Source organism: Podarcis tiliguerta (genome assembly GCF_965153285.1).
Source record: "Podarcis tiliguerta genome assembly, chromosome: 7".
NCBI classification, from domain to species: Eukaryota; Metazoa; Chordata; class Lepidosauria; order Squamata; family Lacertidae; genus Podarcis; species Podarcis tiliguerta.
Genome location: NC_139540.1, coordinates 77,133,343 through 77,190,959, shown reverse-complemented (window position 1 = coordinate 77,190,959; position 57,617 = coordinate 77,133,343). Strand labels below are relative to the sequence as shown.

Genomic DNA, 57,617 nt, shown 5'->3' with positions numbered 1-57,617 from the left:
CAGTTGACCCTGGATATGTGGTTAGCATGTCTTTCATAGGGATAGGGGATAATATTTATTAGTTCACACTTAACAGTGAGCTGACCTAATTCACGCATTCTGTTTTTTTAAAAAAATAATTTTTATTAACCGGCCAATCAAATCAAATCAAATCACATCACATAAATTCCGAATCACAAAGCCGAATTTTAAATTTTGTTGGGCGGACCCATATTTCAAGATCCGAAGGGGGATTCTGATCATCTTCTTGCTACTGCGTTAATATCCAAATCAGTCCAAATCAGTCCAAACAGAGTTCATAATTCTATCCAGTCTTATCTTGCTGTTTCCACATCACATCTTGTTCATATATTTTCTCTTTTTTCTTTATGATCTCTTCTGATAGTCTCCTTAAGCCGATAAACACCAATAATAATCCTGTGTGAATTTTTCCGTTCTTCCAATCCTCAAATTGAGATGGTTTCCATATATCATCGCCTTCATAGATAACATCGCTCTTTCCATCATTAATCTCGCAAAACTGTCACTCTTAAGTCCCTCTGAGGACTTTCACCCACAATATAAAAACAGCTCTATTTCTCTATTTCTGTTCCCAGACTCAAGACCTCCGACAGAACTTCCCAATATGGCGACGGCATTTTTAACTGTGTCATTCCAAAGCTCTTATACATTCCACGCTCTTAATTCACGCATTCTGAAGCAATAGGCAAACTGAAAAACAACCACTCTTTGACATTTGCACCTCTCTGAATATTGCAGAGAATGTACACAGCCAAATAATGTCTGCAAAAAATGCACATACTAGGATAAAGTGTGCACACAACTAAAATAGCACACAGAAGTGCGTCGAAGGAGCGAAAATTGCTTGTTGACAGACTGTGTACTAGGCTAAAATCACATGCAATCATGCGTATGTTCAGATAAATATGTACTGAAGTGCTGCTGAATTTTCGTGAGGATGTGTTAATTGATCAAGCAATCATTCTTCAGAGTGGCCTCCAAACTAGCCAAGTTTATAATCTGGAAAAATATATTAATGTTGCAAATCTATGTACGTCTACTCAGAAGTGAGTCCCACTGAGTTAAGTGATGCTTAGTCCTAGGTGAGTGGATAAAGGATTGCAACCTGAAGGAACCCTGCAACCAACAAACCTCCAAGGTCAATTCTGTACAGAGATGTACCTTTAATACCAATTTAGTTGTATTTATTTCAGTGTGCTTCTGTTCACCATGGGCCTAATCTTACAGTCAAGATGCTTCTGTGTCTGTTATTGGACTGTACTTCTTCTTACTACAGGGGATTACTAGTATTGTGCATACTGATACATTTAAAAATTTCATTCCCTCCCTCCCAGGGAAGCCAGAAATTGTGCCGTGCCACAATAGATGATACATCCAGTCACTCTGGTAATCTTGCAGTAAACCTCTTTCAAATATAGCATAATACGTTCAATTTTAATCTCCTTTCCTACAGAATGGAAAATCTACTAGGTCTGTACCTTGACTCCTTTTAAGAAAAGTTAACTTTTAAATAAAAAGGTCAATGTGAAACTGATAAGTTTATTTCTGTTTGGTTTGATTTTGCCACCTATGTCAACATTAAAGAATACAGTTGATTTTCGCCAGGGCTTTATTTTTTTTTAGCCAGAACTCACTGGAACTAAGTTCTGGCACTTCTCAGGTAGGCGCCATTGCCATTAAAAGAGAACAAGGGAGGCGTTCATGGTGAGTTCTGGCACCTTTTTCTAGAAAAATAGCATTTTTTGCCCAAAACAGATATGACAGGTTCCTATCCAAAGGGATTTAAGAATCTAAAACAGATCTAAAATAGACACGAGTAAACAACAGAGGAAGGGATTATTCAGCCGCATAAGCCAGGGGTCAGCAAAGTTTTTGAGCAGGCGGTGGAGGTCCATGGACCGGTTAAATGACCCCCATTGGCCACTTCCGGCCCATGGGCCTTAGGTTGCCTATGTCTGGTATAAGCTCTGTAAAAGTAGCTCTCCAATTCTGGTCTTAGCATGGTGCAACTGAAGTGTTTCTGTGTGTCACTTATGGTGTAATACTCCTACTGAACCATTGAAAAGACAATAGGATTTGCTGGAAGCCCTGCTATGCTACCCAAGGCCGTGATGGTCATCACAAACCTTCAGGGTGGCTTAAGTGGTATGATTAAGTGCCACATCACAGGTATGCCTAAATGATGAAAAATGACCTCTGGTGATTTAGCCAGTGGTGCTAAATAAATGTGAAACAGTAGACGTGTTAATGTGGAAGGCCTTTTCCTGGTTTATGGATCTGGCAATACTGAACAGTGATAACTCTTTACTTGCTTCCCAATGTCTAGTTTACCTGCTCCCAGTGTCTACATTTAGAATGTAAGAATCTCCAGTTGCCTGCCTTTTGCAAAAGAATTCTGCGGGTTTTTTTCCAGTTGTTGTTGTTGTTTAGTCGTTTAGTCGTGTCCGACTCTTCGTGACCCCATGGACCAGAGCACGCCAGGCACCTCTGTCCTCCACTGCCTCCCGCAGTTTGGTCAAACTCATGCTGGTAACCTCGAAAACACTATCCAACCATCTCATCCTCTGTCGTCCCCTTCTCCTTGTGCCCTCCATCTTTCCCAACATCAGGGTCTTTTCCAGGGGGTCTTCTCTTCTCATGAGGTGGCCAAAGTACTGGAGCCTCAGCTTCACGATCTGTCCTTCCAGTGAGCACTCAGGGCTGATTTCCTTAAGAATGGATACGTTTGATCTTCTTGCAGTCCATGGGACTCTCAAGAGTCTCCTCCAGCACCATAATTCAAAAGCATCAATTCTTCAGCGATCAGCCTTCTTTATGGTCCAGCTCTCACTTCCATACATCACTACTGGGAAAACCATAGCTTTAACTATACGGACCTTTTTTCCAGTATTAAAAGGAAAAAAAGGAAATACTATTATTTTGTTACAATTTCCTTCTATTTAGGTGAGATAAGGTTGACATGCTTCTTTCTAATGTACTAGGTTAACTCTAATAAAATATGTGTTTAGTCATCTCTTCTTTAGAGGAAGGAAGGCCATTTGGGAATATCAGAAAATGGGTGTAGCCAACCATTATAAATTTTAATTAGGTGCCACTGTGATTACTACTTAGCTATGAGGCAATGGTGTAATTATACCTGCTTGTTACTCTGTGCTCTTTTTCTGGGATGTTTTGAAGTATTAAAATCATTATTGTGTTGCAGTGAAGACAATACTTCCAGCAGTGAAGCATTTGACATCAGCTGATCTGCCCTGCGATGCCTGCTATTACGCATCAGCCAAGCACTTCAAAGATAAAGTTGCTTGTCTCTGTGGAGATGTGATGCCATAGTTGAAATGGGTCCATTTTATCTAGTCTCCTGCCACCTCCACCTACCCTGCCACATTCACCGCTGGCATAGTGGTGTATCTGCAGTGAGTGTGACATTTAGCTTAGAATCAGGCCTGCAAAAAAGTCTACCAAAGTTACTAATCCACCTGCCAGCAGGTGTTTACGCTAGCCATTTGCAGCCTAAGAAAAAAGAAAGTTCCAGCTCCGCTCTGCTGAGCGAAGTCAATTTGTACCATAACTTGGGGGGGGGGGGGGTTGAAGTGCCTGCAATCTCCTCTCCCAAAGCCTGCACACTCATGTGAACGTGGCCACTATGTTACTTGTGCATGACAAATGTGATAAAATGGGTAAAATGTAAAATAATCAATGGACAACTGATACCATAGCTTTATTTCAATTATGAAATATGGGAGTTGGAAAAATAATTCCATTAAAAAGTTAATTGTTAGCTGCCTTTGTTCTTTGCTGCCTGCAGAATTCAATTCCCAACACCAGACTGCCCCATTTCTGCTGTGGTTGTAGAGACTGATACAGGAGAGACATGTTTTGCTGCAGCTGGGGCTGAGGAAGGCGTCAGGCTCGGATGACACAGGCGTGCCGTGGCATTTCTTCTTTCTGCGCCCACACTACCCTAAATCTGGCACTGCCTGCAGCAGAAACAATGCAGCCAAAAATCTTCAGTAAATAATAATAATAATAATAATAATAAAAATTCAAGCTTCAGTTGAGATTCCTGCATTGCTGGGGGTTGGACTAGATGACCTCTTGGGGTACCCTTCCAACTATACAATTTTATCAGTCTTGGCTAGGGCATATGACTATCTACACGGTTCAAACAGGAGAAGACAACATTCCCCCCACCTTCCCCGGAAGCTGAGGGGGGCGTGGCCTAGCCGTGCCTTCTCTAGCAACCCACCGCTCTGTGATCCTTAACCCCTTCCTTCACTACCTAGCCAAGACAGGCTTGGCTGCGGTTATTGTACGCCGCGCTCCCCAACGACGCACGCGCGGCCTTTACGCCGCGCTTGTGACGCGCCGCGCCGCGCTCGGGGAGAACTCTTCTCCTGTGACGCTCCCCTGGCGAGGAGGCCGCTGAGGGGACGGGCTGTGACGCGAAGAAACCTCCAGGGGGAGCCCGCGGCAAGGCCTCAGCGGGCCCTGGCTACCGGGAGCCCGCTGGGCCCGTTCCTTCTCTCTTCCTCTCTATCGCTCTCTCCCTCCGCCCCCACGTTCTCCGGCTTGCGTCACGCTCCGCCTGCGTCACCCGGACAAGATGGAGACCGCCGAGGAAGGTAACGGCCTGGAGCCTCGGGCGGCTTGTGTGAGGGGGGCGGGGGGGGGGGCGAGCGGAGGGGCGGGGAGGAGCCCGGGCCGTCGGCCTGAGGGTCGCGGGTGGGGGTGGGAAATAGCCTGGCCTGCGCCGGGGAGGCGTCCCGTGGGGGTTCTGCGCGCCTCACCTGAGCTTCCCTCCCTTGGCCCGCCGGAGCGCCTCAGGTGCCGCTTCGGGGACGGTTGGCGTCGCGGGGGGGGGGGGGGCTCTCTGTGTCTATATATATATATTTGGTGTGGAGGTGTGTTGTTGTCGGTCGCTGTGTGATTTGTGTGTTTCGGTGGTGTGCATGGCAATTGTGTGTAGTCGTGGTTGGCAAAACCTTACAACTGAACATCGGGGTGCCGCTGGTTGTGGGTTGTTGGTTTTTTTTGGGGGGGGGGAGGGAGGCATGTTGTTGCTCTGGGGGGGCGTGGGAGCTTAGCACGCGAGGGGCGAGCAGATGCGGCACGGGGGTGTTTTGTGTGTGCTTATTGACAGATGTGTGTTGTTGTTGGAGGAGGGGGGGATGCTGGTTCGGGATTCTCAAAAAAGACCCAACCCATCAGAAACGGAACGCCCTGTGTGTATGTGAGAGTGTGAAAGGTGGTTGTGATTGTTGACATTTGTATGCCTACCTCCCGTCTGCAGATCTCGGGGCCCTTCACAGCGCAAAAACATAATATTAGAAACAACCAACCAACCAACCACAAAATACATAAAAACAAGAACAAAAAAGACCCAATAAACACCCCATCAGAAACGGAACGCTCTGTGTGTGTGTGTGTTGTGTTGTGTTGTGTTGTGTTGTGTTGAAGTGTGTGTGTGTGTGTATGTGTATGGAAGGTGGTTGTGATTGTTGACATTTGTATCCCCCCCCCCCCCCCCGTCTGCAGATCTCGGGTCACTTCACAGCGCAAAAATATAATATTAAAAAAACCAACCAACCACAAAATACATAAAAACAAGAACAAATCAATACCTCCTTGTCCTGCAGCCCCTCCTTGGTAGGGAGGGAAAGGCAATGTCCAATAGGGTTGGATTGAACTAGGTGTCAGTCCTCTGGGATAGCTCAGTCGATAGATTTTGAGACTCTTAATCTCAGGGGCAAGTAGATCGCTGCATTGCAGGGGTTGGACTAGATGACCCTCATGATCCCTTCTGACTCTACAGTTCCCTGATTCTATGACTGGGGTGATGTGTGTGAGCTGGCTACACTCCCCTCCCCTTCCCCCATGGTAGTGTGGATCTTAGGTAACCTTTCAGAGAGGTGAGGCTACAGTTGTAGGCAGCTGCAGTGAGCTTTGACAGCTGCTTGGTTTTTGTTTTCTTTTTCCACTGCAAAGTAGGGCATGTTTTTTTACAGCTCACCCTCCAAAAGCTGCTGGGTGGGACATGTTCCAAAATAGTAGGGGCATAGCTGTCAACTTTTCCCTTTTCTTGCGAGGTATTGTATTCGGAATAAGGGAATTTCCCTTAAGAAAGGGGAAAAGTTGACAGCTATGAGTAGGTGTGCTAAGCATTTTCTTGTAGGAAATGGTAACATGGTCCTGGGGTACCTTAGAAGACTAAATGGCATTAGGTTTTATAAGTACTGTAGGAGCCTACTGCATCAGAAAGTTTGTGCCACAGTAATTCCTTTACTGCTACAGCTATAGGCTTTTCGTAAACTTTTTTTCTTTCACTTCGTAATGGGAAATAAGAGGCATAACTGTGTTGAAAACATGGCGTTATTTCCCATCTTCTGTTTCAAAATATGATTCGGAAAATGTAGTGGATTCACCTGGTGAGATGTTTGTTGCTTACTTTTAATAATGTTTGCACTCCTGGGTAAATTGTGCATCTTTGCATTGTTCAGCTTGTCGTGATAGAAAAATGATAGTCTCACCATAAAACTTTTCTTTTTTCCTATTGATTTCTCTTCTCCCTTTCCTCCTGCTAAACTAGTTCTGAATTAAAAATGTCATATGCTATACCTGCTTATGTAAAAAGCTTAACAGTCACAAGGGTAATTGGAAGAGAAATGCTTATTTAGGTAAAAGTTAGACAAGTGGCACACATCCTCTAAAAAAACAACTTTCTAATCCATATCCATGTCACCACCCAAAAGTGATCAAGAAATTAAGAACATTTTATGGTGTCACAGAAACATGTTTTGCTCAGATGAGATTTCCTTTAATTAAAAAAAAAGAGTACTGAAGTTGTATATGTTTTTAAATACAATTCATTCTGTGTAAAATACATCAACATTTGCTCATAAGCCAATTGAGTAGTTCCTGATTTAGAAGATATTAAATTGGATTGCTGGCAAGTGAGCTTTTTGGGGACATGTATCCCCAGAACTTCTTAACTTGCTGTATCATTGCTTTGATAATTTATTCTTAATGTCTGATTTATTTTTGGGCTTAGGAGGGGTTATGCTTACCTTGAGGTTGATATTAAGAAGAGACTGGAATGAAGCGTAAATGAATTGGTAGTGTTGGCACCTATGATGTTTAGGTTCCTAACCCCATTTGAAAATGTAAGCTGCTACAACAGCCCTCCAGGAGCCGCAGTGCTAAAATTGGACACCCAAAAATCTTGACAGATAAAGTTGTTGTCTGTTTAAAAATATTTTATTGTTTTTAAATTTATGTAACAACAACAATAATAAAAACAGCATAATCAAAGTCCTCTTAAAAAGCTTGAACACTGCAGTCTTCTGATGATTCTGCAAGTATGTGCCAGGAGTTCATCCTAACATTGTAAAGATTATAACCCAAATGAATCTGAGAGATTGTGTCCCAGTTATTGGTCATTATGACCTAACTTCATTTAATTGCTGAGGTGCTGAGAAGGGTAGAAGAAACTGCAAAGTCAGTGTTTAACATTGCAGCATAGTGAAGACAAGAATGGACAAAAAGGAGTGTGACGACTTGAAAACTTAGCTGAAGGCCTAATCTGCACTTTCACAGTTTCGCTGGACAAGTAGGAAGTCACGTATGCCGAACCCTTTCTTCAACAAGGTTTGGCCAGATTGTTTTCCTTGCTGTTTCACTAACTGAATGGGGGCCCACAGGATGAGACTCTAATATCACTCTACTATAATATTAAAAACAGAGGCCTAATAAGCTGACTCGTATATAAAACCCAAATATGTAGATTTTGGATCTCTGCAACTTGGTCTGACAAATCACCACCTTGAAACGGGTTCAGCTGTTAAAAGAACTCAGTGTACACTTTACTGATTGATAGACTGGACCTAGAGAGCTTGTCACTGGCCTTGGAGAATGAAGGAGATAAAATGGAACCTGATTTACTCCATGTGCAGTGGAATTGTCCCTGTAATTATTGTGCGTCCTTGTGCTTGTAAGAATTCAAATCTTAATAATTTTCCATCTTAAATCTTATTTCTTAACTCTGCAGGAACATTGTAGCCTATAATAATTTTTAAGTTTAAGAGTTGCTGTATAGGCTAGCAGTTATTTTGGACACATTTCATCCAGCTGTTACCAGGTTTGGAATAAGCCAGGATATTAAACCATTTTTTGTTTTTACATCCTGGCTTGTTTCAGACCTGGTTACCGTACTTCCTCAGTTCAGATGGAATGGGACTATATGGTTAATTGAGACATTTATTCGTTTAACTGCAACTCAAGCAAAGCAGCTATGTGTGTGGGGGAAAGGCCCGTGCATATCTTGGCTTAGTAAACTCAGTCATGATAGTCCATTCTTAGCATATGTTAGCTACAATTGCTTCACTTCATGCCCCTTTCAAAAACGTTTAAATGTATATTCAGTTGTATTTTCTGACTAGGATTACTAGGTTAGAATTGTTCTTGTGTATTTGAGCAATATTAGTTAAATAACTATTTTAACCTGTACGTTAACCCAGAGCCATAAAATTAACATTTCCCCCATTAAATGTATTAAATTTTAATTTTAAAAACATTCAATTAACCCCTCCCACCACAGTGTTAAAGGATGTATTAGAGCAGGGGTAGTTAATTGTTTTTGCCCACCTTCACATTTGTTTATCTGCCTGGAGGGGTTACAGTGGTGCCCCGCAAGACGAATGCCTCGCAAGATGGAAAACCCGCTAGACGAAAGTGTTTTCCGTTTTTCAATGCGCTTCGCAGGACGAATTTGCTATGGGCTTGCTTCGCAAGACGAAAATGTCTTGCGATTCTTGTGATTTTTTTCCGCTCCCCACCCCCTTTTTCTAAGGCGCCAAGCTACTAATAGCCTTTTAGCAGCTAATCCGCTAATCCCTTAAGCCTTTAATAGCCGCTAATAGCCGCTAAACCGCTAATAGCGCTAATCCTCTAATAGGGTTGCTTCGCAAGACGAAAAAACCGCTAGACGAAGAGACTCACGGAACGGATTCTTTTCGTCTTGCGAGGCACCACTGTATATGCCACCCACTTTTTCACAAATCCTGTCTCATACATTCACATACTTGGGACACACAACTCTCTTCTTCAGTACAGATCAGCCAAAAAGTGGCTTATCATCCCATGTCTGGTGACCATGAGGTTGAGATTCTCAACCTCATTAGGGTGCTGTGTTTAAACCTTTCTGCCTACTTCATTTTTTTCATGTTCCCTACTGCTGCCAAAATTGGTGAGCTGTTAGGGTTCAGAAAAATTTGCCTGGGGAACTGTATTAGGTCTTCTGGTTTCCCACTCCTGTACTGAGGAGTAACATGGACCTTTATCAGAGAGCATTGTGAGATTTTCATGCTCCAAGAAACCTGTAAGATACCACAAACACAAACCTTGTTTCAAAGAACAATTTGTTACTTCTGGAAAAGAGAGTGGTGACTGTTATATTCGCTGCTTCTCTTAGATTCACAGTCCAGTATATTCTAACAGATGACAGAGACTGATTTCTCTTGTTTTGGATTCCATGTAGGACATTTGTAAATGTTTTATAGCTACTGTTGATGTTTTCACTACCAAATGGACATATTCTCTCCCCTCTCCCAAACATTGGAAGCCTTTAGGGGAATGTATTTTAATTCTTATGCAATATTTTAATATAGTTTTAGATAATTCAGAAGGTACGTCTTAGAAGGAACATGTTGTGTGTTCATGTGCTCCCTCACATGCCAAGCTTAATTAAACTGCTGTTGCTTTGATGTCCAAACCTGGTTACTGTGGTTTGAATGCCTCCTACAAAGCCAGGATTGTGTACCAGGATCTGGCTTGCAAATCAGTCTCAGAATGTATCTGGGGTACTATGTCATTTTGTTTCTTTGGCTGAATTGCAGCTGGGGGATGTAGGCAAGGTGCTTGGAGTGTGGCCGACTACCTGTTTATGCAACCCTTGCTCTTTCTGGCTTACAACACAGGAGTTAAGGGAGGAATGGCCTCTTGGATTTGGGAGATGATTAAGGCCTTGTTTCACAAGGGAATTGTCCACGCTTCCTTGAAGGAGGTATTTGCAAGATCACACTCCATTAACCTGAAGATAGTGCCAAATTTGACCAGTTGCAAATCTTACGTTTTTTGCAAGATGCTTAAGTGGTTGGTGACTGTACCAGGCATTTTTGTACAATACTAATTATCGAGATCTATTTCAGTCTGGGAATTTTCTGTGATTTTGGAATCCCTCTACATTAAAAAGCATGGTGGAAGAGACAGGTTTTCTACAGTTGCCTGAAGATAAACAACACTGCTTTATTGTTACTGTTTTATCTTTTTTTGTAAAATGCTTTGAGGGTTTTTTTACACTCAAGCAGTGTATGCATTTAATGACATAAATAAATAATAAACTGGTGCCAGCAGAACCTCCAGGAGGAGTGTACCCAAGAACCAGGGTGCTATTACTGAGGTGGTCCTTCAGTAGGTCATGGAGCACCAAACTTCCTTTGAAGTTGGAGCTACCAGCAAGGCTTCCCCATTAGATTTCAGATTACAGGCAGACTGATATGGGGAACAGCTTCCCTCAGACTGGCCATCACCTACTTGGGAGGCGAATCAAACACTACAAGAATATCTTATCTAGATTCATTTTCATTTTATTAGCTCTCATTAGCAACAGATAGAGAGGAGAAACAAAGTTGGGTGTCATCAGCATACTGTTAACACTGCGCTCCAAATCTCCCTATGACCTTACACAGTAGTTTCATGAAAGGAAGGAGGTCCAACCATCCATGCCTTTCTCACAAATGAGTATAGCTGTAAGACAGCAGAGGTTTAGGACCAGTTTTCCTTCTCCTAAATGAGCTATTTTCCCTGGTTGATGAGCCCCATCTGCCCCTCGTTTCCCTCTACAGCGTGTGCTGTAACTGCCTTCTTGACTGTTGGACCCGCTATTGGTCTCATGCGCTCAATCTGCTGTAGCCTGCCTTCACATGCAGGGGAAGCCCCTAACTCACTGAGGGTTTGAGACAGTCAAAGCCATATCCTGGGGGTGTAGCTGCTGTCTCATGCTGACAGCCTCTAGGAGCCACAGGTGAGAGCTGAGTACAAGATGGGCAAACTACCGCAGAAGGAGAATGAAGTCTGTCCCCCCCCCCGAAGTACAACCCCTCCCCTGCACTCCATGCATCCCACTCTTATCAGTACTCCTAAATCCACTTTTCCTTGTAAGGGGACAAAAAGTTGGCATATGTGGGGTAAGGAAACCTTGTAGGTAATCTGGTCCCAAGTTATTAAGGGCTTTGTATACCTCATACATCTTGAACTTGTCCTGGTAACATATCAACAGCCAGTGCATAGGTGTTACGTTTCTAACCTCTGTCGGAAATCATGCTGCATCCAGAGTAGGCAATTGATCGGTTTCTCAGTTGTAGGAGCTACTCACTCACAGTGCTTCTGTCTTGCCAGGCTTCAAGCTCAGCTTATTTTCCCTCATCCATTTCACCACTGTATCCAGGCAATGGCCTCTCCTGAGTAAGATTTTATGGAGAAACAGAGCTAAGTATCATTAGCATACTGATGACCCCTCACTGTGAAACTTCTAACATCCGCTCCCTGCAGCTTCATGTAGATATTAAATATCACTGGAGATAGTCGCCTCCAGGAGGCTGAAAGGCACTTGCCCCGATTGGATCCACTACAATACATTGCCCCCAGTTCCCAATCCCTGAAGCTGTTCCAGAAGGATACCATGGTCAGTGGTATCAAAAGCCAATGAGGGATCAAGAAACAGGAGTAAAGTTGCGCTCACCCGTCCTAACCCTCTGCAAAGGTCATCCATCAGAGTGACCAAGGCTGACTCAATTCCATGGCCAGACCTGTACCCAGATTGAAAAGGATCTAAATAATCTGGGTCTTCCAAGAATGCTTCCACCACACCCCTCTCCACCATATTCCCCTAAAAGGGGACATTAGCAACTGGTTGATAGTTCCAATCCAAAGGTCCAGAGGCAGTTTCTTTAGGAGTGGTCACATCAGTGCCTTTTTCAGTGCGGCTTAATAAGCCAGGAGGAACAGGATTTGATGGGGCACGTGGTTAGATGCATGGCTGCCGCCACCATGATCACATGAGCTGATTGCCTAAGGTGAAACTGATCCCACAAAACATTCTTAATACTGACACTGGGTACTTCATCTGGAGCTGCAACAGGTGCAGAGTGAAGATCACTCCAAAGACAAGTGACTTTATCCTCAAAGTGTGTTGTCAGTTGGTCACAGCGGGTCTTTGAGTGCTCCAGAGGGTTGTGTTGGACCAATGGCCATCTGAGAGAGACCCATAGTTGTCATGGAGGCCATGTTGTCTCAAGTTGGCCCGACAACAGCCTCTGCGTGACTATTGAAGTCACCCAGGATTATTGTTTTAGGGTCCTCCAACAATACCCCAGAGACTACCTTGGCAAGCTGGATCAGGGATACCATTAGGCAACAGGGTGGTTAGTAGCCCAGCAGAACCCCTGATCTGTCTCTCTGGCCCAATACCAGGTGCAGACCCTAGATGGGTGGGGTATAAATATAATAATAAATGATGATGATGTCAAGAGGCTTCCTGATCAAGGATATGGTATTCTTATAGACAATAGCAACATTCCAATCCTAGTCTAGCCTGGTACAGTACTGAAAATCCAATTGGTCACAGCTGAGTAAAGTCAGGCTCACTTTGCATTTCTGTACTGGGATTGAGGCAAGGCCAGGGAGTCATGCAGTAAACAAGAAGAAGCAGAAGTGAAACCAGAAACAATAACACTGGAAAGAAAAGACTGCAACTGTTTTCATGCTTTGCCATACAACAAAGCAGACATGGCTGCTGCAAATGAGTAGCTGCCTTTTTTTAAAAAAAAAAGTATGAGTCTTATACAATGCGTACTGGCCTGGATTGTATAAACGCTCTATTAAATTCTGAATTAATGAACAAGTTAAACTGGTTAGACTAACCTTTTCACTTGTGTCACTGTTTAGGAAAATACATGAAATGCCTACAGGCAACTAGATTTAATCCAGCCTTTCTGTCTTTCCCTTTTTCTTTTCTTGGTAATGTAAATTCCCTTGGTTTACATTACATAGCTTTTCCAGGGTGGATTATAGACCCTTTGGCTTTCTCCCCACATATATGTTCAGAACGTGAATAGGAAAGATACATGGGTAAAGTGCCCTTTTAGAGTTATAGTATGTATGAGAGTGTTGTGTGGAACTGAGAGTGTCCTGGCTTTCCTGGAGAGCTGCCACATGGTGTGATGCCAGCAAATAGGTCAACCTTTCTGTTAGTGCATTCATTTGGTAGTTCACAACATTATCAAGTTCTGAACCGTTGCTTCTAGTTTTTCAATTTCTTGCCAGGTAAAGCAGTGATAGTGATGTCTATCCTTCCACTCTCATGTAGATCTTTTCCATGCACATTATTTCATTTTTTGTCACAGCTGTTAAGCTATCATAGAGCTGTCATATAAAGGACACGTTTTCCTACGATTCTGCTGTGTTACACAAAGTGCTGTTCATGGTCAAGAATTGAAAACACTTAAATAATTATAGGTTTTCTTGTCGCCTATGGGGATGAGCTAAGGATATTTCATTTCTGTTAGCTACAAATTGTGACACCTGGACAAAGTTTGGTTAATCTTAGTTATGGTTTTCTGAAACAAGCCAACTTCAAAGCATTGTTCGTGAAGCTGGCTTGTTTCAACAAATGGTTGCTAAGATTGCATTTAAGGTTTGAATATAATGCTAAACCGCAGTTATTGTGAAACTGAAGTTTACGACCTTTGACATTTTGTGGGGAGCGTGTAAACCCAAGGCTCGCTTTGGCTTGTCTACCCTAATGCTAAACCATGGCTTAAGTTAGCATTATATATGAATGAAGCCTTGAAAATGGATATTGAGGCTGTATTCCATTGATGCCTGTTACAAATTAAACCCTGTTATTAGGGAAACTTGGATCTATACCAGTCTTTGCCAACATTAAGGAGGCTGCTGTATTTGGGAGTATTTTAATATTCTTCCTGTGTTAGCGTTAGATTGATAAGAGCCACAGCTGAATAGTAGAACACTTTCTTTACATGCGAAAGATTCAAGGTTCAGTCCCTGGCATTTTCAGGTAGGGCTGGGAATGAGCCCTGCTGGAAATGCTAGTGAGCATAGCTGCTAGTCAGCATAGAATGCTAAACAAGGTGGACCAGTGGTCTGACTCAGCAGAAGGCAGCTTCCTATGTTCTTGACTGAAGCCCCATGCAATGTGAATTGCTGCAGTGTTTTTTCAGATTATAGGAGAATGCCCAATGAAGCTTCTAGGCTTCAACTTTGGACTGGTCAATATAAGAGCCAGGAGTAGAACTTGCTATTGTTACTTCCTTTGTGGCTTGTTAGAACATCCTGCATTTGAAGGGTACACTTGCAAAATTGCTTGTTTAAGAACATCTTCCAAAAAGTATTTTTAATGCTCTTGTTTTAAATACAGTATTTCACCTATTTTTGTTATCTTAAAATAATAACAATGCACCAATGACAGATTCAGGGGATAAAAGCTGACACTTATTTATCTTCCTTTTTTTTTACGATTTAGGAAAAGTTGATACACCACGAAACTTAAAGAAGTATCTTATTATAATGGAAAGCATTTCTATTAGTTTTATTCTGTATTCTATTTGTGTTTAACAGACATATGCAGAGTATGTCGATCTGAAGGAACTCCTGAGAAACCTCTCTATCATCCGTGTGTATGCACTGGCAGTATTAAATTCATTCATCAAGAATGGTAAGTTTCAAAATATGTCAATGCCTATTCATATATGCTTACGGCATGAAATCGCTATGAACATTTTGGGAATCTGGCAGATAAATAATGCTCTGTGGTTCCCAATTGGTGGACCACGAACCCATAAGCATAGGTTTACATGTTAAGGAAGTATTGAGGTGTGGAGAAGAAAAACTGCATATATTATTTTTAATCCCTGTGTAATTAATGGGATTACACAAGAAGTATCTGAAACCCCTTTATAGAATTGCAAGATATTAAGGGTATATTGTTTTTTATTAGAAGGGTTAGATCTATGTATTAATAGTGTTTAGTGTTTTAAATGCTTGCTCCTTTTTGTCATTTCTGTGGTTGTATCCATAGCTGTTTGTGTGAGACTTTAACTTTCCTCATTGCTTCCCATGTGCCCTTAAAATCTCTTCTAAGTGTTGGGGGACCCTCTGGTGTAGAGTTAGGGGGACTTTCAAGGTGCTACAGGGATGAGAAGAGGAAGGTGAAGGGCCAACTGCAATAGTAGAAGACATGTAATGCGGTGTGAGCTTCTGCCCTGTAAATTTACTTTGTATGCAATCCAAGGAGATATATCAGTTTCTCCCTTGATGGCATAGTCCCTTGGATAATATAGGAAGCCTCTATAGAGGGTCCCTTCACATTTGAGAACAGAGAATTGTGGAGCAGAAGCCTGCTTCTAGAAAGGGGTTGCTGAAGAAAGCCTTGCACGTGTAGCACATGGTCCTTTGCCCTTTGCATTAGTCTTTTTTGATTTGAAAACTTACATGCTACCTTTCTGCTCTAGTTGGCATTTAAGAATGCCTTTCATAACTGTAGCCGAGTAGCTGTATTTGCGGTTTCTGGAGAGCAGTGCTCTTGAACTGTATGCCTATGCTCTTCAAACATGTTCACTATCAACAAAACAAGAGTATTTAAAGAAAGGCATTATCTCTGTTTTTCTGTCCCTCTGAATTTGAATTATTAATGTTTTTCTTAAAAGTATATTTTACTGATTATTTTACTGCATTTTCTTAATTTCTGACACTCAGAAAATAACTTGTAGATATTAAACTGTAGATACACTGTACTCATGTTTCTTTTTAATTGCAGCTTAGTTCAGTGGCTCAAACACAGCAGAAAAGAATACTGTGAATTATGTAAACATAGATTTGCTTTCACACCAAGTAAGTATATGGTGAGAGTTTGTGATGTGTTTAAACAAAGAATTTCTTTATGGTGGTTTTAGGCTACAGAGAGTCTTCATGGGAATTTGCAGGTTCACCAGCAGTGTGCTTGCCTCCAGTAAACTAAATATTATAGGCACTGCACTGTCTCTAAGCTGTGTATCTGAGATATGGCCAAGTCATAGTAACCCCTTCTGAAACAATGGTTTGGCTGGCTTGGTTGAAATCCAACAACAGCACTAGAAAATCCTTCATGTAAATAGCATCCCATATGATACCCCATTGTTTTCATTTTAAAATAACACCCATACTGCTAGTGAGCATTTTGGAGTTTATGGATGTGCCACCTGACACAGCAACACTTTCATAAGCAAGGCACATTGCAGATTGGATTTATCTAAATTGGTCTCTGTCATTATTTTGCTTTAAACCTATAATGATAGATGACCATGTAGTATTTTCAGTTCATTGTCATGGGAAATTTTGCAGGAATACTATGATGTTTCTCATAAAAACAATTCAGAGTGGTAGAAGTAAAATTGCAATCCTTTCTTTCTTTTCTTAGTTTATTCCCCAGATATGCCTTCTCGGCTTCCAATCCAAGACATATGTGCTGGACTGGTTACAAGTATTGGCACAGCAATACGATACTGGTTTCACTATACACTTGTGGCCTTTGCATGGTTAGGAGTTGTACCTCTTACAGCATGTAAGTATCTCATTTTGTGGACGTATAATATGCATATGGCTGAGCAGTACAAGAGGGAGGGGAAACGTTTTATTGTCAGGGAGCTCTCGGAACCATGGTTAACAGTAAGCTAGTTAAGGGGGAAAGTATTAGAAGCTCCAACCTTCATCATATCCAGTTCTTAATCACTGAATTTCAGAAAAAGCAGCTGTGAATGCTGTGTGCATAATTCTTCAAAGGTGATTGGAAAACACAAGCATCACTAGTGTTTGCACAGAGAACAATGCCTCACCTGGACCTTTTAAGCTGCCTTCTAAGGCACTTTGTGTAGGAGTTCACAGTAAATTTGCTTCTCTTCTAGTTTAGCCATGTTGGTATTATAGATGCTGACAGAATGGCAAGAGCTGGATTTCCTCTTGCCTGTGTTAAAATTCTTATACACTGCAGTCTTAGATGTTAATTGGCGAAAAGATGGTGAAGGTTATTCTCTGGCTTGCATGTGCCTTTTAATCCTCACAGCTTCTTCTACTGTGGTCTGTTTGCATGCATCTCTTAGAATCATAGAGTTGGAAGGGACCCCAATGGTCATCTAGTCCAACCCCTTGTGATGCAGGAATCTCAACTAAGCCATACATGACAGATGGCCACCCAACCTTTCCACTGTCGAATAGCTCTTACTCTCAGAAAGTTTTCCCTGATGTTTAGTCTGAATCGCTTTTCTTGTAACTTGAATCCATTGGTTCAAATCCTACCCTCCAGAGTAGGAAAAAAAAGCTTGCTCCATTTTCCATGTGGCAGCCCTTTAGATATGTTTAGATGGGAATCATATCTGTTCTCAGACTTACCCAACTCCCTCAACTGCTCCTCATAAGCCTTGGTTTCCAGATCCTTTATCATCTTGGTCACCCCCCTCTGACCACGTTCCAGCTTGTCAATATCCTTCTTAAAATGTGTTGCCCAGAACTGGACACAGTACTCCAGGTGTGGTATTTGCATATGTTCCCAGGTTCTACAAGAAACATCTGTAACAACTTTGTTAAAGTTAAGAATAGTTTGGGTAATTTGGATCGAATGTGATTCTGTTCCTTTGAAATCACACATAGATGCAAATGCTCACAGATTCTAAAATATTCACTGTTTAAGAACCTGATGCAAGGAAGTTTGGAGCTTCTGATGCCTTTCCCCTAAAAATTATCTTAACGTGTTACTTGAAATCAAGGTCTGAAGCAAATGGAACTTTTTCCAGACTTAAGAGATGAGGGATTGGTCTGCAAGAACACACTCCTCTCCACCCCAAACCTGGTTTGAATTCCCTCATCTTACTAGGCTTGTTACTGAAGCATTGTTAGCCTGTTAAAATGAACTTTAAAGGTAAAGGTAAAGGTACCCCTGCCCCTACGGGCCAGTCTTGACAGACTCTAGGGTTGTGCGCCCATCTCACTCAAGAGGCCGGGGGCCAGCGCTGTCCGGAGACACTTCCGGGTCACGTGGCCAGTGTGACGAAGCTGCTCTGGCGAGCCAGAGCTGCACACGGAAACGCCGTTTACCTTCCCGCTAGTAAGCGGTCCCTATTTATCTACTTGCCCCCAGGGGTGCTTTCGAACTGCTAGGTTGGCAGGCGCTGGGACCGAGCAACGGGAGCGCACCCCGCCGCGGGGATTTGAACCGCTGACCTTTCGATCGGCAAGCCCTAGGCGCTGAGGCTTTTACCCACAGCGCCACCCGCATCCCAAAATGAACTTTAGGATGCTTCTAACTCCCCCAAAGAACCCAGGTTTAATTGGCGGAAACTGCATTTTATTGTCAATTTTTACTCCTTTAGGCCGTATCTACAAGTGCTTGTTTACTGGCTCTGTGAGCTCACTACTGACACTGCCATTAGATATGCTGTCAACGTAAGTATTAGCTAAGACTATAGATATTTCTACACATTGTGTTCTAAACAGCTTGCTGTTTTTATCTTACAATGAAAGAGATAGGAGATAGAAAATTAAATAATGTAGCATTATTATTATTTATTCCTCTTTATGGTCCAGTCTGTGTGTTTTAATATACTGTAAGTGAACGAATTTAATAACTAGCCTGGCAATAGTGCTTCTGGGTAATTCAGTAATAGAGAAAGCGATCACTGTACAAAATAAATATTTTCCAGTTTTAGTATGAATAAAGTATGTTTTTGTATATAGCCTCTGCTTTAATCTATCTGTGTGAAAAGATACCACTTTTGTTTTGTGAAAATGTAAGTATTCACATGTAGGATCCCAGCCTAACTTGTCTTAAGATGAGACTGTCTGCTTCTCTGCCTGGCCAGTACAGCAGTTATTCAGCTTATGCTTGTAAAACACACTACATTATTATGTACTTTTAAAAATATTGTTTATTTTAATTGTTTGAGAGCCCGTAGCAGAAAGGCAACCTTTTAATTAAAAATAAATAGTATATTGGAATGGAATAGAAAATTCATGCAAAAATTTATAATGTAGAAATAAAATGAGATGTATTTATTTATCAGTGTATTAAATAATTGAGCTTAATGCAAAAATATACAGGGAAGCTATCTATGGCCTGTAATGATCCCCAGTGTTAATTCCCACCGCATCTCACCAACCTCTGATATCTTACTCAGTGCACTTTTCTGTTCAGCTCAAAACCTCCAGGACGTAATAAATAATAAAGTAAAAGAAAGTAAATATCTTACACTGCCTTATTTTAAATGCTTCATCACAAAATAAAGGATCAGATTAGTATCATCAGGTGAATGAAGATGCTGGAGAAACTTCTAAGTAATAATTTTGTGCAGATAGCAAGTAGCTTGAGATCAGCATGACACATTGAATAGATTTAAATTGAAATAACTAAAGGCTTCCTACTGGAGATCTTGACTTGTTCTTTTGTTCAAAATCAGGTAAATTTGGTACCATTAAGGAGGTCTTACTTAAGTGTGGGTGACTGATTGCAGAGTGAGTTGACAATGATGTTGCATTTGGAACATAACAGTTGTGATAATGGGTGTAAAGAATGTGTTGGTTGTCTCTTCAATAGAGAGAATTTACTGGCAGACTGTTTGCAAGGTTGTTTTGTGGTGACGTGCACACTCTGTGCATTTATCAGCCTTGTATGGTTACGTGAACAAATTGTCCACGGAGGAGCACCACAGTGGCTGGAACAAAATCAGCAGCAAGCCATCAATGGTGTTGGGCAACAGAATGAGGTAATATGTCCTTCAGTTTTTTGGTTGCAACTTTCAGCTTGAATTCCTCTCTATTGCACATTAGCTTGTTCTCTACTCTCCGCCCCCCCCCCCCAATATAGAATTGTCTAACACTAGGTAGATAAATACACATATCCTGTTGCATAATGCATTCTTCTGGCAGAAGTTCCATTGACTTGTGGATTGCACTTAGTACCAGCAACTTTCCTACTGCAGTGGTACCTCGGGTTAAAAACTTAATTTGTTCCAGAGGTCCATTCTTAACCGGAAACCGTTCTTAACCTGAGGTGCGCTTTCGCTAATGGGGCCTCCCGCTGTGCCACCGCTGCACGATTTCCGTCTCATCCTGGGGCAAAGTTAGCAACCCGAAGCAACTACTTCCGGGTTAGCGGAGTTTGTAACCTGAAGCGTTTGTAACCCGAGGTACCACTGTATAGTGTTTTGTTCTCTACCTTTATCAAATATCTTAAGAGTCTTTGAGTGGCAGCATTCAGATAGATCATTAAGCTGTGCAACACTGTTTGTGAAACTGACATAGCAGCTGTAATACCAGAAATATTTAGCGGGATACTTACAACAGGAGATAATGTGCCTTATTTCTACAAGAAAGATCCTAGCTTAGGAGGCTGATATTACAGAGGTGTCTGTAGAAAGTTGTGTAGTGTAGTCTCCACGGTTTTACTTCTAAAGGTGCATATGTTACAAGTTCTATTCCCTGTCCCTGTTTTCACAGTAAGGATATGAGAGCAAAGAGGGAACACGTTAAACTTGTTATAGCCTCAAAATCTGAGATCAACATCTAAAGTAGCATCTGGAAGCTAATCTAAAACATGGTTCTTCTCAATTATCACAGTGAAATGGGGTCCCTCCCCCTTCAGCCTGCATCATCTTTCTTTAAACACCCAGAATAATTTTCCTATTTGAGACTGTACCTGACCAGTCTTGATCAGATTGAAGAAACCGGCATCCTCTGAATTTTTGAGAATAGATTTATTCCAGTTGCTCCTCTTCACCTCTCAGTTTAAGATACTGTTCCCCAGGGAAGTCACTCAGGTACATCCTGAGAAATGGACTTTATTTGCTGTAGCTTATGTCTCATACAGGTATGGATTTGTGTATATCAGGGAGACCAAGCTGCAGATGTTTCTGACAAGCAGAAGATACCACAATGTGTTGATATTTTAATAAGCATCGTGCTCTGGGGCAAGATGCTTATTAAAGTCTTTACTAGATTCCTTGTAGCCATCTTTCTAGATAGGCTAAAGTTGGGCAAGAAGGAAATCATAATTTTTAATGGACATTAGTTTTCACTCCATGGCAGTAGAGACCTGCCACACACTCAACCATCTTTGTTTTATCTAACAATTTTCATGCACACGAAGCTGAGGCTTACACGCTTCATTAAAACATTTCTTTAAATTCTGAAGAGTTGTATCATTCTGGCCTTCTGTTATTATTATTATTTTTGCAAATCTATGATAAAAACAATTCAAATGACTTTTCTTAACACTCAAACGTGTTGCCTGACATTTCTAATGATGCAGGAACTCATCATAGTATAGCAGAACTCTTTAAATTGTGTGTTCCCCCCCCTTCTGTGCCAGGTTCAGGGTGTAGGAAATGGAGGTGCTGAAAATGCTGCAGTTGACCAGCCTGCAGACCAGCCAGCTGAGAATGCAGTTGTAGGTGAAAATCCAGAAATCCAGGAAGAACAACCAGACGAAGAAGAGGAAGACAATGAAGATGAAGAAGATGTTGTAGTAGAAGATGCTGCAGATGCCAACAATGGAGGGCAAGGTATATTACTTACTTTTTAACGACCATATTTGTACCCTGTTCCAGGATAATTGGGTTGTGTTTTGGCTATTTGATTTCATGACTTGCTTCCTGGAAATTTTCATAAGAATTTGTAAAACCTGCCACACATAAGTAAAAGAGCCAGTGTGGTGTAGTGGTTAAGAGCGGTAGTCTCATAATCTGGGGAACCGGGTTTGCGTCTCTGCTCCTCCACATGCAGCTGCTGGGTGACCTTGGGCCAGTCACACTTCTTTGAAGTCTCTCAGCCCCACTCACCTCACAGAGTGTTTGTTGTGGGGGAGGAAGGGAAAGGAGAATGTTAGCCGCTTTGAGACTCCTTAAAAGGGAGTGAAAGGCAGGATATCAAATCCAAACTCTTCTTCTTCTAAAACACAAACTTGGCCTTATGGTTTTTTATGTGAACCTTAAAAAACCAATCCATTGTAATTTGGTGAATTGTGGGAACAGTGCATCAGGTTTTCAGGGCGGTTGGTTACACTTAATCTACTACAAGCGACAAACTTGGCAACCATTTTATCTGAACATGCAGAACGTATTTTATTTTATTGTTAGAACACTTGTGTACCTTAAATTGGCCGTAAGAGGCCTGTCCAGTTATTCAGTGTTACTATCCTGGTTGAGCTTTACTTTTAGCTATTTTAAAATTTAATTATCTATTTAGATGATATGAACTGGAATGCTTTGGAGTGGGATCGAGCAGCGGAAGAGCTTACATGGGAGAGAGTGAGTAAGGACTTATATATTTTGGAAATGCTGTTTGCTTTGATTCATTCAGACATGGTACCCATAATGCCCATAATCTTGGAACCAGTTCAGGATTCTTTTCCGTACTTTGACCTTGGACAGATATCTCTGAACCACCATCCTCCACCGTGGCCTTTTCTCATAGCAGGAAACTATGGTTGTCAAATGATAGGATGATGGCTCCTTTTTAACAAGGAAAGCGTTTTCTGGGGTGGATGTGATTGAAATGGGTGAAAAGGGGGTGTTTGAGAGGAGAAATATATAGTGTGAAAAAGCTGCTTGTGAAGACAAATTGGGAAGTGGTGAACAATGACAAAATTGAGTGTCCCCTTCCCCCATGCTGCTTCTTTGATCCCAGTTACCTCTTGAAGTTACAAAAGGGGGAAAAAAGAGGTTTCAGAGGTGGCATGGCATGCTTTGTCAGAGTAAAATTCATTTTTCTTGCGTAACTAGGCAACTGTGATCCTAGTTCCTGTGTATCACTGCTTAATGCAGTTTCTTAAGGCACATGGCAGTCCTTGGAGAATATAGAAGAAATATTGTCAAGGTTATTGTGAGAGAGATTTCTAAGCTGGCAATCATGAATGATTTCTGTTGGACGTCTAGAAACTCATGTGAGCTTTCACACACACACACATTTGTGTGAGCTGTTATACCTACCACTTAACATTTTATTCTGTTGCACTGCAAAGAACATAAAAGTAACACATTTCCTATATGTGCTAAATTCTTTGAACTTGGGCCACAGTTTTAAGCTAGTTATATATTTAGGGAATCCCCTAAGCCACCAGCTGTTAGGCAGGTGAGTGCAGGTTCATGTAACATCTGACTGGCGGATCTTAAAGCTTATTCTTATATGAGTTGGACTCATTCTTCTTATCTGTTCTTTGCCACAGTATTGCCTGGCAACAGATCCAGCCTGACATTGTCAAGTTCGAAAAGCTGCTGCCTAATTGTCCCAGTTGGATGAACTGGCTAGATAGCCATGTAGTGAGGAATGGCATAAGGGCAGGGCTAAACAGACCATGCCAACCTGCTCTTCATTAAATCCTCTTTCCAAAAATGTGAAAAAGTGGAAGAGAGCCTAGGGGACTTTGTGGTTCTCTGCAACCTCTCCCATGTATTATAAAAAATGATGGGGGATAAAAGGTCCTTGAAGCTTCAGAGACTGTGGATCTTATGTGAATGTAGATGATTCTGGTTACTGACAGCAAAATCATCTCTTACTTCTAGATGCTTGGACTTGATGGATCCCTAGTTTTTTTAGTAAGTGAAGCTTTATTGCACTAAAACTCTGTAGTTGGATTGTGTCTCGCATCATCTGTTTGTCTTCTTGATCTATAATCTTCAGTATATTTTCTTACTATATCAGATACTTACAGTTTATTTTATTACTGAATCAGAAGAAGTAATAGCACCTTTATTCTTGTGTGACTATGCTAGGCATTTTTGAAAAAAATGTGCTTTATATTGTGTCTCTGTGGAAATTTGAACCTGCAATATCCTTTGTCCTGTTAGGAGGAAAACTGATACAAGTGGGCCAAAAATTATTATTAATTTTTATTTAAGAAAATCTTTAACATTTCATTACCTACAAATTAGTGGCAAAATGGGGCGATTGATGAGAACACAAGATAAGAAATTTAAGTTACGTCTCAAATACTTTGATATTGCAATTTCTGAAGTGTTCCCCTCTTTCTCTCTTAGGAACATGTATTCTGGGTGGTGTCATTAAACACACTGTTCATACTTGTCTTTGGTAAGTAACTGCATGTACAATTCTTTCAGGATAATTGCTGTGCATATGGGCCCAAATTAGAGTAGAGCTGGATTAGTTTTAAGCAACAGTTCTGTAATATTCTCAAGAGACGAAATTCTGATTTTCTTTGCATGCGTTTCCCAGTGTGCAATGTTTCCAGTAATCAAACTAAAAGTTTGGTTGCCTGTGAAAAGCATTAAAAAAGCACTTGAAATATTTCAAATTTCTTTTGTTTTAACATGTGTAAGTCTTTGTACACAATGGTATCGATTTGATATCACAGCCCTAACATCTTAGAATTGTTTTTTATTTTATTTACCAGAGGTTTATTTCTGTTCCCTCCCCTATCCCTTAGCTGCACAAGTGAAGCATGGAGTGCTTTTGTAGTGTTTTATAGATGGATTAGATAACGGTAGAAGATTATTTCAGTAGTGGCCTGCTGATTATGCCAGTCTGCCATCATTTTGTGACCGGTGGGGACCTCAGTAATTTCAGCCATCTTGTGGGCCCTAGGGGTAGAATGATGGAAAACTTTTTGTGTAGCTTTTGTGTAGCTGGCTGTACGGATAACACATAAAGATTTCTATCCTTTTGCTAGCTCATTAAAAATTATTTTAAGCCACACATTAGAGAATTGTTGAAAAGAGTAAACTCCATTAGTTGTTTTTTTTCTCCCTTCTCCCTCCTAGCGTTTTGTCCCTATCATATCGGTCACTTCTCTATTGTTGGGCTAGGCTTTGAAGAATATGTAAGTATATCATTTATTTATTTATTTATTTAAGCATTTATTTAAGCATTTATTTAAAACTCAGCATGCGGGAGACAAACTACATAGTTTGTCCCACAACATGACTTTTGCAGAAAGCACCAGCAGGGTTTTGCTGCTGCTGCTGTCATTGCCCACAAAAGCTCAGCAGGAAGGGATAGAAATCACCCCATGTTGAAAAGAGTAGTTTATCTCCCTCCCAATGAGACTTATACGGAAGGCAGCCACAGAAAGGTGCTTCCACTTTTGCAAAAGTCCAATCCAAAGCCTCTCTTACTCAAGTTCTCTGCATATACTATAGGACTTGGGAAAGAGGAAGAATTGGCGACAGCCACAAAGTATGGCTTAGCCAGTAAACCAGGCCACAATTTGTGGAACCGTATATGGAATATTAAATCCTTCTTCATGCGTGAACCTGTATTTTAAACCAAGCTTTATTTCTGAGACTTCTGATTCTATCTCGTTCACAGTAATATTGCCTGCCCCCCATTAACAGTGACCTTGTTATGTTGGTAATATGTGACTCCTTCATAGATAACAGTTAAAATTTGTGATTGATCCATGGTAGCTGGCTGGGGATGATGAGGTTGGAAGTGTAAAATAATGATGATAACTTGCAAGTATCAACACATTTTGGTAGTCACAAGTGGTACTGAAATATTTTATTCTACCCTATCAGTGTACTTGGTGCTTTACAAACCTTCGAAAGCAAAAACGACAGATTTTTACTCCAAGGAGTTCACAGTCTAAACATGTTTTGTTTTTTTTTAGGTTCAAGCATCTCACTTTGAAGGCCTAATCACGACAATAGTTGGCTATGTACTGCTGGCAGTATCACTAATAGTTTGTCATGTATCCTTTCATAAGTACTGACTGCACATGTTTTCAGTGTTTGATCTATGGATGGTCATTGTTAAGTACACAGGGTGGAATTCAGTGTTGCAATATGATGAACATTTTGTCTCCACAAGCATTTCAGCTTGCTAGATGGTACAATCCCTCGTGTGCTATTCTTTGGGTTCCCCCAGAGACAGTCTCAGGTGTGTGGGGAGGAGAGGGGAGAAAGCCCCACTGCATAATTCCTCATTCAGGGCCTACTGATGGGGCTGGGTAGGTGAATCACGACCTTTGCCTAAGAAACAATGATTTTATGGTCTTTATCTCTTTACGGGAGCAGTGTGGGCGCACCATTGGGAAACTCATAATTGCAAAGGCCTGGAAGCGATGCCTTATGAGGAACGGCTAAGGGAGCTGGGCATGTTTAGCCTGGAGAAGAGGAGGTTAAGGGGTGATATGATAGCCATGTTCAAATACATAAAAGGATGTCACATAGAGGAGGGAGAAAGGTTGTTTTCTGCTGCTCCAGAGAAGCGGACACGGAGGAATGGATCCAAACTACAAGAAAGAAGATTCCACCTAAACATTAGGAAGAACTTCCTGACAATAAGAGCTGTTCAACAGTGGAATTTGCTGCCAAGGAGTGTGGTGGAGTCTCCTTCTTTGGAGGTCTTTAAGCAGAGGCTTGACAACCATATGTCATGAGTGCTCTGATGGTGTTTCCTGCTTGGCAGGGGGTTGGACTCAATGGCCCTTGTGGTCTCTTCCAACTCTATGATTCTATGATATTAGGATCATGCTGTAGGATTGGAGCAACCTCATTCCTGTTGAGGCACAAATTCCTTCTACTCTTGCCCTGATTTCTTACATCAGTAGCAATGTTAACCACCGTCAAGCTTACTAGGGTTCCTTCTTAAGAAGGCTTTCGTACTCACTTCAAAACCTGATTCCAAGTTTTAGTTAAGAAGAAACTCTTGATAACTTTTATCATTAACAATGTTGGGGTTGATGTAAGAATTAAGAGCGGGTCTGGGCAAAGGAAGCATGCATTCCTGTGGTCATTTCAGATATCCCAACTGTAGTTAAGGGGTACCAAGTGTTGGGTCCACAGTGATCATATGTGTTTGTGAGGAATATCCTACGGCTTTTAAACACTGCTTAAATCTATATTTAAGTGAATACTTTCCCCTTCAACCAGTTTCTTATTTCCAGGCTCAGTACTCATTCCTATGAACTTCTTCTGCCCTCTGCTTCACAAACCAGTCTTTCACTTTCCTTGACCATATTTATACAGGGCTTGGCAGCACTTGTAAAATTTCAGAGATCACGTCGCTTGCTTGGAGTGTGCTATATAGTTGTCAAGGTATTCTAGCCTTAAAAAGCCGGTCTGTTTAATATAACAAATCAATATTCAGTAGTTGGTCCAAATAAAAAAAACCTGTCTTTCCCCCCTCTGCAGGTGTCATTGTTAGTGGTGGTAGAAATTGGTGTTTTCCCCCTCATCTGTGGCTGGTGGCTGGACATATGCTCTCTGGTAAGATTAGCATTTATTAGGAGACAGACATTTATCACTGCATTCTAAGGGGCAGTCAGGAGGAGGGTTGCTTATGTAGGTTGTGTCTGTTAAATAGAACCAGTAATGTAAAAAGAAGTTATGACTATTAAGAAATTATTGGACCCATCTTTTTACAGTGGAAGTGCTGTTCTGCTGGTGGAGAACAGAGGGTTAAAGGGTCCACTGCTGTCCTGCTAGTGATGGAGGCAAAAACCAGCTGTGTAAAGGGAGGTGGTGGGTCCACAGGATCCTAAGCCTCCTTGTTCTCCAGGCATAGTTCAAACAGGTTATTATGACTATTATGAGATTAAAGGAACAATCCTATGCTTCCCAGGAAGGACGCTGGAATCGAGGTAGTTACCGTATTTTTCGCTCTATAAGACGCACCAGACCATAAGACACACCTAGTTTTTAGAGGAGGAAAACGGGGGGCGGGGGGAATTCAGAATCCCAGAAGCCAGAACAGCAAGAGCGATTGCTGAGCAGCGAAAGCAGCGATCCCTCTTGCTGTTCTGGCTTTTGGGATAGCTGCGCAGCCTGCATTCGCTCCATAAGACGCACACACATTTCCCCTTACTTTTTAGGAGGGGAAAAGTGAGTCTTATAGAGCAAAAAATACGGTAATCCCCTCCAATTGCATTCAGTTTGGCAGAGGAGGATAGAAAATGGAATATAACAGCGGGGAATACATCCCCATCTCCTGGCCTGGCGTCATTGAACCTGCAAGACATAGGAAGTGGCAGTAGCCCTGTCACAGATTCTCCCATCTCCCCCTACCATCTCCATAAGGTTGCTGCACCTTAATCGTTAGCTAGTTTTGCGGCAAATGTGGTTGACCATCTCCAAAGACTACGAATCCTCCATCTCCAATGGCTTTCTTAGTGATTTTATACCAAAGGTGATTCATTTTAAAAGGCTACAGTTCTGTGCTGAAAACTGACCTATATAAGCTATGGAAAATCTTATAGAATATACTGCTGTCTGTTAAGATTTATTGTGCGAGGGCTGCATTATTTTTTCACCATTGCTAAATGCTGTCTACAAATATATATTTAGAACTTTGCTGTTATGTACAAATAAAAGATGACGCAATTTTACTAGTTGCTGAGAGTTAAAAAGAATTACTTCCCTGTTTTAACTTTTTCATAGGAAATGTTTGATGCTACTTTGAAGGATAGAGAATTGAGCTTTCAGTCAGCCCCCGGCACTACAATGTTCCTACACTGGCTAGTGGGAATGGTGTATGTCTTCTACTTTGCTTCCTTCATTCTCTTGCTGAGAGAGGTATGGTTTGACTGAAGTGTGATTTTCTAAAACCATATGTTGAAAGAATGTGGCTCTGGAATGGCTAATGTCATCCGCATTTCTATTTTTGTGTTCATCTCGGTTCACCAGCCTTTGCTGACAGGTAATAATTGATAGGGTGGGACAAGGTGTTGCCCTACAACTTGTACTGCCTTAATAAAGAGTGTCAGAATTGTATATGCTTGCTGTTCTGCAGTGGAACAAGAGCAGTCCCAACGGCTGCTGCTTGCAGATTCTATGTGTGAGCGAAAATTGCACAAATTGCTTGTAAGGGCAGGCAGCAGAGTTGGCTGCTGGGTGGGGAACTGCAGGGAACCATCTCTTGCTGAGCCATGGCTGGCTGTGTAAGAACATGCATCGTATAGCTGAAGGTGTAGGGGGTATTTCATGCAGACACTGCTTCTCGGAACTGAATGTGAGAACTGGGAACCCTCAAGGTCCCCCCCCCCCCATGCATAGAACCTCTGCACCTTGTGGTCCATGTGCCATTGGTTGAAGGACAGGAATGGGGGGGGGGGGAATTGACATGAACAGAGGGAGCATGAGAGCCATGTTCGACACAATTCAGCCGTGTAATTCTCTTGGACATAACTCAGCTGCTACCTCCTCAGGTAACAACTGGCTCAGTTGTTTTAAACCAGTTTGAGAGGAGGTAGGTAGTGTTTTGGTTAACATGCAGACCACATTGAACATAAATGAGGAGTCTTTAAGGTCTCTATAATGTTAATTTATTGGGGGAGAAATGTCAAAACTTGTAATCCTTCAAATATCAACCTGCTTATACTTATTTTTCTTTCAAATGTTAATATTCTCTTTTCAGGTACTGAGACCTGGCGTCCTCTGGTTTTTGAGGAACTTAAATGATCCAGACTTTAATCCAGTTCAAGAAATGATTCACCTGCCTATTTATAGACATCTCAGGAGGTTTATTTTATCAGTGGTAAAGTCATGTTTCCAGTTTCTCTTCAAAAAGTTGATATTTTTATAGCAACTAATGTTTTTCTATTCAGTTTCTGTTTAGAATTTAAATGTTTCTCTGTTTATTAGCAAACAAAATAACTAACTACATGCAAAGATACTGGGTTGTATTCAGTTCATGTTTACATAGAGTAGACACATTGAAATAGGCCTAAATCTTGGTAACTAATTTCAATTAATCCATTCTGAGTAAAAGTTAGTTGAATACAACCCATGGGGGCCAGAAGTCTCTTTTGCTTTCTATAAGTATTTGCTGGTAACTTACTGCTGAAATAAGTTTCACTTGTATCAATAAAATACAGAAGTATGATGATTCAGCAAGAACCAGCTTAGACTGTTCAGCAGTGCCAAGGAAAAGTAGATCATATTACAGGATAATAACGTAAATGTTACTTAAAAGCAAGTATGTGGGGCTTCTTGTGTGGAAAATGTCTATTCTTTAGGTCACTTAGATTACTAGGAAGCATACAATTGCACAGAATAATGTTTTGTTACAACAAGATATTATATTCTAAGCAGACATGGCACAAGACATTTTGGTTCTTGGGGCAAAATATCCAGTCCTTTTCAGCTTGCTGCCCTAAAAATTGATGCTGGGAGAAGGGTCAGAAATAAATCCAGTGGCTTCAGTTTTGTAGATTGTCTAAAATTTAGTGTGTACATATCCCAGGCAGAAGTGACAACCCAGCCTAAATAGTAAACATTCTTGATTCATTTTCCAATAATTGTGTATCCAGATTTTGACATAAATAGGTTTTTCCCTTTGATAACCCACATCTACAGGTAAATTATCCAAGTACCAATGCATACATTATATTTAGCCGGTTCTTTTTCTCTTTGGCATCTCATATTAGTAGCAGGCCCATAATGTAACTTGTGAGCCAGAAAATTCAAAAATGTAGTTTCAGGTTGTTGCAATGGAGCTCTGATTTATTGATTCATAGATTATGTTGCTTAGGTGTGTGAACAACTTGTGCAAACTGAAAAGAAAAGAAGAAAAACCAAACAGTTTTTTGATGCAGAGAGTTATCAAAACCATAGTTTGCAAGATTAGAAACAATCAGTTAACTAGTATGCTCCCTCTTCTCCTAGCTTCCATGTCTTGTGCTAACCATGGTTTACCATGGCATTCAGAAATTAAGACATACTAAGCTAGAGTATGGCTTACTGTGAATGTGTTACTGGGCTGGCTCTCAGACAGGAGCTCTTGCTTAGGCTTTTTAGGTCATCTTGGGGCAACAGTTAAGCCAAGGGATTGTGGTTAAGGTCTCTCCTTCCTAAGCACCATCTGTGGCCAAGATTTGTTCTATGGTTACAGGTTTTGGATAAGGAGGAAAGGCCTTAACCATCATGCCAGGTTTGGACAACACACTAAGCCAAACCTTTGCTTAACTGTTACCTAAAAACCTCACGGAGGAACAATCCAGTTTTGATCTGCTCCTCAGGAACCAGCACATTCACTCTGCTATGGTTTGGCCTAGCACGATGTGCAAATGTGGCCTATGGCTAGTTATCACTTGTTCACAGCAAGAATTGGAAATCATAGCTTAAAAATGGTTGCTGAGTCTTACTGTTAAGTTCAGTGCTGACCAGATTGTTCTGATTTCAGTGTCATGGCAAATTATGATTAGCAGCAGATAGGAACAGAAAATGCACAGAGCAGAGGAGGAAGTGCACAACCCCATAACGTGTTCATGATTGTCTAGTCCATGAATTTTGCTAGTGTATAAATAGACTTTAAGGCTGTAACACAGAGTCTATTCCTTGTTGCAGATTGTCTTCGGGTCGATCGTCTTGCTCATGCTTTGGCTTCCTATACGAATTATTAAATATCTGCTGCCTCATTTTCTTCCATATAATGTAATGCTCTACAGGTAATTTATTTTTGGAATATTTTCTGTCTTCCATAGTGATCTTTAACTGCAAATGCATATGTGCATATTTTAAACAAACCATTGGCTGTGTTTGTTCAGTAAACTTTGTTCCAGTATACCAACTATACAATGATCTTGTTCAGGCATAATGCTAAACCTTGGTTTTTCATTACATGAATGGTTCTTAGGTTTGTGAGCTTTCTTTCCACTCCTCCGGCATGGACATAACTAGCCACTGTTTGTTATGTCTGAATCAGGACAAACTGTTATTAGTCTTAATTGTTTACAATCCGTAGTTTACAATCCGTAGTTTACAATCCGTAGTTTACAATCCTAGCTTGTTTTCTAAATTACCATTAGGATTAACCATAGTTTTGACTTTGGACATAATGATGAACCAGATGAAAACAGGTGATAGCTTCTGATCTCCTAATGGCCAGATCAGTGGTGGTAGAAGAGAATTTGGAGAGCTCAAGGCTTCTGCATGTAACAGCAAACCATAGTTCAGTATTGCTTTCAAACCAGGCAAAAATCCTAGCTATAAAACAGGTGGATGACCTTTTTTCTGTTGAGGGCATGCATTCAGATGGTGGTTTTTATGGTGTTTCATGTTTCAGTTTTCACTATGGCCACGTCAAATTAGAATTTCCAGTCCTACTCAGAAGTAAACCTTACTTGGTTTGTTGGGGTTACTCTCAATAAGTATGCAGATGATTTTAAAAATACAATAGCTACTGTTTTGGAAAGCAAGTAATGCCCTTCTGACGTCAGTGTGCTACCCCACCACCTTTCCCTCCAAGTAATAAAACCAGGGGAAACCATCAATTTATTTTTATTCAAATAAAATACTGTCCTTTACCATTTCCCTGAAACTAGTAAAGGGAAAAGACAAGGGGGAAATGAGGAAACAAACAGGAAGAAAGGAACTCTAATGGGATGGAAGAATTGGGCAACTTTGTGGGTTGCTGGGGCTGCACAAAATGGGGTTGGGGACCAACTTGAGGAAAAGGTAGGATATAAACAAATAGTGGCCCTAGGCTCCAGATTGTTTAATGCCTTACAAAATACCAGTTTTATATGTATGTAATGGGTATCTGTTCATGACATCTTTGCTTTATTTATTTCCCAGTGATGCTCCTGTGAGTGAACTTTCCCTAGAACTACTTTTGCTTCAGGTGGTGCTTCCAGCTTTGCTTGAACAAGGACACACAAGGCAGTGGTTGAAGGGTCTTGTACGAGCATGGACTGTTACTGCCGGGTACTTACTGTAAGTGTAGAGAACCCATAAGGCACAAATAACCCACATGCCTTTAATGTTTTTTGTTGACTAGACAATATAAACGGAATGTTTAGATACTGCAGAATAAGTGTTCATAGCAAAAATTCAGAAGTTTGTAATGATGACCTTTTAAAAAGCTACTCTGTATAAGTGTACCAATGGAAATTTATCTGTTTGATGGTTATGCAAGAGGGGAAATAGTTTAGTTAATTAAAAACCATAATTATTTTGTTTTTTGCGTTCTCTACTCTTACCTATAACGCCTCAAATGGCCTGGGCGCAGCTTCCGATGTGATCACCCCAGGTATAAGAGGCTAAGCTCTTCTAGGTGTCTTGCTCTTCGGAAGTCCATTTTTGGGGGTGCTCAATAATGTCAATTATAAATCTCACTTCCATGGAACTTCATGACACTTTGAGGGACCTATTTTTCTCAGGCAGGGAAGGGGGAAGCAATATAAAAAAATTCATAAATATATATCAAAAGTCTGATATATGATAAAATAAGGCTTTTATCTGGTTTCTGCAATCTGTGAGGGTAGGAATGACTAGTAATTTATGTTCATAGGATGCTTGATGTCAGAGCTTGGTGTGAAAGCTAACCAACTGCTGAAGAAACTTAGCATGCACACATACAGATGAGAGGGAAAACAATCATCTGATCCTAAAATTTGCTGAATCTTAATTATTTTATGTGAATGGCCTATGGCCCAAACATTAATGAAGTACTACTACTACTACTACTACTACTACTACTAATTATTTTAAGACTTCATTCCATCGGGCTTAAGCAGAGGAAGAACAGGACTATTTTATCTTTGGCTCTTTTATTCCTTCTTTCACCATCTATCGATGGCTATCCCATCAGGCTACCAGTACAGTTTCCCTCCCTGCTGTAAGATCTGTACAGTAGACCCTCGGGTTACGTTACTCTCAAGTAACGTAAACTTTGGGTTGCGAAAACGGCAAACCCAGAAGTATTTTTCCAGGTTTTGCTTCTCGCACATGCACAGAAGCAGTGCTTCTGGATACGGATTTTTCAGGGTGCGCATGGACCCCTGGAACGAATTAAGTTTGTATCCAGAGGGTCCACTGTACCTTAAAGAACTGGTGCTTGAGTTTGTTTTCCTTCTGACCTCCCCATCGCTTTTACCTTTTGTTTCTGTATTTTTTACCTTTTATATTGTAAGCCTGAGGGCGGGAACTCCTTTGTTTCTTCCTGTGTCATTACAGTGGTACCTCTGGTTGCGGACAGGATCCGTTCCAGAGCTCCGGTAGGATCCTGAGGTTTCCGCAACCGGAGGTGCCTGTTCTGTGCATGGCTCGATAGACTGCTGCTGCGCATGTGCATGCGGCGAAACCCGGAAATAAACTTCCGGGTTTGCTGTGTGCGTATCCCGAAGGATATATAACAAGAGGGGCACGTAAGTAGAGGTATTATCGTGCTTTTAATCACCATACCTATACATTCATTAAATACTAGTAGGAACATTTATGGTAGCCAAGATCGTTCGCAATTTTTTTTTTAAAAAATGTTTTTTCAGGGATCTGCATTCTTACTTACTTGGAGACCAGGAAGAGAATGAAAACAATGCAAACCAACAGCCTAATAACCAACCTGCTCGCAATAATAATGCCATTCCAGTTGTGGGAGAAGGTCTTCATGCAGCCCACCAAGCCATACTACAACAAGGAGGACCTGTTGGCTTTCAACCTTACCGTCGGCCTTTAAAATTTCCACTCAGGGTGAGTTGTTCTAACTGTCCATTTAAAGCAGAGATGGCTGACCTCTGGCCCTCTAGATCAGAGCTTTCCAAACTGTGTGTCATGACATGTTAGTGTGTCGGCTGCAGTGTGTAGGTGTAGCTTGCCAATGCTTCTGAGGCTGGAAAGGGGTTAGTTTAACCTCCGGTTTGCAAGTACAGTGGTGCCTCGCAAGACGAAAAGGATCCGTTCCGTGAGTCTCTTCGTCTAGCGGTTTTTTCGTCTTGCGAAGCAAGCCCATTAGCGGATTAGCGCTATTAGCGGTATAGCGGCGATTAGCGGCTATTAAAGGCTTAAGGGATTAGCGGATTAGCTGCTAAAAGGCTATTAGCAGCTTAGTGCCTTAGAAAAAGGGGGTGGGGAGCGGAAAAAACCCCCAGGAATCGCAAGACATTTTCGCCTTGCGAAGCAAGCCCATAGCAAATTTGTCCTGCGAAGCACCTCCAAAACGGAAAACCCTTTCGTCTAGCGGGTTTTCCGTCTTGCGAGGCATTCATCTTGCGGGGCACCACTGTAAAACTGAATTACAGTGGTACCTCGGGTTAAGTACTTAATTCGTTCTGGAGATCCGTACTTAACCTGAAACTGTTCTTAACCTGAAGCACCACTTTAGCTAATGGGGCCTCCCGCTGCTGCCGTGCTGCCAGAGGACGGTTTCTGTTCTCATCCTGAAGCAAACTTCTTAACCTAAAGCACTATTTCTGGGTTAGCTGAGTCTGTAACCTGAAGCGTATGTAACCCGAGGTACCACTGTACTGTGTCACGAAATGATGCACATCTCAAAAGTGTGTCACCAGCGCGAAACGTTTGGAAAGCTCTGCTCTAGATGTTGGACTCAACAGCCATCGGTCCCAGCTCACATGGTCGGTACTTAGGCATGATGGGAGTTGTAGTCTAGCAACATCAGATGTTGGGGCAGGTTAGCCAACCCTTCATTAATACAGTGGTACCTCGAGTTAGAAACGCCTCAGCTTACAAACGCTTCAGGTTACAAACTCCACTAACCTGGAAGAGTTACCTCGGGTTGAGAACTTTGCCCCAGGATGAGAACGGAAATCGTGTGCTAGCGGTGCAGCGGCAGCAAGAGGCTCCATTAGCAAAAGCACACCTCTAGTTAAGAACAGTTTTCAGGTTAAGAACGGACCTCCGGGACAAATTAAGTTCGTAACTAGAGATACCACTGTACGTGCTTTAGTTCACTGGTATCTAGTTAAATAATTCTCCCTTTCTTTTCAATATCTGGAACAAGTAATTCTAAAGGCAGTATTTTTGTGAGTGTTCAGTATCTTGTTCCCTTCATTTGCCCATTCGATTCTTACAGAAAGGAATGGCTTCCCACCACTCTGGGGCTTATTGGCATCACATAAAGGAACAAAGATAAAAGGAATGTGTGACTTTTATTTCAGGAAGTATATTATGGAAGCAGTCTGAAAACAAAATGTGTAATTGTAGGTATTGGGTGTGATCCTTCACTGTGTGTGGCTGTCAGACCCAGTTGCAGAGGAAGCCACTTTATGTTCAGTTAGCCTTGAGGTCCGCCTCTCCAGGTTGAATGTATATGTGGAGGTCTAAAATTCTGTATCTCATGGAGAGAAAGCTAACATGATTCTCTGAAGACTACATACAGTAGTTTTCGAGTAAAAAAATAAATGCTTAAGATCTGGGCATTAGGAGAACCAGAAATGTTAATTACTTAATTCAGTCACAGAGCCTGTTGCTTTGTCAAAATGCTTTCAGTGACTTCTAGGCACACAGGGTATTTCATGAATATATTTTCTACTTTTGACTGCAGGCTCTCATACAATTGGAATAAAATTGCTAAATTTTAAGGTGTCTTCCAAATGTCCTTTTTATTGCTTTTTTTCTTTGTAAATAGATTTTACAATTTTTCCACTTCATTTTTGTGTTTTTCAGATATTTTTGTTAATCATTTTCATGTGTATAACACTACTGATAGCAAGTCTTATCTGCCTAACGTTACCAGGTATGTATTTCACAGTAGCAAGTTGCTGCTGCTTATTAACATGTCCTTGTTTATTTAATTTTAAATTGCTTGAATGGAAAAATAAAATAGGAAAATGTAATGCAGAAAACAGTGTTGTGTGGACTTTGAATATGCTGATCTTTTTTCATAAATCAACATCTAGACCAGGGTTATTTCAGTAAAAATGAAGGTAAATGGTCATTTTGGCATCTTTCATATTTACATTTGACTGTTACGATGTGTGCTTACTAAAATACCATGTTGACGCCTTAAAGCTTTTAGAAATTGCTTCAACTTGCTGACTTCATGTAATGTGAATTTGATTTTTTATTGGGCCAGCTAGTTAATTTAAAGCTACAGTCCTAGGTATATTTACTTGGAAGTAAGTCCCATTTAACATGGGCAGATTTAAAATCCAAGTAAATATATGTAAGATTGGGCTTCCTGACCACCCAGTGCCTTAAATCTTGTAGCACAGCTGAAAAATTAAATAGAAGATAAAACTCTTTCACTTGCCATGAGCCTGTAGCCCAGGGGTGGGGAAAATTTTTGGACAACCAAGCCAAATTTTTAGCTCCCAACCCAGCACGTAGTACAACTTTGACAGTTTGCTGGACCTGCCCACCTGTCAAAGTTGACTGGTTGGCAAGAGATCTGCTTCACCAACATGCTCCCCACAGGGAATGTGGTGGTGAAGCAGCACCAAGCAGGATTGAAATGAGCAGGATTTCCCCCCTCCAAACAGCTGATGAGTAAGGGTTAAATCCTGCTGCTTTTGGCTGCATGTGACAGTTCCCCATCGGAAACTTGGGGGGGGGGCACAACCAATGCATAATGGAACTCTACCCATCTATTGACCTCACCACCCTTCAGAGTGACATTAGCTGATTGACAGGTGGGTGTAGTTTGAGTGAAATGGCCTTGTGGCCCAAGATTGGCCCCCGACCTCTGCTCTAACCATAGGTGGTTTAATCAAAATATCTGTACATGCAGATACTGGGGATAGGGCTATTCAGCATGGCCCTGCCATTTACTCCTATATACAGCTTTCACAGGGGCTAATAATACCTTAAGGGGGCTAAACTTGTGTCGCTACTTTGTCTGGAAATCTCACATTTTTATCCTGACGTTCCTATAAAGAGTTTGTAGTGGCATACATGGTACTCCTCTCTGCCCCCCCCCCCCCTTCCAACTTTTTCACAACAACTCTCTGAAAGAGGCTGTAGGCTGAGACACCGTGACTAGCCCTAGGCCACACAGTAAGCTTTGTGGCTGGTCAGGAATTTGAACCCAGATCTCCTGATGCAAGCACCAAATAACCACCGTCCACATCTCTTTTCTAAAGAAAAATGAATTCAGGCACTATTCGTTTGGTACACATCATTTTAACAGTTATCATTGTCTTTGGGTGAACTTAAAGCAGGGATTGTTTTTGACCTGACTTCTGTTAGCTCCTGAAAAGTGGGGCAAATGCTTTGCGGATTTTAGTGAACTTGGTTTTTCTTTGTGCAAGGTGGTTAATAAATTTAATACTGGGGTTAAAACAAAATTGGATCTATTCAAATTAGTGTCTGGGATGTAATCAGCTTGTGAAAACGTAATGTAACTTTTTACTTTACTTTCTTTGAACAAGTAGTTCCCATTCAATATTACGAATTGCTTTTTAAACTGTCCTCTGTTCAAAAGCGGTTGTCATCCACCACTGGGGGCTGCAATTGAGTGCGAGAAAACTCTGAAGCTACTTTGCTTATGAGTTCCCTGGGCCCATATCATTTTATGGCTGTCTGGCAGTGTGTGTTTCTTTTAAATATTCATTAATGTTTCTGGTTTTAGTATTCGCTGGCCGTTGGCTGATGTCCTTTTGGACAGGGACCGCCAAAATCCATGAACTGTACACAGCTGCTTGTGGGCTCTATGTTTGCTGGCTTACCATTCGGGCGGTGACGGTGCTTGTTGCTTGGATGCCGCAGGGCCGCCAAGTGATTTTTCAGAAAGTTAAGGAATGGTCCCTCATGGTAAGTCATCTGAAAAAATGCATTTTTTAAAAGTTTCGGGAAGCACTTAATTGAGGTGGAGGGAGTGTTTGTCTAACTATTCAAGAAGCAACGGTGACAAATATGTTTCCTCCACTATGGGCCTTCTCTAGAAAGAGGAAATCAAAGAAATAATTATTTGTAGCATTTCCCCCCCCCCCCCAAACTGCCATAGACTTCATGGCCTTCAGTTATTCACCAGATCTGGGCAACCAAGGCTGGAGGGTAATGAATGACCAGAGCCACTCTTTAATTTATCGAAGGAGAGAGCCTAGGTCTCTCAAACCTGCCTTTGAACTCTTGTCCTCTGAGCATAAGCTAGAGTGGAGAATTTGGCAAAGAGTATTAGTGCTGAACGAAGGGACGCGGATGGCGCTGTGGGTAAAAGCCTCAGCGCCTAGGACTTGCCAATCGAAAGGTTGGCGGTTCGAATCCCCGCGGCGGGGTGCGCTCCCGTTGTTCGGTCCCAGTGCCTGCCAACCTAGCAGTTTGAAAGCACTCCCGGGTGCAAGTAGATAAATAGGGACCGCTTACTAGCGGGAAGGTAAACGGTGTTTCCGTGTGTGGCTCTGGCTCGCCAGAGCAGCAATGTCACGCTGGCCACGTGACCCGGAAGTGTCTCCGGACAGCACTGGCCCCCGGCCTCTTAAGTGAGATGGGCGCACAACCCTAGAGTCTGTCAAGACTGGCCCGTACGGGCAGAGGTACTTTTACCTTTATTAGTGCTGAACCTCACTCAGCACACGGTAGCACAAACGTCCTTACTTTGCCTTCACTTTGGGGGAGAGTTGTAGCATTGACAACTGACCCCGGGTATGAACCCTAGTGAGCTCTCATTCATATGTGCCAGCTGAAGGAAAGTAGACTTCCTTAGCTTCATTACTCTCTTCGCTTTCTCTGATATATTTTGTCAGAGGCAGCTGCCTTAGAAATTACTGCTCCAGAGGGGACCCACTAAATCTTTTCTAAATCTGGTTCTGTGTATTTGTTTCTCTTTGCACACCGTTTTATAGTGATGTTGTGTAAGTACAGGCACACGGTTTTGAAGTGTCACTAAATTAAGTTTTCTCTCTCTTTTTTTTACTTTTTAGATAATGAAGACATTAATAGTTGCTATATTGCTGGCAGGTGTAGTTCCACTTTTGCTTGGACTTTTGTTTGAGCTGGTTATTGTTGCTCCTTTGAGAGTTCCCCTGGACCAGACACCGCTATTCTACCCATGGCAGGTTAGCTCTGTACTTTTTGTTTTGAGTGCTGTTGTAGAAATTAGGCTTCTCAGCTCCGCCAGGGAAAAAGGCAGGGAAATGAATGAATGAATAAAACTTCAATAGTTCCAACTGTTGTCTTTTGCAGGAAATTAAACTAATGAATGTGGCCTTAGAACTGTGAGCTTCATTGTAACTGAAAGCAAACTGAAAGCGAACATAGGGCTAATTTTATATATTCCCTGCTTTTTCGCAAAAAAAAGTATTTAAGGTGATATACATAAAATCAAGCGACATTCATATTTGTAACTTAACTCTAAATATGCGTGATGAAAATAACACACGTTCATTTCATATATGTCCCTGCATCTATTTTCCTCCCCTTCCTTTATATTAGCAAATTCCCTACATTAGCAAATTATAGGCAACAGTTTTGGGTGTGTATGTAAGAGCCTGCCCACTTTTACTCTACAATCACTGTGCATATTGACGATGGTATAGAAATAATAATCATTTTCGTTTTGACTTAGGACTGGGCTCTTGGTGTTCTGCATGCCAAAATAATTGCTGCCATAACTCTGATGGGCCCTCAGTGGTGGCTGAAAACTGTTATTGAACAGGTAAGAACTGCTTCTTTGGTGCAAGGGAGGCAAACAAAACATACAGACCATTAAATTGCCCATACTAGGGAACCTGTGGCCTTTCAGAGCTTGTTGGTCTGCAACTTGCACCGTCCCTGACATTTTGGCTATGTTGGCTGTGGCTGATGGGAATTGGAGTCTAATAACATCTGGAGGACTCTAGGTCCCTTATCCCTGGTTTATTCTGTTTACTTCTTCCTTAAATGTAAAGGTAAGGTACCCCTGCCCGTACGGGCCAGTCTTGACAGACTCTAGGGTTGTGCGCCCATCTCACTCAAGAGGCCGGGGGCCTGCGCTGTCCGGAGACACTTCCGGGTCATGTGGCAGAGGCAGCACCTAACACATACTCTGTTTCCAGGTGTCCCCACTCCCCCAATTTTGGGTTTCTATCTGTGTTGAGCTTTTCGTTTAATTACTGTATATTTTTATTTCTATATATTGGGAGAAAAAATGATCTTGATTATTAGGACATCAATAATGGGTTGTGTCCAACCAGGTTGTCCCATTTGCACAGAGGTTTCTGCCTGCGCAACAAAACCTCTCCCTCTCCTTCCCAAATCTGCTTCCCGGGCAGCCATCCTTCATGCATCTTGACTGTGGTCTTATTTTTTCAGGTTTATGCAAATGGAATAAGGAATATTGACTTACACTTTATAATACGGAAGCTTGCAGCGCCTGTTATCTCAGTTCTGTTGCTTTCTCTTTGTGTACCTTACATCATAGCTTCTGGTATTGTACCTTTACTAGGTAAGTGCAGATGGGCATACAGATTTCATTGTGTGGGTCCCAGCTTAAGATACGAATCGGGGGGAATGTTTTGTTAGAATGTCATATGAGTGTTCTGTCAAGCATGTCTATTCGGTAGCTGTACTTCATTTACCACATTCTGTATCTTGCCCAAAGGTTCAAGAAGTATTTTGTTTGCTAGCTTCAGTGAAAACATGTTACATCATTTGGAGAGTTACATAGTTTTGGCCCGCACATAGATCCTGAAGCTGTTTAGCAGCTGGTAGGCTTTAGCGGAAATTTAGAGATTCCCAGCTTTTGTTTCTAGGTCATTAAAAATGAAATAGAAGTATGTACTAAATTTGAAGGTGGTGGCTAAAATATCACCCTAAAAAGAATCATTTCAGGTAAACAAAGATAGCCTATTAAATATGTGAATATTTATACAGAAGAAATTGTACAAAATACACAAACGACAATCAGATGGGGAGTAGGGCTACTACCACGAAATAGCTAGTATTTTAGAGTTCCGTGACAATGCAATATTGGGCAGCCCTACTTAGAAGGGACGCAGGTGGCGCTGTGGGTTAAACCACAGAGCCTAGGACTTGCCGATCAGAAGGTCAACCTGCCAACCTAGCAGTTCGAAAGCACCTCAGAGTGCAAGTAGATAAATAGGTACTTCTCCGGCGGGAAGGTAAACGGCGTTTCCGTGCGCTGCTCTGGTTTGCCAGAAGCGGCTTAGTCCTGCTGGCCACATGACCTGGAAGCGGTACGCCGGCTCCCTCGGCCAATAAAGCGAGATGAGCGCCGCAACCCCAGAGTCGGTCACAACTGGACCTAATGGTCAGGGGTCCCTTTACCTTTACCTTACTTAGTAGAAAGACCTAATGAGTGGGATTCACCAAACCAGCAGCGTTGGTGGAAGCTCTGCACATGGGCTTCCGCTTGTGCAACTGGGCTCCTTTCCACCTCACCCTGTGCATTTCTGAAATTGGCTTGGGGTGGTGGTGTCAGGAGAACCCCTGAACCACACATGAGGGGAGGAGAAGGGAGATTGTTCCATCTGGCAAGCTGAAATGCTTGGGCAGATGGAAGAATTGGAAGAGTGTGATGTTGAATTCCACCCACTGTCATTTGTCACCTTGGAAGTACCATATTTTTCCATCTATAAGATGCCCCCATGTATAAGACCTCTATTTTTTGAGCCCCAAATTAAGAAAGAAATATTTTAAACATTGCATATATAAGACGACCCACAATTTTAAACTTAAAAAATTTGGTGGAAACACAGAAAAATATGGCATATCTAGGATATAATGAGCTTAAAGGTAAAGGGACCCCTGACCATTAAGTCCAGTCGTGGCCGACTCTGGGGTTGCGGTGCTCATCTCGCTTTACTGGCCGAGGGAGCCGGCATACAGCTTCCGGGTCATGTGGCCAGCACGACTAAGCCGCTTCTGGCGAACCAGAGCAGCACACAGAAACGCCATTTACCTTAATAATAATAATAATAATAATAATTTATTATTTGTACCCCGCCCATCTGGCTGGGTTTCCCCAGCCACTCTGGGCGGCTTCCATAGAAACAAAAAATACAGTAAAATATTACAGATTAAAAACTTCCCTGAACAGGGCTGCCTGAACCTTCCCGCTGGAGCAGTACCTATTTATCTACTTGCACTTTGACATGCTTTCAAACTGCTAGGTTGGCAGGAGCAGGGACCGAGCAACGGGAGCTCACCCCGTTGCGGGGATTCGAACCGCGACCTTCTGATCGGCAAATCCTAGGCTCTGTGGTTTAACACACAGCGCCACCCGCATCCCATGCATAATGAGCTTACAATCACTCAAATAAAAACATGGCTGCAGCATTCAAGATTGAATTATTGTTTCAGAATTATTTGTATTTCGAATCCTCCATTTCAGAGCTGTTCAGGTGAATCATACAACTAAATTACAAATACTAGTTGGAAGACAGCGTTTGCAGTGTGGCTGTAGTCAGTGGCTTCTCCTTGTAGATAAGCAATGTGTCCTTCCCCAGAAAACACTGCATTACATACTTGGTTCTGTATGTGGCAATAACTTTCTAGGGCGCAGTGGAGAATGACTTATTGAGCAACAACAAATGTGTTCATGTTCTGAGCTTCCATTATAAAATATGGTTGTTCCTACAGAATATGTGGGGTGTGTGACACAGTAATAAACCAAACATGAAACTGGATATTAAACAGGCCAAAATTTTATTAGCTCCAGCTTCTATGAATTCAACTTTGCAAAGACAGGAATGTTCTGATACTCTGGCAGCCTATTTGCTGACAAAAATCTGAATACCAGTAAGCAGAAGAGGTTTCAGGAAAAAATCTTCTCTGTTCACATAAACCAGCAGCCACTGAACACCCAAAGCACAGAGACATGCCTTGCAACATATGGTAGTATCTCTTTGTGGGATGAAAGGCAAGAATCAAGAGGTTGATATTAGTAGAGTTTTGCTTGTTGGTTGCTCCTGTTCCAATATTTGAAATGCAAAGCCTTTATTTTAACTTTTAGCTCATTTGCTCTTGTTAACTTTCTTGCAGGTGTCACTCCTGAAATGCAAAACCTAGTGCAACGTCGAATTTATCCTTTTCTGCTCATGGTGGTGGTTTTGATGGGGATCTTATCTTTCCAGGTCCGTCAGTTCAAGCGCCTTTATGAACACATTAAAAATGACAAGTGAGTACCTATATTAGTAAAGTTCATCAGTTTTGGGGCTGTAATACTAGTATGCTAAAGTTTTAGGAAGCTAGAAGTGATGGATAGATTTTGGAGCATTGTGAAAGTGATATTTTAAACCTTTTCTGAAGCATCTGGGATGAACAGTGAGGTGACAGATTACTGGATCAGATTTACTGTGCTTTGAGACTAAATAGAGATGATAATGTCACTGCCGCTGGAAACGCTGAAAGCTTTTCTTGAAAACCAGAAATTCTGTGAAGCGATTCGTGTTGGTATGCCGTTGCCTGCCTCCTCCCATTGCCTGGCCATTTGGAATTTGCAAAGGGGTGTTCAGAATAAAAATATTTGTAACTTTCTGTACTTTGAATGTCCATTCCTTTTATATAAGCTTTAAAAATGCATTCTATATTTTTACATACTACTATACATATCGGGATCTTAATGACTGCAAGCAAATTTTCCATCAGCGAAGTATTTTAAATAAAATACTTCCCCATTTACTCTGCCCACTATTTTTTTTTTTAACAGCATGGTGTGTTTGTTTGTTTTTTAAATCATAGGTACCTTGTTGGGCAGCGACTTGTGAATTACGAAAGGAAAACTGGAAAACAAGGGACACCAGCCCCACCCCCTCAGTCTTCACAAGAATAGAAACGCTCACATGGAATTACTTGATCTTCCCTTGCCTTTGTGTCCTTTTTCATTGACTGGTCTTCATTCTTTGGGTGTCTTTCCCAACAATCCTCTCAGCTGGGTTTTTATCTTTTAATTTTGGCTTACTTTTTTCATGGCGTTCAGAAAGCAGTCAAGGCTGTGCACCTTTTACCTGCAACTTCTGAAGTTATCAGCGCTGAGATCTGTAAATGTGTAAATAGCAATACCCTAATACCCTGAATTAAAAAATGAATGTTCATTGTACATCTTTAAAAGAATATTAATTTATTAAATCTAGTTGCCACTTTGTTTTGGACTGCTGTTCTGTTGACATATGTGCCACAAAGCAATACTGCAAGAGGCAAGACACTTTTTTAAAAAAAGAAGAAGAAAGAAAACAGTTGCATTTTTATGGCGGCTCTGGCCATTTCCCAAATGTAATTTTTGCAAAGCTGGGGGCTCATCAATATAAAAACAAAATGACCATGACAGTCAGCAGTGAAGTGGCTGTGGCAAGAACACATAAGCTTCATTTTTTTTATCATTTTATATAACATCAAAGCTGATGTAAATTTTCTATTGCCTGATTATCTTTTTCCATGTGTAAGTTTATAATATTGTACAGTAACTGGGAAATCAAGATGAATTTTTCTCCTTCAAGCAGTTTTGGCATTGCTTGTTTGGCTGGAAGGCATTAATTCCTTGGCACTGAAAGACAGAATTTTAATGAATTTCTAAGCACTTAAATCAAAGTTCATTAGAGCTAAGTGGCAGGAATACTTAAATCTGCTAATTGAGAGGTTTGTGGAAGAATGCATTTCCAATGCATAAGCCAATATTTCCTTTTTACATCTTTGAAGCTATACAGTTTAAATGCTTACAAGGATTTATTTACTCTCTAGAGAATAGTGCAGAAGGTTATCTGACAAGTTTATTCAAGAGCACAGAGAACATAAAGGCTGGAACATGCTATGAAAGACCTTCCTTTTTTCTTGAGTGGCCTGAAACCTTCTTACAACCAAAGTTGCAATTTGTACTATGGACTTTATACCATATCATATTAAAAATGAACATCTGTAATTCTAGAAATGGTTAGCATTAATTTTGCATGGCAGTAATGCTAGAGGTTTTGGGGGGAAATTATTAGATTCTATGGGAGAAAACCTTTATAGTATTAACAGCAGCAGAAAGAGAACCAAAAATAAAATAAAGAGCTGATCTTTACAGTGATAGCGCTAAGGAAGAGGCCCCCCCAATCAAGTTCACCAATTCTCATATTTTTATACGTGTACTTATTTTCTGCAGGTAGACATGCATTTTTAATGTAAATAGTTCTGAGACAGAGAAATGGAACTATGCCGAAGCTTTAAGTACAGTTCAGTTGTGTGCTTAAAACACACAACATCCTATTCAAAAACAGTGAGAAATTGATTTAGGTTTATTGTATTGAGAAACATTAATGCTATGCAGTTGTGTGGCCACTCAGGACTGTGTCCTTGAACATCATGTATATTTAATTATGTGTACTGAATAGATTACCAAGGAATTTGTCTACTGTCTTCAGGATATGTCTTTGTGCTTGAAAAAAAAAAGCAGAAATATGTCGAGAGCTGTTCTGGTTCCATGTTTGGGGGGCAGAGGTGGTGGTTGGAGTCAAGATTTCTGACAATCTACGCTCATGCCCAGTAGAATAGTAGAATTGTGTAATAGAAGTGGAACTGGACTAACCAATTGGACTATCTAACAAGAGGTCCATCTTTGGTATTTTGCAGCATTACCTCATTTTAGACATTCTGGGCTATAAAATGTGTTGATACACTTGAGGTTTATTTCTAAATAAATATTTCACAAAATTCCAAATAAAAAGAGCATAGTAATGAGAGATGGCCAAAAACACTTCTAATTCACTGTACAAAGATCTTAATTTTGAGTCTTTTGTGCCTGATCCTCTGGGACATGCAAATATTACACATTTCAATATTTATAATGGTGTACTTTTCTGTACAGAAGCATATTTTACCCCCCAATACTGCATTTTCTGGTAATACATGTGTTTGGTTGCACAATTATCTGTCATTGATGGTCTTTGTTTTTGTTTTTAATATCCAAGCAGTCTTACCACTGGGATATTGCCAGCGATGCTGTGCTTTTTCCTGTAGCATTTTGCAGAAATGCAGTATCTTGTAATTTTTGTTTTTATCCCGGACAACCTGATCTGCAAAGATTATTAAAGTTTATTAAGAAAAAGCCTTGACACTTGCTATCTTATTGCAGCACAAAGCAGAGCTGTGTGTATTCTGTTCTAAAGGGAGTGGAGCGGGTAGAACTAAAGGCTGCCAATATGAAACTGGATTCTGTTTACTTGTATCAATTACACAAATTAAGTGCCCTTACTCCAAGTTTATATATTGTGCTTCTATTAGTAATGGGAAAGGAAGTATGTGGGGTGCTTCATACTCGCGATCCATATCTCACCACCCATTTCCTATATGTTTCGCTGTTGCCTCCAAGGACTAGAAACGTACTTTAAAATGAAAAAGAAGAAAAGCCCAAGTTTGCAAGCCCAAGAATACTTGCCAAAGGAAGGTGATATTTGCAGGGGGGTTTTATATAACCATAAACAATGGCATGGGATTGACATCAGTAAATCAAAATATAAGGTAATACTGTAGGAACAAAACAGTGTTCAGATTAAGCTGTTCAGCTACATACATATATTACAAGTGCTAGTAGGATGGTAACTTTTTGTGGTGCCACGAGAACATTATTCAGTACCTGGTGCATGGAGTGTCTGAGCGAGTTCTTCCAGTCTTCAAGGCTGTAGAGATTAGTTTTGAGACACACTGCATTCTGACTGAATACAGGTCTCTTCTGTGCAAGTAGCCGTCCCCATTAGTTTCAGTGGAGACACCTGCCTATGTCTCCCTTTCTCTGCTTGGAGTTTTTCCATTCTTTGAAGCAAAGGATCCTTGTGGATGGATGAGTTTTGTGAGCACCTCAAAGAATTCCATACCTAAAAGCGACAGCTGAAAGGCAAACCAGGATTTACGAGGTGCGGAAACTTATGTGCCCTGTCATAGGCTTGCTCCAGTAATCTCTCCTTAGCCACCCAACTCTGGCACCGTTTTGGGATCCTTAAAAGTGTGAATCTCTTGTTACAAGTCACTGCTGTGGACACCATGAATGTGAAGATTACACACATCAAAGTACAATGTTCAGTTCCAATAATAATTGGAATAATGATTATTCTGCATTGCAGGAGGTTGGATTAGAATAGATGATCCTCAGGGTCCCTTCCAACTCAACAGTTCTATGATCCTATAATATGCTTTACTTTTTAAAACAAAAAGCTGGCCCTTCTTAAAGATCAAAGCAGTACTGAAAATGGGAACAATTGCTTGAATCTCTGTCTTGCTTCCAAAGAATGGGGAGAGCGCTGATTGATGCTTTTGAAATCGCCCCAATGCACCCCATTTTTTTTGAAACAAGCCATTTTCGAGAATATATAATATACTACATTATTTAATTTTATAATGAATGATTTTAGAGTGTGTGCAGTACTTTTGTACTGTTTTATTGTTGTTAGCCGCCCTGAGCCCGGCTTCGGCTGGGGAGGGCGGGATATAAATTAAAATTTTTATTATTATTATTATTATTATTATTATTATTATTATTAAAAATATGCTATATTTAATTTATTTATATTATGTATACCCCGCCTTTTTTCTCTGACAAGACTTGAGGCGTCTTCTATGCACAAAACCCCCCAAAAAAGGACCCACCTTGGTAGTTGAGCAACATAAACGCACCTTCCCTTCCCTTCCCACTGCGCCTGCGTCCCCAACGTCCCCGCCCACAGAACGTCGAATAAACAGAGACTGCAGTTCCGGCCCGAAGCTCGAAGGCTTTTTCTATCCCAGCTCCCACAGCGAAACACCTGAGGGGTTTCCACCATAGAGTTTTTCCCCCTTCTCCCCCGCCCTTTTCGCGTCCTCGCGGAACGCGTCTTTTCAAGTGTGGCTCTAGGCGTTCCGCCGAACATCCATTCCCCCACCCACCCACACGCGCTTCTCTATGGTTCTCGCGGTTGCTACGAGACGGCGAGGCGCGAGCGCGCTGCCATAGCAACTCAACGGTAGCGGCGGCGGCGGGCCGCCTCGTCCCTTTCGAGAAAGAGCGCGAGGGAGGGCGAGCGGTTTAAAAGCCCCGACGAGGTAAATGGCCTCCGCTTCTGCTGCTTCTCCTCGAGTTGCCGGGCGGCGTTTCAATCCCCACACATATATCCATTTGTGATAAGTCATTGTGGTATTAATCCTGGCGTCTCTTTTCCCAAACTCTGAGGGCACAGTTTGTTGGTGTGTGGGTATATGTGTGTGGGTGTATATATATATATATATGTGTGTGTGTGTGTGTGTGTGTGTGTATATATATGCACGGAAGTAGCCAGGGGGGCAGTGACCCTTCTCCAAATCAAATACAGTGGTACCTCAGGTTACATACGCTTCAGGTTACAGACTCCGCTAACCCAGAAATAGTGCTTCAGGTTAAGAACTTTGCTTCAGGATGAGAACAGAAATCGGGCTCCGGCGGCGCGGCAGCAGCAGGAGGCCCCATTAGCTACAGTGGTGCTTCAGGTTAAGATCAGTTTCAGGTTAAGTACGGACCTTCGGAACAAATTACGTACTTAACCTGAGGTACCACTGTAAATCAATAGAAATCCTTAACTAACTGAGGTTCTGCCCGCCCCCAACATAAATCCTGGCTACGCCCATGTGCAGAATCTCTTGCACGGCCAGGATTAATCCTGTGCGATCACAGCCCTCCCCCCCCCTCTTTGCGTACGGTGGACAGTTGCACACGGGTGAGCTCCTTTTGCCACTTTTTTGTTGTTGAAAGCAGTATATGTTAGATGCAGAGAACAGTCCTAACCTACACACATACATTCTCGTTTTTAAAAGCCTGCTGGATGTGTGAACAGATATATTTTTTTCATGTACAAGAAGGGACGTTTTCAGGATCAGCTGTCCACTTTAGGCTCCTGTAGTTGACACTCACTGTCGTGACCAACTCTGGGGTTGCGGCGCTCATCTCACTTTATTGGCCAAGGGAGCTGGCGTACAGTTTCTGGGTCATGTGGCCAGCATCACTAAGCCGCTTCTGGCAAACCAGAGCCGTTTACCTTCCCACTGGAGCGGTACCTATTTATCTACTTGCACTTTGACATGCTTTCGAACTCCTAGGTTGGCAGGAGCAGGGACTGAGCAACGGGAGCTCACCCTGTCACGGGGATTCGAACCACTGACCTTCTGATTGGCAAGTCCTAGGCTCTGTGGTTTAACCCACAGCGCCACTCGCATCCCTCCAGTATCTTTGCTTGAAAGTAATTCCCAGTGAATTCAGTACTATTTATTCCTAAGAGATGATGGCAACAAGCCTAACACCTCATTGAACTCAGTGGGATTTACTTCCAAGTAGGTAGGCACGTGATTGAGTTTTATATGTAGGATTGCAGCCCTTTAAGACAAGCATCTACTTGATTAGCTATGCTTCTTGACCTTTGGTGACTTTTGGTCCCTTTTTGTGTTAGTATTGATGCTGCAATATACAAATTTTGCGCTGAGAACAAATCTGAAGGAAATGCTCTGGAAAGGGAAATTGTTACGTATGTGTGGGGAAATTTGACCAGGGAGGGAGGATCAACAAACAGCGATGCTGCCATGTTCAAGAAGATCAGGCGGTGTGGCAAGGCCAGTACATGTCTTTTGAGTTATCCAGGTAAATCTTCATTATCCAAAGTAAGACAGCTTGAAATAGCTTCACAGAATTGTATAGTTGGAAGGGGTCCTGAGGGTCATCTGTTTAGGAATAATGTTCTTTTTAGTTCTCTTAGCTTTCTGGTTTTGGACCTAGTACAACCATGCCTGTTCCAGATGTTATGTTCTGTGCGCAGCAGATCCATGTTCCTCCTGAACTGCCAGATATTATGAAACAATTTACCAAGGCTGCTATCAGGACCCAACCGCGTGATGTACTTCAGTGGTCTTATGCGTGAGTAGAAAACTGAAACTAATGGCCCCGATCCAGAAGTCTTCACATAACAATCACTATTGGATGGCATATCTGTGGGAGTGGCCAACTGGCAGCACAGGCAAAGCCCCCTTGCACAACTTCCAAAGTGCCCAACAGCCAACTGGTTATCAGGAGCTTCTGAAGCTTTCTGCAGGATTATACTTTGTCAGTCTTGCTTGGTCCAGGTGCATAAGAACATTTCCTGCAGAGAACTCTCACTCACCTGAACCCAGTGCTAATCAGAACTGACCTCCCCATGCATTGCCCAATGCAAGGGGAGGTCAGCCCAGCTTGATGCAGGTGTGCTGGGGAACTCTTGTGTGTACAGAAACCTGCTCAGTTTAGCAGGTTATGAGCCAATTTGGCAGGTTTGGCTCATGAGTGTTACTGTCTCGCTTAGACAAAATGATAATTAAAAACAGTGAGTTGAAAAAAAAGACGGTTCCTGAGGATGGAGAAATGGCAGTCCACTCAAATCAAATTGGCATTCTTGAGCATTTTGGCCGAAACAACATTAATGCATTGGTGTGCAATGACAGCTGAACAACCTCTAAGAATGAGAAAAAAATGTTTCCCAATGGGTAGCAGAATTGTGGCAGAGAGAGATACTTACCGGTAGTTGTTTTACCATTAGTAGTTTTCCACCTGCAAGGCCTCATCCCATGTGATTTTAAATCCACATTTCCCTGCATTACGGGAGGAAAAGTCTCCCTACTCCCTTCCACCCTAACAGGAAATGGCTTTTTCTCACTGAAAGGGCCTATTGAGCCACTGTTATACCCATTTGACCTTTAAATTCATGTACTGATTTTGAATATTTATTTATTTGACCTGAACCATATTTTTGCATTTGTGCTATCATAGGTATTTCTATGCTTTGTCAAATGGAGAGCCTCTTCCTGTGAAGGACCGTCTTGAAAGGCCAGTAGCCACACAGAAAAATGACACTGGTCTGACTCCAGGACTCCTTAAAATTTTGCATAAACAGGTAAAAGTTTTTGCAAAATGTGTCCTCAGTATTCCTATGAAACATCTTTAGAATTTTTTTAAAAAACAGCTGGCAACCTAGGGAAAACACTGTATAGATTTTAAAATGATTTAAACATCTAAAATGAATGTTCTTTAGAGGTAACTTAACTTTTCATGCTGTTTTCTTATGGTTTATTTATGATGTACATGTGTTTTTAAAGCTCTCTGAAAAGGAAACTGTGGAAATATCGGACCTTCAGAGAAAGTGGAAAAACTTGTGCTTGCCAATGGAACAGCTCCGCAACCTTCTTCGACTGGACAATTTTGCAGAAGGAGTGGAATGGATGAAGTTCTTTGCCCTTGCATGTAGTGCTCTTGGTGGGGTATGTAGGCCTGTCAAACATAATGTGTACCTGTTTGCAGTGTTTAGAATTTTGAAAGATCAAGATTCCTATATTTATGTTCTCTCTCTCTCTCTCTCTCTCTCTCTCTGGATTTTGAGACATGCCTTAGCTCACAGTTTTTCAACTTTTAAATTTTGTAAATCTGCTTTTCAAAATTTGGAAACAGTTTCACATTCATCATTCATTACAGAGGTGACATGTTTCTTCCTTAACAGTATCATTTATTTGGTTCCTAATATTCACCAAGAGCAACTTATCTGAAATTTTCAGTTTAAGTAGAAGTTAAGAGAACATGTCATAGCAGAAATTAGGAGTAATATGTACCTGAATTGCAGATTCATTCCATGGTGCCATTCAATTATGCCTGTTTAGTTGTACTGGATGGCATTCTTTTTTTTTAAAATGTTATACTGAGTTTCTTTTTTGGCTTATAAACAGATTACCTATCACATTTTAGGATTACACCTTTTAGGAGTGCTTCAGATTTTATGAATGCATTAATCAGAAAACATGTAGAAAAAAGCATGTGAATCCTAGTAGATTGTTACAGCCTGGTGATGGCACATGCTTCTGTGCAGTTTCCTTCACATCTCTGTGTAATTAGCCATGACTTCCTGGCAGATGCAATAAATTAGAAACATGCAGCATCATCACACATGATAATTTCTACACAATTTCCATACTTTTTGCTAATATATCATTGGTGTTTGATGTGCCTCTTGCAGTGGCTATGCACAGATCACTCTGTACTTTCATCGCTTCACTTTATTGTAGCGCATGACTGCTAACGTAGGCTTGTCTTTTATCTTTTTCAGTCCTTACTCAGTTCTATGAAACATGCCTGTGAAATTCTTACAAATGATCCAGAAGGTGGAGCAGCCCGCATTCCATATGACACTTTTGCATTTATCTATAGCTACTTGGCTAGCTTAGATGAGGAGATAACGGAGGAATCTACTGAGAAATTCCTCAAGGCTCTTAAAGAACAAGTGTAAGTATTAATTGGATGTCTGAATGTAATACAATCCAGATTTGGCTTGGAACTTGTTTTTAGTCAAGCAGGCTCTTTTTATTTGTTCTTCTGAAGCTATGGTTTTCACGAGCAGATTAACATATTATTTTTTCACCAGTTTTGAAGGAGAATTGCTCTTTGAAGTTTCCCCTGTAGCTGCTTCTTGCAGCTTCTTACAATGTAGTTTGTACAGTTGAGTTGAGAATTTGGTTACCGAAAGAAAAATTAAAACAGCAATAAAAAGTTTTAAAAATATTAATAATATTTGCTTGTTTTAAAATGAGAATTAAATTAGAGTGGAAAATACTAATCTGCACTGAGGCTTATGCTAACCATGGTTACCTTTAATCCTAGCTTGCAAACCAGTTTCAAATTCTGTTTAAAGTCAGTTACGGTTAGGCTTGCTGCAAACGTAATTCTACTCAGTACTTTAGGCTGAAAAATGAAAGGATAAGCCGATTAATATGGCAGTCAAGAGGAGAAAACAAGCCTTCATCCTGATCTTTTAACCATGGTTAAGAGATTAGGAAACTGGCTGCAGTCAGATCTAACAGTAAGCAGTGGTTCAGTGTAATGAAAATGTGCCTAGCCTCCCCCATACTTGTGTATGTTCCCTGCACCCTATCCACTCCTTCAGCATGGCGATAATTAGGACACTGGAAGCTTAGGTTCATAGAAAGATGGGTCCTACTGGGCCATCTAGTATTGTCTATACTGATTGGCTTTGGCTCTCAAACACTTCAGGCAGGGAGTCTTTCCCTCCTTAGGTATGCCAGGAATTGAACCTGGAGCCTTCTAACACAAAGCAGAAGCTTGAGTTGCTGCCCTTCTCCAGCCCTCCTGCTTCCCTTTTAGATTAACCATAGCGTAGCACGTGGTCCAAACTCTTGTGTGGTTAATTTTAACTATGGTTAGTGAAAACAAGCCAGCTTCACAAACTATGGCTTGAAGTTGGCTCATTTCCCCTAGCTGTAGTTCAGATTAACCAGTTTGTCTGGATTTGGATGACATGGCAAGCCGCACACAGTTAATCTAAAATAGTGGAAGTTTCTAAACTCATGTCAGAGAAAATTGAGTCCATGTGTCAGCCCAGGGGCAGGCCGTTACATTTGCAATGGGTCAAGATGTTAGACTATTACATCTATGCAGTATTGTGGTATCTAGCATATAATTATGGGGATGGCCATGCTTAGAGAAATATATTCAAACTACTTTTCACCTCCAAATACACACTTTCTTTTAGTAAAGGCTGGATATGATACGACCTTAACAGTTCACTACACTATAACCCACCTTATTAATAGGGTAATATTAATATATTATTTTGGCTGTTATATTATAATGGTGGTATCCTAGCTTATGGATGATGTACACGATTTAAACAAGAAGGTACATACATATAGAGATTTGGGATCTAGCTTGTGGAATAGAAATATCCCTGAAAATATTACCGTGAGTTCCTCTTATTTTATGCAAATGTTTTCATGTTAGAATTGCATCCAAATGGGATGAGAGGCAGTACCACAGAATGAATGTAAACTGAAATTAAGTTTCTTTGGGCATTAATAATGAAAAGTAATACGTTTTCTTGTAATTTAGGTCACGCAAGGAAGATATGGTTGGAGTTGCAGATTTCCGTCCGCTAAAGAAACCTTAAATCAGGACTTAATGTGGAATAACATAACATTATCTGACATAAAGTACAGATTTTTAAAGTTAATAATATGCTACCTGTAGTAGTGTCCTTTATGTTCATGAAATTGTGAAGGAGTCTCAAAGCGGCTAACATTCTCCTTTCCCTTCCTCCCCCACAACAAACACTCTGTGAGGTGAGTGGGGCTGAGAGACTTCAGAGAAGTGTGACTAGCCCAAGGTCACCCAGCAGCTGCATGTGGAGGAGCGGGGAAGAGAACCCAGCTCACCAGTTTACGAGTCTATTGCTCTTAACCACTACACTACACTGGCTGTCTTCAGATGTCTTCTAAACGTCATGTTTATTCCTTTGACATCACCAGCTCAATATATATTCAACTTTGAACTTGCACAAGGCTGTCTTGAGTCAGCTGATTCAGACCTTCACTCTCATAAAGAAATGGATTAATTGCTTTAGAGTGCAGGTGATTTACTTTAGGGGAAATAAGATGACATGTTTCCTGTTTTTGTAGGATCAGCAAGTTAGTAATTAATAATCTTGAAAAGATGCTGACTTGGTTAATGATCACATCTGCAAGATACTTAAGCCTTGTTTACTTCCCAAGTATTTCAACATGCTAGCCCCAATCCAGCATTATTGGCATGATGCCCTTCATGTTATATTGAAGCAGGTCTAGGTGGGAAGAGGAGAGTATTTGTTTTACAAAAGAGGGACATGTTTGTGTCTCCCACTGCTTATGAAAGAGGAAACGTGTAGTAAGATTATATGTGGCACTCCTGGAAACATTAGCATCCAAAGAGACATAAAAAGACATTCATAGAATGGTGGAGCAGGAGTAGCAGAGCTGATTCCCCCCCAAACTGCTATTAATCTTAGTAAAAGGGTGCTCTGTGAACAAGCCCCTAAGGGCCTCTGGCCTCATGTACTCTAGTCTCCCTCCCTTCTTCACAACTTCCAGGATCATCATGGGATTTGTGTGCAAGTGCAAGCCAGTTTGCTGGTTTTCTCAAATTGCAAACTCTAGTTTGCTACAGGTAAGACGTCTGTGAATGTTGTCAATTTTGTTTTTTTCATTTTTCAAATCTTAATCAGTTCTTCACATTTCTGCTCAGCCCCTCCTGTGGTTGCCCATCCAGCTACCCTCTGCTGCCACAGGGCAATCTGACAGACTGCTTCATCAAATTTAAGAAACTACCATCTGTCTTGGAAGGAAGAAGTGGCTCTCAAATGTTCCTGCAAATATACTTGATTTAATACGTGCAAGTTTTATGTTTTGAGTCCTGCAAGAATTTACATTCTTCCAAGCTACTCAGAACTCACCTGAATGTAGTAGTAGTTGTTATTTGGTAATATGAACATTCTTAACTCTGCAGGGCTGTTGCCATCTTTTAATAATCCTGTATCTGTAAAATAATTTCCAGATGGGACTTTGGACCTTTCTGACCATCATCTAAAAACAAAGATGATATATATATATATATATATATATATATATATGCTTTCGTAGATTTTCACGGGTACAGGAATGCAGGTTTTGGTGTCCTCGGGTGTCTTCCCGTGTAAAAGTTGGGGTGTCTAGGCGACGTTTCCCTCTCCACAGATAAATTACAGACCCTCTCCACAGATAAATTACAGACACCATCCAGTAGCCAAACCAGGGTGGCACCTCCGGATGCTGCACCCCCCTGCAATCCCTACACAGATCTGGCTGACACAGGCCACAAAACCACAGCTCGCCCCTATACACGAAGCCAAGCCAGAGCACAACCAAGTGCAGTACAGCCATCTTCTCAGAAAAACTCTTCACAAAGTTCAAGAGTTCAAGACACGAAGGCTTTAGCAACTAATCCACACCTAATGACCCACCTAAGTGGGATTCAGGAAATCACTCAAGAAATCACTCAAGATATCCCTCAAGTAATTAAGGAACAAAAGAAGAAAAGGCACACTAGCCTGGGAACCTCCTCTCTGCCCAGAACATTGGAGGCTATACACCACACCTCCTCAACAGTATTTATAGGAACTCAAACACTGAGATCCTGCTCTGTTCCAGTAACAAGAAGCCGAAAGCACCAGCCTGAAGATGACGAGTGAGACCTCGTCGAAACGTCGCCTAGACACCCCAACTTTTACACGGGAAGACACCCGAGGACACCAAAACCTGCATATATATATATATATATATATGCATGCTGTGTGAAAAATAGCATTGGCTAAGATCAGCATAGGGCCACAGTTTATACTGCCATTACATCAGGGTAAGTGTTCACAGGTGGGGACTTGTAGCACAATGCTACAACTTCTTAGCAATGGAACCATCATAGGTGACTAGATAACTGCATAATTGCTATGTCCAATGGCTGTAATTCAGCCCAGAGCAGCCAAGTCCCAATAACTGTAATGTGACTTAAAACATGCAAACATAGGCTTCCACCTTTTTGCTAGCTTTACATAGTCTTTAATCAAAGGGTGTCATCATGCACAAAGCAATATGTGGACTGGGGAAAAGGGTGGAGTAACTCAAGATAGGAGGGAGGGGATGAGGATGCCTCAGGAAGAGTACCAAATCATTTCATATGTTTTGTGATTTTCAAATATCACACAGTACAGCTGTAACAATTTTCTCCAGACCTTAGTTGACTTTTGCTGCCAAATCTGCAAAGCGATCACTCATTGTCTGTCAGCTGGGATCTTGACCTCTGTTTCTTTGTTTCTGCAAGGATACATCATAAATTGCAATATTTGTGTTAGGTCACAGATGTAACATGGTTTTGTGGACATTCAAGTGGTAAGGAGGAATAAGCCCATGAAGCATGCAAATGATCAAAACAAACGAGTGTTCCAAACCAGAGAGTCATGAAGAACATAAGATTTATTTAGACCAAGGCAATTTAGGCTACAAGCCTAATTCCACTTACCATTGATTGGATAGAACTTAGACATGGTTAAATTTTTGCTGTTAAACTATGACCCAACCATGTTTTCAAAC

General features: G+C 41.4%; 2 protein-coding genes and 1 long non-coding RNA gene across 5 annotated transcripts; 2 read left to right on the top strand and 1 right to left on the bottom strand.

Annotated features, from left to right (window-relative positions):
- Positions 1–4,291: 4,291 nt before the first annotated feature.
- On the top strand, positions 4,292–46,767 carry MARCHF6 (membrane associated ring-CH-type finger 6). The gene is made up of 26 exons (XM_083449346.1): positions 4,292–4,643; positions 14,713–14,809; positions 15,911–15,984; positions 16,550–16,693; positions 18,495–18,567; positions 19,715–19,883; positions 21,488–21,680; positions 22,363–22,424; positions 23,679–23,711; positions 24,153–24,204; positions 24,894–24,952; positions 25,742–25,822; positions 27,102–27,170; positions 27,267–27,341; positions 28,512–28,646; positions 29,488–29,607; positions 31,419–31,519; positions 32,649–32,786; positions 34,340–34,541; positions 36,474–36,543; positions 38,377–38,558; positions 39,668–39,802; positions 40,312–40,401; positions 41,037–41,169; positions 43,728–43,863; positions 44,427–46,767. The coding sequence occupies exons 1-26, from the start codon at positions 4,625–4,627 to the stop codon at positions 44,515–44,517; spliced, it is 2,733 nt and encodes a 910-aa protein (XP_083305472.1). The 5' UTR covers positions 4,292–4,624; the 3' UTR covers positions 44,518–46,767.
- Positions 43,744–48,455, bottom strand: LOC310681660. 2 transcript variants are annotated; one of them, XR_014513460.1, is made up of 3 exons: positions 48,303–48,455; positions 47,296–47,546; positions 43,744–43,837 (listed from the first exon to the last, which is right to left on the bottom strand). It is a non-coding gene; the product is annotated as an uncharacterized lncRNA (long non-coding RNA). The 2 variants fall into 2 exon arrangements; XR_014513461.1 differs by lacking the exon at positions 43,744–43,837 and adding an exon at positions 44,591–44,723.
- A 145-nt stretch (positions 48,456–48,600) lies between these two features.
- On the top strand, positions 48,601–54,699 carry ROPN1L (rhophilin associated tail protein 1 like). 2 transcript variants are annotated; one of them, XM_083449683.1, is made up of 6 exons: positions 48,601–48,734; positions 50,402–50,568; positions 51,454–51,577; positions 51,780–51,941; positions 52,778–52,953; positions 54,574–54,699. In XM_083449683.1, exons 2-6 carry the CDS (start codon positions 50,438–50,440, stop codon positions 54,629–54,631), a joined length of 651 nt encoding a protein of 216 aa, XP_083305809.1. In that variant the 5' UTR covers positions 48,601–48,734; positions 50,402–50,437; the 3' UTR covers positions 54,632–54,699. The 2 variants fall into 2 exon arrangements, with proteins under 2 accessions (XP_083305809.1, XP_083305810.1); XM_083449684.1 differs by lacking the exon at positions 48,601–48,734 and adding an exon at positions 50,113–50,295.
- The last annotated feature ends 2,918 nt before the right edge of the window (positions 54,700–57,617 follow it).

Bases quoted from the DNA above. Each gene is read 5' to 3' on its own strand.
- ROPN1L (XM_083449683.1), top strand. From the start codon at position 50,438: ATGCCTGTTCCAGATGTTATGTTCTGTGCGCAGCAGATCCATGTTCCT. The intron at 50,569-51,453 runs GTGAGTAGAAAA...GTGCTATCATAG, and splicing joins GTACTTCAGTGGTCTTATGC to GTATTTCTATGCTTTGTCAA. The intron at 52,954-54,573 runs GTAAGTATTAAT...CTTGTAATTTAG, and splicing joins AAGGCTCTTAAAGAACAAGT to GTCACGCAAGGAAGATATGG.
- MARCHF6 (XM_083449346.1), top strand. The intron at 15,985-16,549 runs GTAAGTATATGG...TTCTTTTCTTAG, and splicing joins TAGATTTGCTTTCACACCAA to TTTATTCCCCAGATATGCCT. The intron at 40,402-41,036 runs GTAAGAACTGCT...TTATTTTTTCAG, and splicing joins TGAAAACTGTTATTGAACAG to GTTTATGCAAATGGAATAAG.